We start from the raw sequence: 72089 nt of genomic DNA, 5'->3' as shown, positions 1-72089 counted from the left end.
ACTTTCGAGATAAATGACATAATGTGTTTTTTCAAATTTTAGTACCTACTGTGAATTAATAAAAAAACAGTGATATTTTTTATTAGTAGGATGTTAACATACAAAAATTAATAAACAAGCAGAAACTGCAATAAATAGGTGAAATTACTACCCTTTTGCTAAGAAATGTGTATTATTTTAGCAGACGTCTATTTTTTCACTAAGGATTTTAACGGTATTTTAGTGATACTGATTTTAAAGTGAACAGAATATATAGTTTTCAAAATAACCTAACGGATGGCATTAAAAAAACTCACTTTCACAAATTTTGCGAGTTACTGCCTTTTCCTTTGGAAGGGCAGCGTCGAGCAGGTTGCATTTTCATGATTGATTTCGCCGATTTGAATATTTTCTTTATTAAGGCTATAACTCAGTTGAGGCATGGTCTAAAAGGATCGTGGCTAGGCGATGAGCGGGTTGCGGGTCGCGGGTGCAAATGACGCATGCCGAACGAAATATAATTTGTCATATAAATCCAACATGCGTCCATTTAATGTTCTGTTTAGTCCAAGTCAGAGGATCGATCACCCTCCTCTTGAGGGGGATCAGCACAACACTCGCCGGTGTCCATCTGACACCACCGCAGAGATCCGAGGACGTTCCTTACAGGAAGACTGTAAGTGACATTGTGTACAAGACCGCATTTGCGGTATGGCAGGCGAGGTGGACCTTCTCCCCCAAGGGGCGGCACACTTACCGTTTTTTTCCAGACGTATTCTGCAGACACCAAACTAGAAGACTCCAACCTTCGCACTGGATTAGCCAGTTCCTCACCGGCCATGGCAACTTCGCCGCCAGACTCCACGAGTTTGGCTTGATAGTAGATGGGCCGCGTTGTACCTGCGGGCATGACCACCAAGATGTTGAACACATCCTCTGGGATTACCCGCTTATGGAATTCGAACGAGCGGAGCTGTTTGCCAGGGTCCGTCCTCACACGGGCCCAATTGGTCATGGAGATCTGGTAACAACCGAGGCCAACTTTGCGGCATTTGAGAAATTTGCAGCGTCGTATGGGGAGCGGGATAGATAGATCTTCTGTAGACACATCCATTTCAATTCGTGACACTCAGTATGCGAGTACACAAAGCGCTTAACGTCAGCGGACAGCAGAGCCAGTCCAAAAACAAACATTTTCTTTCTTAACTTTCTTCTTTAAGCACTACGGTGCATGGTTGCAGCATCAGCCCCGTGCAGCTCCGTCTCGGGACGGAATGAGCACTTAAAATCACTTCTTTCAGACACGTTTAAAGCGTCATAGAAAGCGGCTGTGCATATCCACGGTTGTGCATATGTGACGGGTGGTTAACACCCCCGTCGCTATCACGAAACAAATTGACGTATTGATACCTCGACGTTCGCTCTCCGAATGCCAGCGAGTCCAAAATTTCATCGCGCCTATAGTTGAAAATTATTTGCCGTTTCACTGATGTATCGTCTTAAATAATTCTTTACATATGCTTTATGGTAAGATATTTTGGTTCATAAAACATATTGTGTTGTAAAAGAACATGTAAAAACTAATCCGGAAATATCAGGATTTAGGAACTAGATATTGCAAAACCTGATCACCAGTACTTTGTATCCTATAACCTTTTATTATACTAGATAATAATGGGATTCATTATACAGGCTTATTAATATTATTGATCATAGAAATGTTGAATATTACAAGCTACATTAATTTCTTATGAAAAAGTTAATGCGGTTGTTGCAGATTTTGTTATGCAATATTAACTCATAGAGGAAAAGTTAATTAAGTATAATAGTGAGATGTGTCTTATTACTAGTTATAAAGTCGTTGATAAGTAAGCAGTGATTTAATGGATGATCAATAATAAGAATATTTTATATTATGAGCCTGTGATGGCGGAAAATGTTGGATTCTGAGAATCTACGTTAGTTAAACATTTGATGAAAGTTAATAATTGTAAATTTGTAATATTCTACAATGAGGGATACATGTCGATGTTTTTGACTAAAATTTTGCCTTTCTACCTAAAACAAATAAAAATAGGTAAGTATGTCAAGTGTCGAAACCGGGAACCATGTCTGATAAAAAATGATCCGTATGCACCTAAGGCCTTATCCAGATGGTGCGATTTGATTCGCACGCATTCCAGGTACCTACGTGTGACTTCATTGAGCCGTCCACATATGATCGCCGCATGTTACTTCTCGCGCGCGGTCGAGGTACAGATGACTTCATTTCACTGTCCACATGCACTCGCTGCGTATCGCGGCGAGACACTCGTTGTCTGGACGAGCTTTAAGTGTAAAAATCATATATACAATTGATCTATTATAGTTCGAGTAGATAGTAATTAATACCCATTATATTGCGATGACAGTCCTGATGACAGGAATGCAGTCAGTTAAAACAGGTCGCTATTTTGCTTATAGGCACTATTTTTCACTGTGACCTTAAAATAGGTTAAATAAACAGACGTAGTGTTTATATACAAAAAAAAGTACGAAATACTTTGCCAGAGAATTTAAATCAATTAACGGTCCACATGCCCAACGTAAGTCAAAATGGAGATTTTTTGGTATTTTCAAAGCATTAGCCTGAACATTCCTTAAACGTTGTAGATAATCTACTTATATAATTTTGAAGCCTTATTATCATTTATATTTATTTTAAACATTTGATGACTGCATAAAGTATTTTTAATCCATAAAATAGTATTCTTTTAAACCTCTCGATCTAATGTTTTAGAATATGGTCATATTTCAGTACATTCATGTGCAGTGGTGTTAAGATTTTTTTGATTTATTAATTTTTAAACGCATTTATAAAACCATTAGTAAAATTAATTTTAACATTATATAGTGAAATATTTACGATAACAATTTATATTTTATAATCTCTGTGATCCCAAATTTGACAAGAATTAGGCATTTTATTATTCAAAGAATGGGCACGATTAAAACATTTTGAAGATAATTCTAAAGTGATAAAATATCATACGAATAATGATTGTTTTATAATAATTATTGACCTAAGAATAAGGTAGTATTTTTTTGAAATGCGCCATTTTTATTGGCATTTCCCAGTGGTTAAGCTACAACATACGGCGGTAGCCATAAATTGACAAACGAAAAACGAAGTAGGGAGTAAGATCATGTTAACGCGCGTATTTGAACATGTACATAACCGAAAAAAAAACGTTTTTTTTAAACATAGTTTAAAAGTACCGAACTATCTGTCCAAAACCAATATGTACCTACAGTGTTAATAGTTTTAAAATTGAAAATATGAAAAAAAAAATCAAACTCGTTTTATTTTGTATCGCTATATATTATTTTAATATATTTTTAAAGTAAACTTCTTCTAACTATAGTAGGTACCTATTTTAAATTTTTCTTGTTTTCATTGTTGAATTCTAATACATATCATAATTATACCTATATTACAATATTTAATTTATTTTGAAATTCTTCCACGATGAACTGTCAGATTGGATTCAGGTTCGAGAAAAACCGCCACTGTTCAATATAATGCACTGCAAACCCGCCACTGTCAAAAAAACTTTCTTAATATATATACTTATCCAGTACATATAATTGAATAACATCATTATTAACGGTAAATTGGAGAAACACTTTCTAAATAAAACCTAAGGTATTTTGGTTTTCCATCAAAATAAACCTGTAGATCATTTTTTATTTATACTGAAAATTCACAAAAAGTCAACAGTGGTGCTTTTGCAAGTATACCCCTCAATTGTAAATGATGCTTGTCTGCGAGTCTTTTTTTTCTCTCGAAAACGCAAAATAATAGAATCGGTATAGAAAGAAAGTATCGGTATTTTTTGACGGCCCTAGTTACAGTTACCTACTAGGATCTAGATGCGCGGAATATTTCTGGCATATCATTAATTGAACACTTACTTATCACGTATTTCGATTACGATCGCAATATTTAACATAGTGTAAATGTACGCATGATCGTATCCAGATAATAATAGTAGTTTTGTGTAATCGAAATCTAATCTGTAAATGGATATGCCGTAGACAGATTGCTATTACCGTTTGAAAAATACACATCAAGAAAAATGGATGATAGATAATGAGTTAATCACAGCAAGCAGTTACGAAAAAAATGAAGCTTTTATGTAGGTACTGAAACAATATTAGCAAATGCTACGTGCTTGGCCAAAAAAATACTTGTTCAATGAAACTATCTTTTTATATTATTTTAGTTTTGGATAACTATAAAAAAACAATTACGATGAGGTCAGAATGTCTAAAATACATCGATGATCGTAACAAAGTGTTGCATCATTGACACTATAATAATCAGTGTGTGTTTTTGCAATTATGTAGTATGTAAAATAATGAAATATTTGGGCGTGTTAAGCCACGGCAACCGTCCGATGTTTATTTTATACCGTTCCGTAAATCAATTTGTGAAATATGATTCTTGGTTTGTCTTATACTAGTTTTTTTTTTTATTATATTGATGACTTTCACCATGTTGGTCTGTCCATTTGAGACGTTGGCGTGATGTCTCTGGGCGAGAGGAAATAAAAAAAAAATATTAAAATGTGTGCATTAGAAGGCATGTGAATGTTTTGATTTTTTGAATATAAAAAAAACATATGAAAAAAAGGAAACGTTTCCAGAACCACTTAACGTATCAAGCGTATGACACGAAAATTAAACTTTTTTGCAGTTAGGAAGGAACTTTCGCATAATTAGTGTAATATGCCGCTAGAAAACATGTCTAACTACCATATTTATCAACATTATACCTAAATGGAGACTTATTAACGAGATATTGAGCGAAAATAAAATACAGGTATCAGGAAATTTAATAATCTTTTCAAAAAAGTACGTAACTATACTTTCATACAATATTATATTTTTTTCAATTCATTTCACCTACACGTTATTTTATTTGATAGTGTGATACATAAGACAATATTATAAATAAACTGTCATTAAATAATTTTTGTATTTAGTACTTTATTACCTCTGAATTCAGTAAACAGTATTATATTTAGTTATTTATAGCACATATATTATTTAAAAGGTAAATCTTCTTTTATTTCGATACATATTGTACATAATATAATACCAATAGTGTTCCCAATATGGTAGAAAAGCCTGTTACCGCGTCAATCATTTTTTTAGCGTTCTGTCGTATGACCTCCCAATCTCCAGAATATGTTAAACCTATTAAAGCTGGTAAAATATCTACCAAACTTTCCAAGTTGATAAGGCAAGATAAAAAATATTACCTAAGTACGTAAAATGATGCAATACCTACAGATTTACACCAACTTGATAAACACAAGTGTGGATAAGAAGTAAATAAACTAATTATGATGATATCACCAAATTATATAAAAGCGGTCACGCGTTGCGCCCTTTGTCTATGTATTTATATTTCATTGTAACGCTTATTCTGTTGAATAAACTTTAATATTTTTTTTTCCTTAATACTTTTAACTTTCGTGAAAGTGTTATTTTTTCTCGATAAGCTTCTCGTCATATAATCTGAACACATAACTGAAGGTAAATCACCTGATAATTATCATCAAAACGACGGTCTTTAAACGAAAATCTAGTCTTTGGTAAGGAGACAAAGAAAGGAGAACACCATCATACCACTTTAGTTCCTTTCAACACAAGTCACCTGATTCCTTTGCCTTCTTCCCTGATGGACGTAACTGTTCATCTTTTAGTCACCGATACTGAAAGCATCTAGGATACTGAGGTCCGTGAGCCTATGTAACTAAATTATTGTCTGTACCCCTCAGGCAGGTAAATTTATAATATAATTTAAGGAAGTGTACTTCTTCAATCATAACACGTTTGGATCAAACAAGACAAGACTAGACAATAGTTTAGGGCACGAGTTTTTATTTCCCGACCAAGCTATATTTACCGAAAATATTTACTATATAATTTGAGTATTAGTCAAAAAATAAATTGGTAGCGGCAACCAAATTATTAATCTAATGGGCTCAAAATAACTGCCGCTACTAACGGAACCGACTAGGACTGTCACACCAGACTTTACTGGTGTAATATTATTGTGTCTATTTTGTGACACCGTGTTTTTGTTTCTTATGTCGGTGACAAGATACCGCCATATGAATGCATACTTACATAGTAAAACATGTTCCGGTCACCTTGTATTGTGGAGAGAAAATGTCCAATTGGTCACTTGAAAGAGCTATTTGTTTACTGAATTTAAGATGTTGTATAGTAGGGGTATCGAAAAGGTCGATCGCGAAATGATTTTTGGTCGATTGACAAAAATATTTTATTTTTTTATTCATACTTTGTAAGTATAGTGGGATTTTAATTATTATACATATTTCAATTATTAAAATTTTTAATTATCTAATTTTATCAACACTCATTCCGATAAAAAGAAAAACACGAGGTGAAGATTTATTAAACAGTTTAAAAAATTTTAATAAGACTGCTCAAAAATTGTAGACACATAACAATGTAGGATTCAAGAAATTCAAGCACTGTAGCATCCGGAATCTCAAAATAAAATTTATGTACCTATTCGAAATAAAATAATTACAGTTAAGTAAATAAAATTTTTCTATGTAAATGCTTTTTTTTTTATTAAGATTAAGTTTTGGTTTAAAAATATATATATTGTATACTATACTTATATATTAATATATATATGTCCTTAATTTCAGAAAAAGTAGATCGCGGAAGATTTTTCTTCCCCAAAGTAGATCTTATGTAAAAATTAGTTGACACCCCTGGTGTATAGTCTCAAATTCTCTTAATTACATGCGAGACACGAATTTTATATTCATTGGTTTGGATACTTGTGATTATATTTGTATCAGATTAGATTCGCGTAATAGTAGTCGTAAATAAGTAAAATTGCGAAATATATTTATTTACTACAAAAACTAAATGTTTGTTATGTTTTTATAATGCTCTAATGCAAATATAATAATCGAATTTGGCATTTATGTTAGTATTGCACTTTTCAAACATAATAATGTACGAGTATCGTTTTGAAACATACACCAGCTCATTAGGCTGGCTCTTAACAAATTACATACGGTTAACGTTGAGCAAACGAATCAGCGATGCTACGAGTATAATAAGCCAGTTTAATATATTATACTAAAGAAGGCAAGAAATCATCTGTATGCTGTAAAAATATGATCAGAAAAGTTACCTGATATTTAAAAATCAGACACATATTAATAACATGTTCGAGATTTTAACGTATGTAATTATTCAAACACATATATAGTGAGAGAACGTACCTACTGCTTAACTATAAAATTCTGCTAAATACAACACGATATTATTAATTTTACGATTTGTCTACCTACTTAGTAACGTAATCGTTCATTTTCTGGAATGTGCATTTCGATTAAATATATCTTCTAATATATAAAAAATAATATTTGTTTGTGTGTTTGTTTGTTTGTTTGTTCGTTTTGAATGCACTGCCATACCGTTCATCCGATTGCGATAAAACTTTGTCAACTTATTGCTTGCACTTTCGCGAAGAGTATAGGCTATACTAATATATAAAAATGAATGTCTGTCTGTCTGTATGTCTGTCTGTCTGTGTGTCTGTCCCGTATGCGTTCCTATACCATTCATCCGATTGCGATGAAATTTTGGTAAGTGGTTGTATGCATACCCATGAAGGTTTCTGAATTAGAAAAATCATCATCTTCTTCTTCTTCTTCATTCTATTTTCTTTTATTCGTATGGTTCCTATACCATTCATCCGATTGCGATGAAATTTTGGTAAGTGTTTGTATGCACACCCATGAAGGTTTCTAAATTAGAAAAATCATTATTTTCTTCTTCTTCTTCATTCTATCTTCTTTTATTCGTATTGTTCCTATACCATTCATTCGATTGCGATGAAACTTTCATCGGTTGTTGTGGTAACACCCGTAAAGGTTTCTGAATTAGTACAACCATGTTCTTCTTTTTCTTCATTCTATCTTCTTTTATTCGTATGGTTCCTATATCATTCATCCGATTGCTATGAAACCTTCATAAGTTGTTGTGGTAACACCCGTAAAGGTTTCTGAATTAGTACAACCATCTTCTTCTTCTTCTTCTTCTTCATTATATCTTCTTTTATCCGTATGGTCCCTATATCATTCATCCGATTCCGATCGTCAGTGGTTGTGCCAACACCCGCGAAGGTGTCTGAATTTGTACAACCATCTTCTTCTTCTTCTTTATTATATATGTATTCTTTTATTCGTATGGTTCCTATATCATTCATCCGATTGCGATGAAACCTTCATCAGTTTTTGTGGTAACACCCGTAAAGGTTTCTGAATTAGTACAACCATCTTCTTCTTCTTCTTCTTCTTCTTCATTATTTCTTCTTTTATTCGTATGGTCCCTATATCATTCATCCGATTGCGATGAAACTTTCGTCAGTAATTGTGACAACACCCGCGAAGGTTTCTGAATTAGTACAACCATCTTCTTCTTATATTCTATCTTCTTCTATTCGTATGCGTTCCTATACCATTCATCTGATTGCAATGAAATTTTGATCAAGTGTTGTGCTCACGCCCGCAAAGGTTAATGAATTGATAAAACTATTTTCTTCATCTTTTTCTTCAATTCTATCTTCTTCTTCGTTCTTATACTATTCATCCGATTGCGATGACATTTTGACCAGTTGTTGTGCGCACGCCCGCAAAGGTTTTTGAATTAGTACAACCATCTTCTTCTTCTTCTATTCGTATGCGTTCCTATACCATTCATCCGATTGCAATGAAATTTTGATCAAGTATTGTGCTCACGCCCGCCAAGGTTTCTGAATTGAGGCAACCATTTCTTCTTCTTTTTCATCTATTTTATCTTCTTCTATTCGTATGCGTTCTTATACCATTCATCTGATTGCGATGAAATTTTTGTAAGTTGTTGTGCGCACACCTGCAAAGGTTTCTAAATTAGTATTATATAAAATACAAAGTTCGTTTAATCCAATTTTGGTTTGTTAGTGCATATTAATAACATTAATAACGTTTGCGTATTTTGGATTCGATTTTAATTTAGTGTTCTTTTGTTTGACCTTTACTCCTATTAGAATTATTTTCATATTGATATATTGTATTACACAGATATTTTAATATTAAAAAAATAATTACCTCTTATTATTTTTTAAATATCTAAGATAAATATAACCACGAAGCGACCCTGTGCGAAGCCGGGTACTTCAGCTAGTTCAAAATAAAATGTGGTGGCACGTTGAATTTTAAGTATTTCGGCCGCTATCTTAAAAAAAACGGTTTCGCAATAAGGTTAATTTATAAATTCTCATGAAACAGAGATTTCCTTTCACCTCCAAATAAAGGATACAAGAAGAGAACTGCTCAACCCTTTGAAATTTTACCATCTAAATATTTTTTTCTCCTTTCTCTCGCGGTTCTTTTACAAACACAACAACAAAGGTGATGCATGTTTTATTGATATTGTATGAATGGCAGTACAAAATACATTTTATGACTATTATTATTCATGTTATATATATATTTTTAAAGTAATCAACTTTTCTAATGTTTTTTTCTAAGATTGTTTGAATCTTTCTAAGGTTTTTCAATAACCTTTCATTCTGAAATGTCAAATCTCATGTTTAGAATTGAATAAAACAGAACAATTAAAATAGTTTTTAAAGCGTTCACTATTTCTGAGATAAATGCAAAAATCATATTTCGGCACCACTTTTTTAAGATGGCGGCCGAACTTTTATATTTTGTTTGGTTGACAATCTTTGACAAGGCATAGGTACTGAATTTTATGTGAGTATGATAATATGAACGATTTAATCTACATTGAGATAAGTATACCAGCGTTCACAATCATAATATTCATAACGTATTATTAATATTGAAACTAATTTAAAAGAGTAAAAAAAATACTAAAAATTCATGCTGTATTGCGGATGTTTGAGTCGTGGTAACGTTATCCCGGATACCTAATAAATGCTATTCACTTGATCGACAGCAAATCAATATCACGTCTTACTTGAAAAAAATAACACATCTCGATGCAGATAACCTTAATATTAACCGTTTTTGAAATGTTACGGTTCAGTGTATGCAAAATATGTAATATCGAAATAATCCACCAGTGAATGTTGTATGCTTTTCTTCGATTGAATGAGATATTGCAAAATGGGTGAAGGTGAATTAAGAATTGGTATTTACATTCTTCATACATCAACAGGATATAAATAAACCAAAGACCCAGTAAGTGATTAAAAAATACACGCCGAATTAAAAATTCACAGATAGATACATGTTCTGTGTGTATAAAAAGTGATCGTGAAAAAATGGATACAAAATTAAATGAATGATTTATGCATTGCTCAGCGTAATGAAAGGATTCATTCAGTTTGTAAAATATGTAGATCCGTGATTGATCAAATATTTTTAAGAGCAGATTTTTTCATTCAAGGAAATCCTTCTTCTGATGACTATAAATCTTTAACGAACAAAAGGATTGCTCTTTTACACGGTGGTTACAAAATAACGAGATATTTATTTTAGAAAACATATAGGAATATAAAAATATGTAACAATATTTTGTTGTGATGTCCTAAGCCTAAGCAATCAACGAAAACCACACACTATTATTACACTGGTATATGTGATACTATTCTTAGGTAACTATCGTAACTACCTAATAAATTTTATTCATGGCAGAATTTATGCAAGTTTTAAAAATGTAATATTTTTCATTGAAGTCAAATGACTTGGGTCGGTAGCTGAGTGGTGGATTATGAATACGTTGAATAGAAATTGTATACCTATAAATTATTGGATTTTGTGAAACCTCCATCGTGTATGTATTTTTTGAGGATTCATTGTTAACAATTTGGTATAGCCGAGTGGTAACATGTCGGTATATATTATCGTGAGTCCCGGGTTCGAATTCCGGGTCAGGTGAATTCACATGTTATTTTTTTGTGTGTTTAGACCCTGAGTATGGGCCTGATAGGTAGAGCAAATGGCTAACATCAATTTCTTGTAGCAACACAAATCCGTTAACACCACCTCTACTGTGTGAATTGAAAATCTTAAAAAAAATTACATATAGGTACTGCATCCAAATATGTAAATTGATTGAAGAAAAAACAAACAGATTTATTCCATCCCTTGGATTTACATGATACCAACTGGCCAATGGGCAAGCAGGTATACTTTTGCTCCGCTGTGGGTTTTTATATAAATATTATTTATTAATTCTTCTGACCTCTTCAAAATTACGTCAGGAGTCAAACAAGGCTGTGTGCTTGCACCCTTTCTTTTTATCATCTTGATGGAATTTATAATACGTAAGACGGTTTGCCCCGAAAGTAAGATACGCCTATATCATTGTACTATTATTGTATTGAAGTTGTCTTCAACGCGTCTATGCTATCTGCGGTCTTGTATGGCTGTGAGATATGGCAAAATCTCGAATTTTGAGATTTGACAATCGATATCTTCGCTTAATCTTAGGGGTATATTATTTGTACGATCGCGTTTCAAGTTCGTCAGCGGATACGGCAGCTCTAGGTGATTGAAGGAATCATGAAGAGACGTTTCATGTGATATGGACATGTGTTTCGGATCCAGCCAGAGAGTGCAACACTTCGTACTCTTATCGCACAACCTAGAGGGTTCCGCTACAGTGACCAACTCTCCCTCAGAAGATCTATGGGCTGCAAGTCTTACATGGCGGGATATGTAAAACGTGGCGATAGACCGAGGGAAGTGGCGCAACCTTGTGTTTGACATGGTAATTATTATTTACTTACTTATGTGAGTATAGATCAAGTACAATATTGTGGAATTATCTTTGGTCCTTCGCATCGTCCAGCACTTGGTAAAGGAATAACCTGATTCTCAAAGTTAGAAATCGAGATCCCACGGCCTTGGTAAGATGCTATGTCTCACAACCATACGACTATATAGGTAGCACACATGATTTGAACCAGATTCACTTGACAAATTGCCATAATCGGCGCGTGGTATTTGGTCACTAACCCAACAGGTAGAAAGAAAATCCATATAGGAGTTTCGGCGTCTGTGCATGCAGCATTATATATGGCTTTGGCCTTAGCTGCATTCTGATGAAAATCTACAATTTTACGTACGTTTCTACCCATAACTTATTATTTTTTTTTACCATTAATACATAGATATAATAGCTTTCGGAAAACTATTCTACTACCCACCCTATGCCTACCTTATAATTATTAGGCATCGTGACTCGAGATATATAATTTTTCAATTTATTACGATGTACGTATCGGATGTGATTTTTATCACTATACTAAAAACGTAAAAATAAACTTTATTACCGATGCGGAACTTGTTCATTAAAACTTGTATCACTGTGAGAATATTATAGATTAATTAATCCAAATCAACAATAGTGTAATATTTATGCCAGAATATCTTCGATATACTAGGTCGGCAACCTTTTTATCATCAAAGGCGGAATATGCCATTTGTAAAACGTCAAGGGCGCATAATACATTATTATTTACTCGTAAATTTATGCTCTTTTTAACTGAATATAAATTATTTACACTAAAACACATTTATTGACGCGAGGAAGTTTTACTATGAAGAAGTAGCGGCATCTAGAGATATCATAAATAACAATTTAACAGATCAGAGAAAGCGGATGATATGGTCAGATGGAGAAGACAAAGAGTATTTTACAATGCACACGAGGAAAGGATGACCGAAACTAGGATCCCACACATCGTGATGCACGTTGGACCCGCTGGCTATCGTCTCCGCTGCAGACCTCTCAAAGGATTAAAAATAACAGCAATCATCTGGATAAAACATACCTAACGATATATTACAAGTAGAAGAAGACGCTTTATTTTACATTTTGTTTTATTTTTATGTAACAAAAAAATATATAAATTTTAATTGATTTAAGTTTGTACTATTAACTATACCATTTGAATGCTAAGCTATGAATTAGTCAAAAATCTTCTCTTTACACTAGAGAAATGTTTATAAACAAAACTTTAATACTATACATAATTATTTTTTAATAAACATTATTTATAATGGTTTTAGATACGTATTTATTATTCAAAACACTTAAGGTAAATTATCAAAAATTGTTTCAAATTGCAAGCTTCGCATTTTTCCGCTAGGTACCTATTTCTGGTATGTGGAGCTTACACCTATTATATGGAACACATTTTATATTACAGAGTTTTTCATTGTAAGTCTTTAAAGTTAAAAAAAATCCTTTATCGTTTTATGTATTTAGGTACGTACTAATGAATTGAAATACCTAGTTTTAAATGTAAATTATCACTAAATTAAACCAAATTGCATTGTTGCCAGATGTAATAGCACTGTAATCCTCTCTAAAAACTGTCAATTTTCAACTGAATATTAAAAAGCTTTATAAGTAAAATAAATAAATTAAATTTTTGAGAAAAATATGACAACCTAATTATCGCATTTGTAAATATGTATGCATGTAAGTTAGTACTTACAGTGTTTTTATTACTTCGTTAAATTACCTAAAGATAAATTTTCCAGCGTTATATAGATGACGTGAACATTAAAATCGAATGTAGGAATTTTGGCGTGTGATCGATCATGCATAAAACAGCCTAGTATGCAATATGTAGAACAGATGCTATTATGCATTGAGTAAGTTTTATGCAATTGACGTGGTATGAAAACTTGTATATCTAAATAACATTGCGTTTCGTTACCACAATGTACTCGTATGATATGAAATCTGAAGAGTCAAAAATACATTATAATTATATTGATATGTACATTTTTGTTATGCATGCTGTGCGTTAGAACCGTTGGATTTCGTACCGCTCACTTAAGTACTTATGATGTACAAGATCTGACACCACTTTCCATTTCTCTTTCATCCTCTCGGAAAAGAAGCGCAACTACTTCACTGTTATATCAGTGCTTCCAAATGAAAAAAAACTTTTTTAAATTTACGTTCGATTTAATTAATATTTAAGTAGAAGATGATGATTAAAACTGCTTTACGATTGCAAATGATGATCGTAATATTATTTTATAATTATGAAATTTGAAGCATAGCAAATTACATGAAGTCATTTTAATTAGAAAATTTACTACCGACTGATAAAAACTGTAATATATTTTTTTAGATATTTAGCACTAGTAATTATGATGACGTACGTATAAAAAAAACAAAACTATATATCATTAGACACTTAAAGTACCATTTTTAAATTGTTAATGGAATCTAATCGGTGTATATTAACTCAAAAATGAATATAAATATTTACATGTTTATTTTTATTGTTGATTGTTGTGCTGGAAGAAGACCCCTCGTAGCCATAAGCCGGATCTCATATCTAAACTCGTCCGTAAAACCGTTGCTCCAATGTTGCATAAGAAGACCGCGCATATAGGTAGCTAGCGACAGTCACGCATAACCTCTCGAAACGTGGATATATTGCAATGCGGTAACCGGCGAGCCGGTATAGAAATGACCAATTCGTAGATATGTGTATGCGTTCTGGCGGCTTCGACTCGTAGCCCGAAACGCATGCGATTTGTTGCTAGCAGCACTAGATCAAAAAGTCGCATTCCACCAATCTGCGGAGCTCCATTTGGCGACGTGTGTTTTTTGAATAATGATGACGTCACATCAACGTATTAGACACATTGCAGACGAGACGAGTTTTGATGTGCAAGCTGGCTTAGATTTTCGCTGTCAAGTATTTTCTGCGAACTAAATCAATTCGTTGAACCAACGGGAACAAAAACGGCTCTGTCGCCTTTCAATGTCTATCGGGTATCAATGCATGATATTATTTTTTCCACGCCATGTTTCTTTCATTATCCATAATGTTCTTTGGTTGCGGTATGTCTAACATAGATTTCCATAACATACCTTTGTTCCACTAATTTTAATGTTTGATATATTTTAGGTATTTTCTGTATCCATTTTTAAATTATGATTTAATGAGTAATGCTATAATAAATAATTGAGTTAGGTAACTATCTTTAGTGAAGTCCAATACTTGATGTGTATTATGAAATTGGAAATAAAAAGCCAGTCTCCGTCGAAACCATATTCTGCGTGTGTGTTTTTATAATTAAAATAATATCCTTCATATTATATTAAAAACGGCTATTTCGGAATTTTGACATATCAATCCAACGTTCCTTTGCAGAATATTGGTAGGTAAAAAATGGTACGATAAATAATTTTTTTTTACATAAAGTATGAGTTTGGACTAGGGAATCCAATCCCGAGCCAAAATTCTGATCCCGGGATTTCGGGATTACAATTTGACAATCCCGGGATTGGCATTTTTTTCCATTGTTAATATAAAATTTTTATATTTACAAATAACATTGATAAAATCGGTCAAAAATAAATTTAGTATAATTTTTACTATTTAAGACATTTATCGTTAATATTGTATACGTTTAATCTGGGAAATACAAGTTTAATGGAGTAAATAATATTGTAATATAAATAATATTGTAAATTTAATATGAGATTGATGTTTCTGATAGTAAATACATAATGAATGGATTAGCGAGATTTAAAATAGTAAAGCAAATAACCATGGCGTACTTATGGCCTTTCCGCTTCATAAATCTAATTAGTCAGCCAAATATGAAACTGCCGTAAAACATATGATATCATGGTGGAATTACTTTGATAAAAGTGCAAAGCATTGTTTTTTCCAATCTTTCTCATTTTTAATAATTTATGCGAAAAAATAAAATGAAGCGGCAACCTTACACATGGGTATACTTACATCAAACTTCATTCAAACTTAGTTTATTTCTAATGTAGCCATTTTTTATTAAAAGCATTTTTTCTGTTATATTTTTGCTTTTATTTTATTTTCCATAAAAATTGATAAAAAAATAAATCCCGAAATCCCGGGATTATGTTTATCAATTCCGGGATTCATAGGTATCGAAAATAGCTCGGGATCCCGGGATTGGAATCCCTAGTTTGGACAAACTAGTCTAGACCGGATTGTTATATTTGACAATTCGTACTAAATCTGAGCGTAAAGCAAGGATAAATATCATTATAACAGAATTACCAGAAGAATTGATTGATTGATTCACTTGATTTTCTGTTGCACCCTAAACGAGAAGAATGGATTTGCAGAAAGAAACAGAAAGTACCTAACATAACCTAATCTGTAATCTAGTACATTAGCTAATTATAGAGATACAGAATATTTGGTAGGTATTGATTATGAGAATTGCAATAAACGTTTGGGCTTAAAAGATACTGTGAGAACTGTATGTAGTTGATTTAATTTGCTGTGAATTCACAATTAATTTGTTTTAAGCATATAGAAAAAACCTTCCAAAGAATAAAATAGCAGACATTGAGATATATCATGGTCAAGAAGACCGTATTATTATAATTATTATCAGTACATAATATATTGGTACACACAGATTTTTTCGAAGACTTAAATAGAACTTTAGGTCCTTTTTACATTAAACTTGATGAAGTGACAGAGAGATTTATAATTAAGAACATTATTGATCCAATAAAAATATAAACAATGGTGTATATGATTATTATATGAATGATTAAAAGTAATAAATAAAAAATGTTAATTACGTGATTTAAAGAATTACTTACTGTAATTAAAAATATATTTAAATATTTTAAATTATGTAAAAATTGTTAATCCTTCTATTTTTTAAACGTAACTATGTACGTTCATAATGCCGGGGCCACACTGTCAACATGTCGCGCGACAACCTCGTTAAATTTTACGGTAAGTGTGATAATTATCGTAAAATTTAACGAGGTTGTCGCGCGACATGTTGCCAGTGTGGACCCGGCATAATGTATAATGGAATTAGTTATTTTAAAAAATCGTTATCAAGTAGCAAAACAATTGATTACCTATGTTGAAAGAGATATATTTTTAAATCTGATCGTAATGAATAATCAGTCAATCACACAAGAATATCGTATATTAATAATTTAAGATATAATAGGTGTACTATAAAAAGTTTAGTGAGTATATTATGATATTGAAATAACTGACCTACAAACTAATGTAATAATACGTAATATTTTTTTAAGATACATCATATTATCATTTTGCAAAGAAAGTTTGACAGTCGCTATAATAACCACTCTCATACCGTGGCCCAGATAATATGGTACCTACTAGAGTCAAAAGTGGAATCCCGTAATCATGCGTAATGATGCTGTGAGTTGTAAACATGATATCGCAAACAGGTAAAGATGAGGCCATATATCTAATATATTTGTGGTTAAAGAACATAAATAGTTACTAAATTCTACTGTGAATTTTCATTCATTATGAATTATTCTCAAATTTTTTAGTTTATATTTTTTGTGATTCTGAGTAAATTATTTATTAAATTGATACAAAACCTTCATTATCTGTTATAGAACATACCTACAATATAATTTATAAACTTCTCAGAAACATTAACCAATTAAAAAAAAAATGGCGGTGGCTTGCACTGGAACCTGCGATTCCGGTCAATGTGCTTTACCGATTTAATGCTATGTCGATTTTTTCTATATATTTATACAATATTATATCTATTATACACTAAAGCTTGTAATACAACTAATACTTAATATGTCTACGTAATGTTATATTTTTTTCTTATTATAACATTTGATGATAATTCATTAGCGAATTTAGCGTATTCTTATTCAAATTTTGTTTGCATTGAGAAGTGGTGGATATGTTCCGTCACCTTTGGACAATTTTAACTTTGAATTATTATGTACATATTATAATGATGAATTAAAGTTTCAGTGTATATCTTGGCAACATCTGCACATTTAATAATTAATGGAATTAGCTGATTAAGTGAATCTAAAATTGTGTTAAAATACCCACTTAATTGCGGTTTGTGTAGACTGTAGATGACGACGATACTAATATGAAAATTGCTACAATTAAATCTGCAATGTAACATTACTTATTATTGTTATTTATTTATTAGTCAATACAATGAAAAATAAATATACACTCCAATATAAATAAAGTTAAAGTTTTACGGAAGTACGTGGCAACGCAATGCACAGGACCGAGAGAAGTGGAAGCAGCTTGAAGAGGCCTTCATACAGCAGTGGATGGATTCAGGCTGATGATAATAAATAAAGTTTTATGAATAACATTAGGAAAGTTAACAGAAATAAATTTGAATCCACCTAACACAACGATAAATATTTTAAAGTATTAAGTAACCTGAACGCAATCTAATATATAAAAATTAATATTTGTTTGTTTGTTTGTTCGTATTGTATGCATTGCCATACCGTTCATCCGATTGCGATAAAACTTTGTTAACTTATTGCTTGCACTTCCGTGAAGAGTATAGGCTATATCTTATATATAAAAATGAATGTCTGTCTGTCTGTCTGTATGCCTGTTTGTCTGTCTGTCTTACTGTCTGTCCCGTATGCGTCCCTATACCATTCATCCGATTGCGATGAAATTTTGGTAAGTGGTTGTATGCACACCCGCAAAGGTTTCTGAATTAGAAAAATCATCACCTTCTTCTTCTTCTTCATCATTCTATTTTATTTTATTCGTGTGATTCCTATACCATTCATCCGATTGCGACGAAACTTTTGTCAGTTATTGTACACACACCCGCAAAGGTTTCTAAATTAGAAAAACCATCTTCTTCTACTTCTTCTTCATTATATTTTCTTTTATTCATATGGTTCCTGTACCATTCATCCGATTGCGATGAAACCTTCGTCAGTTGTTGTGGTAACACCCGCAAAGGTTTCTGAATAAGTACAACCATCTTCTTCTTCTTCTTCTTTATCATTCTATCTTCTTTTATTTGTATGGTCTCCGATTGCGATGAAACTTTTGTTAGTGGTTGTGCCAACACCTGCCAAGGTTTCTGAATTAGTACAACCATCTTCTTCTTCATTATATCTTCTTTTATTCGTATGGTTCCTACACTATTCATCCGATTGCGGTGAAACCTTCGTCAGTTGTTGTGTCAAAACCCGCAAAGGTTTCTGAATTAGAATAACCATCTCCTTCTTCTTCTATTTTATCTTCTACTATTCACAATGAAACTATGGTGAGTTGTCGTGCGCATGCCTACGAAGTTTTCTGAATTAGAAAATCATCTTCTTCTATTCGTATGCGTTCCTATAACATTCATCCGATTGCGATGAAACTTTTGTCAGTTGTGCGCACACCCGCGAAGGTTTTTAAATTAGTATTATATAAAATACAACGTTTATTGTTTGTTTGTTCCATGAAATTTTGATTTTTTTTTACTACATATTAATAACATTAATAACGTTTGCATATTTTCGATTCGATTTTAATTTAGTGGTCTTTTGTTTGACCTTTACTCCTATTAGAATTATTTTCATATTGCCATATTGTATAACACAGATATTTTAATATTAAAAAAATAATTACCTCTTATTATTTTTTAAATATCTAAGATAAATATAACCACGAAGAGACCCTGTGCGAAGCCGGGTACTTCAGCTAGTATAAATTATAAAAATTATGTGTTACATTGCGGCCGGTCACACGCGAAAAATACACTCTGATCTGTTTTCCTAAATGCGCCAAAAGAAGTATAACTTAAAAAAAGCTTAAAAAACAATATTTTCACCTGCATAGGTTGTATGAGTGCCAAAGACATTTTCCAGTGCCTTTATAAGAATGAAGAGAATATTCTAAAAGTAAATAGTATCATGATGTATTTCATAAACCATCTACTACCTACACTCTAAAAAGATTTTATGAGAAACTAATACATTCGCCTAGTAGCCCTAGTATGAAAATATCATTATTCATTATTTAAACTTAGTAAGAATGCAAAAATTCTAAAAGAAATTGCCATTACCATGTAGATAATATTAAAAAATAATCAAAAACAATTTTCTTTAATTATTGATTATAAAGCAATATACCTACATAAGTTTATGAGTGCCAAATACATTTTCCAGTGCATCGATAAGAATGTACCTAGTGAATATTTGAAAAGTAGGATTACATTATGATAATTTTATATTTTTTCACAAACAATCTACCTTATCTATGAGCTCTGTATTATGAGAGCCTAATACATTTTTTTAAAATATGGAATATCAATATTTTTTTAAGCGTACTAATAAATAGGTGAAAATTGTAGAAGGAATTGCCATTTCCATAAACAATCTGCCTGCAGGGTTGAATGGGAGCCTTATATATATTTTTTAAATATGGAATATCAATATTATTTTAAGCTTAGTAATAAATAGGTAAAAGTTGTAGAAGGCATTGCCATTTTTCATAAACAATCTACTTGCAAGGGTCTATGAGAACCTAATACATTTTTTTAAAATATGCAATATTGATATTATTAAAATTTAAGGCTAAGTTTTAAAAACATGAAAATTTTAGGAGGCATTGCCACTACCATGATAATTTTTAATTCATTAATTGATTATAATATAATATTCCAATATACACCTACCTGCAATTGTTTTATGAGTGCCTAATACATTTTCCATTGTATATATTATTATTATAAGAATGACGTGAATATTCGAAAAGTGGATTGATTGCATCATCATACTTTTGTATTTCACAAGCCATCTTACCTTACGTCCTTCTATAATCTATACCCATACCTGTACCTGGGTACCTGGGTACCTGACCTTAAATATATTATGTATTTTGTGATTTTGTCTGCACGCAAAAAAAACATTGTTATAATGATATAATATCTCATATTGTCTTATTAAGAAAACGGAAGAGAACAATAAATCTAAAGGTGCTTTCTTTAATAAAAACTTTTATTTTTTATTATTAGACACATGGGTTGTCTAGAAATGCATTGTTGGGAAAAAATATACCTACCTAGATGCATTTCTATGAACAAAATTTTAACTTGGCTAATTAGGCGGCCATATACGTACAGTTTTCGTAATAGGTTGAACATGCCAGTTAATACGTAATGGCGGCCATACAGTTATCTTTGGTAGATAATCTGCTGCGCACATAGACGGACACTTTTCGACCTGTCAGATGTGTGCCATGTTCAAACTGCCAGCAACCCCCCACTCCCGTGTTTTTGTAAAAATGTTGGAATTTCAACTAGCCGAAAGTTTTCGGGTGACGTTAGATGTTGGTAACGTAAAGTAGAATATACCGCGCGATACAATTGCGGCTGGTGTTGCTTGTTATAAAATACAAATTCATTTATTATTAAAAATGTAATAATATTATGTACGCGGAGATCGCAAATATTATATTTTATTTATTTTTACGAGAGTAAAACAAAGTAGGTAATAGTTATTTATGTAAACATATTATTTTATACAATATACTCGTAATATAAATGTTAAAATTTTAGAGAGCATTATAAATATTAAGTTATTGTGAAAATATAGACTAATAACTCAGTACTCAAATTTTATTTATTGTATGTAGTGAATATTAAAAATTATTAATTTAAGGCGTTCACAGCATAAATTAATATACCTAATTGTGAATGACAATGTCGCTAAATCTAAATAAAATTTAAGTATATATTTTAATAATATCATAGTAATTAATTATTATACTGATGATTGATGTAAATATAATTTTGTGGCATGTTTAAATTTATTGTATATAAAATCAATACCTTTATAAATATTACCGTTTTCTTACTTAATTAATACTGTCCATTAAAGCAGGGGCGGGCAAACTTTTTGGATGGAGGGCCAAATTCAAGAATTCAAAATGAGCGGCGGGCCGCAAGTAAAATACCATTTTTAGATTTACACTATTTATTATCAAGAAAAATAAACATTACAAAAAAATTAATGAGAAGAATGAAAGTGTTGTACATTTTTATCAAATTCAGGTGTTAATTTTGTGGTTGATATTTTCAAAACTGCTTGTAAATGGGCATCGGAGATATTTGATCGTAAAGAATTTTTATTGAGGTTCATGATCGAAAATGTTTGTTCACATATATAGGTTGATCCAAAAACAACGAACATTTTTCTTGCATAATCTTTAAGTTGTTCGAATTTGTCTGAATTAAGGGCATTGTAAAATTTGGATATATCTTCACGACGATGCAATTCTCTTAAATCAGTGTCACACTGCAGACCAATAATCTCAAGTTGTAGCTCTGTCAGTACACTATCAATATCTATTGAAAATGGATCGCGTACTGTTGCTAAACTTGTCTCAATTTTTCGGAGGTCACCAAATCCTTGTAAAAAATCGTAATTCAGAGCTTTAATAATTTTACCATATTCTTCAAATTTATATTCTGGTATATTCAGCAACTTCAAAGTTGGAAAGTGGTCCACGTTCTTATTCGATATTTGTCGAAGGAACAACTTGAGTTTTAATTGAAATCCATTCAAACTCTTCACCATATTATCGTGGGCATATATTTTTTTCCTTGCAACGCAGAGTTAAAAGTATTTAAATGTGTCACGATGTTCAACATAGAAAATAGTGGTTACATAGTGTGAGACGAGACGTACTGAGATAATACATTAACGAAACAACAAATTCTTCAAATTTTAATCTAATGTCAATATTTTTTTAAAAAAATATAAAAAAAGTTATTCGTAATCAGAAGTACAATTAATGATGGCGGGCCGCAAAAAAATACCCGGCGGGCCGCAGTTTGCCCTCCCCTGCATTAAAGGGAATAATTTATTCAAAAGAAAATATTATATTTTATATTTACACGAATGTGTATAATATTGTTTCGGTGAATCGATAAAATACACAATCCACTAGCGAAATCATGATTTACTTTACCAAAGTCCTAGGTGTGTATTTTATGTCAATTTGTTTCTAATAAAAACAATTATAACCATAATAAATTCAAAGTAAAATTATTCGTGTATCATCGTTCAAGTATACCCTACCTAAAACTAATTGAAACAATACCCCTGTGTAATATCTCCGCGAACCTAACCTCCATAGTTTTTGACACTTGCTGTGCCACAGACAATAACTGTACGTATATGGGCACGTCTGTTGACAGTTCGACAGATTTAAATGGGGTAGTTAAACTGATCTGTGGTGTGGCCACTAACGTACAGTTATTGAACAGTTATTGTCTGTGCCATGTTCAACCTGTTACGAAAACTGTACGTATATGGCCACCTATTGTGGCACCCATTTGTATCGACATATTATTATGTAGGAACAATAATCCGGTCAACCAGTAAAATCATTGTTTAATAGAAAGATTATTATTTTATTATGTTTTAAAAATATTTTGAACCGGATCGCCATATGAAATATTCTGATGAGGCTCGAGAATTTTACGAGACGTCTTGTTATCTTCTAGGATTCCACGAGAAGGAACGGTATATTCGAGGATTTCACGAGACGGAACGGTATTCACGAGGAATTCACGAACCGGAACGGCGCTCCAGGGCGTTCCGCTCCATTCCTAGCGCTGTAATATATATATATAATGTTAAATTCTCAAATCTAGTGTCTTATTCATTGAATAAAAGAAATAGTTAATAGGTGATGCAATAGTACTCTACACTATACAGTGTGGAAATATCTTAATATATTAGTGTTATTAGGTCCACGAGCTCACATAGGTATTGATTGGTAAAAAATGGTTGAGCCCAAACTCAAGAGTCATGATAAGGAAGCTAGTTACAACTTCGCGGTGGGATTTTAATGCTCTAAGATGTGTAGGTACCTACTACCTATATCTACATAGTTATTTTTGTATGGACGAACAGATATCTATTATTTATATACGAAAAAAACTGAGATATAAAAAATAATTCAAGAAGGATAATGATTATGAACAAAAATATGGCCTATAATTTATTATAATTTGTAATGTTTTATATTATAATAATATATATAGTATGTGTATACTTTATAGACAAAAAATACCAGTCAAGCGATATTTGTATGATTTTAGTTCAGTAAGTAGTTGTTAGATAGGTCATATTATACATTTCAGGGATGTATCATTAATTGCAGATGAATAAATTTAATATTTCAGAGTGACGCAAAATGTATTATGCATTCACGAATTTTAATTAAATTTTGAATTATCCAATGAGGCGACTCGTGTTTGAATTTATGCAATTATCTCATTGTTATTGGTTTAATTAGTTTATTTCTAAATCTAAATGAAGAAAGGAAAAATATAATCGTACACCTTAGAAGGATTTGATACATTAAAAATTACAAAAGTAATAAAAAATAAATGTGCACTCTGAATTGATCCATAGAAATATTACTTACTTACTTAATACATCATATCACGCCCCAGTTTTGGAGCAGAAGGAAAGTTCAAAGTCGTCCCACTTTCACCACGTCTCTCGCATCCCGCCACGTGAGACCTGCAGAGCGTAGATCGTTTTGTAGCACCGCGGCAGGGCGTGGGAGCGTGGGGAGCGCGACATGTCACGTCACCATTGTTCAACGCGTGCGTGCTACCCATGCTCCTGTAAGGCTGTGAGACGTGGCATCTTGCCAGGTTCAATGGTCTCGATTTTTGCGCTTTGAGAATCTATGTTTCTGCCGAATCGTAAGGATACATCGGTACGATCACGTTACAGACACTCGAGTTTGTGAGCGGACATGGTAGTTGTCGGTGATTGAAGTAATCACGAAGAGACGCTCAACGTAGTTGGGACATCGAAATAATAGCTAAATAAAGCTACTAAATATTTATTCGATAACACATGAAATAAATTCCCTACAAAAATGAATATCTAGTAACATCGCCAAAAGGTGTCATCCCCTAAGGATCTAATTCCATAAAACCCTAAAGACGTCAGAATCATTATCGAGCTGACTCATAGAATTATGAGCAGGGTTGACTTCGAGACAGCAATTTCTAGCCCATAAGACAATTTTATTGTCACCCTTTAACAACTTTCGACAACAAATTATGTAGAATCGTTTAGCAATTAATATAATATATAAATTCCTTCATTTTTTGTATGTATTATTTTGTATCTATTTTTATAAAAAATATCAAAGTCTATAATTCGGTACACAGATGTTAATGCGATAATAAGATATCATATTAAAATTTGGAGGCAGTTGATCTACTTTTTAAAATATGGAAATTAAATATTGTTATAAAGTAGATACATAGAAATTGAAAAAGTAATTTTGAAATATTTTTGTGTACGGCTCAATAATAAATACTTAATGTGCTACTAGTGATAATTGGCATTGTTTACTATTAGTAGCCCGTCTACCCGTGAGTGTACCATATTGCAGCATGTACTTTGAAATGTATTGGTAGTCGTTTGATTCAAGTCGTGGGCGTTGAGTATTTTTTATTATAGCATTGTGTTATATTAAATAAATACCTTCTGTCAAAAATAAAATTTCGGTTAAGTGGTACTTAACATATTATTCTTTGTGTGCCATATCAGGTCCCCCCGACGTAAGTAATTGATTTTGTGAGGGCGTATTATTTTGTCCTGCACTATGTGAAACAGCTCTTTGGCTTGTCTCATTTCTGTCCAGTCTCGGATATTCCCCAGCCAAGACGTTGCCTGCATGTCATCATATAAATTTATTGGGAATTAGATCCCCTTTTTCTTATCCGGTGGACTTATCTGTAGAAATGACTATTTCTAAGGTGGTTTGTTTTTTGAAAAATTCGTCAATGGTTTTAAAATTATTAATGATTGGTTCCGTTTGAATTGTAACAGTAATCTCTATCGCTTATCGAGTAGAAACAGTTTTGTCAACTCAGCTAGAGATTATGTGTTATCAAGAGGGTAAAATCGGCCAATATATCTATGTGAAATGGGTACCCAGTATGAGTATATCATCATTATCGGCATTACAACCCAATGAGGCTTTTCCCTACCTCCAGGAAACGTCTCCGCACCATCTGTCGCAAGTTCCCTTCATTGTTTTAGTTCAGGGATGCGGCCATCATACTAAATATATTATTTACGAACGGGAGAGTTTGATAATTTTCAAAAATATCGACATATTTGTCTACATAATTTTTATGTATAGAAGCGGTAATGTCGAGGATTTTAAGAACCAGAGCTGCGCTCCGGTGCGCTTCAGTCCATTACGAGCGCTGGATGTGGGGACTCTATCTACACAGTTTAGCTATCGATTTTCTATTTGCTCTTTTTCGTGTGTAGAAAGGAGCCTATTTGGTTGTTGGTACTCTTCTATCCTTGTGACATGGCCTATTCAATGCAGTCCCCTGATTTCATGAGTGAGACGACGGACAATCATTGTACAGCGCATATAGTTCGTGGTTGTACCTTCTTTGCATACGGTTCCGAAGACTGTTCTCAGTATTTTCCTCTTAAATACGTCCAGTTTTGATAATACTCAGAATTCTCTACGATTTACTTTAGTTTACAACGCAGGTGAACCTAAGCAGAAAGTTGGTGATACGATTGGTACAAAATAGAGAGATAGACATAATATCAAAATTTGGCTTCCAACCTTCGTTAGAAGACGGCACTAAAACACAAAATTGTGTTATGATTTCTTCCTAATGGACATTGTTAATTATGAAAAATATTTGTTTCTTCTAAAATGATATCAAGTCACAATCGAATCGAAAATTTGTCGTGCTCTTGCGCTATACGGTATACATTAAAGGAACATTTCTCCAGATTATTTTACTACATAATTATTTTTATCACAAAATAACACAAATGTAGAATCGGAAAATTTTCAAAAGAATTTATTTTCCGACCTTTTAACGAATACCGGCGCAACGCGAAAAAATCCGAGGTAGTGAAGTAAAAGTTCGAAACGTTCACAAAATATGTACAAATGCAAAGTATCAAAACTCCCGCAAAACTTTATATAATGTAAAACTATCAAATGCCTTGACTATAATCGGAATTAGTCGATTTGTGTTTAATTTACGCATTACATTAATAATTATAGTTTTCATCTTCTCACGAATTATTTATGAATTCATTTAACGATTATGGAGGTAAATATTGGCATGTCCAGTATAAAAATAATGATTCTAATATTTTTACGCGTGAAGTTATTATTATATAAAATTAACTTCACGATAAATTAGGTAACATCATATGAACAATAAAAATATCCTTTTAACTGTTTCATTTCACAACTGGCCATGTATTTTTCCGCACATTAAACAATGCCTTTTCACAAAAAGATAGAAAACGCAATAATTGCGGTATGTGTTAATAAAACAAACTAAAATATAATGGGTCGTTAGTTACATGCAGACGCTGTAGTTATTAGGCCGTCCACTATAAAAAGACTAATAAAATAATTTGAAGAAGAAATCATCACGGGTCATAAATATTTGATGCTCTGGGAGGAAATGCCAAGCGCTGATTCATTGATAGGGGAATGGCCATGACATCGCGACATATGAATGATGTACAAAACAAGAAAAACAACAGACACTACTTAACTGACAATCAATCACTTTTTTGTTTTTAATAGTTTGATAAATTATAGTCATTGTCCAGTTGAATAGTGTTTATATAATCAATGTAATGAATATAATCGACAATCGTAGTTCTTTATTTAAAAAAAATAAAAGATAATTAGTGGTATACCAAATCAAAATTATTTTGTATGTAGATATTATGTATACAAATATACGGTGACCATACTTCCTAGGTGGAAATATGAGACATGATTACTTTTTTCGACGTTTTCCCGATGTTTCAGAACTGTCGATGTTTTTCCTTAAAAAAAGTACAATACAGTATAATAACTACATATAAATTATATAATTATGTTTTCATTTTTTTATGAATATGTTTTCAATGTCAAAACAGAGGTTTCCTAGGAAAAATAAATCTAAAAGACGCAATGCTCGCATAAAGGTCTTTCCCCTTAACCTTTATCGGTCCTTAGAGTTTTTTTTTAGTTTGAAATAAGTGTTTCCACTATACTTATAAGATACTTACTATGAATATTTTTTTATTATTTTACCAATTTAGTTCACTGTTTGGATCGTATATATCAACGAGAAGTCAATTCAAGCGTGAGTTGATGACAATAAAAAAACCATTTTTTAAATATTTTTTTTTGCAATATTTTACAATATACTTATACATTGTGTCACTCGACATATTTATAATCTGTAGAAATAAGACCGCAAAAGATTAACTAAAAAATCCAAGGTCACTATTAATACCCCGTTTACGCGTACATGGATTTACTGCTGACAGTACGTATTATCGTAGCCATAACAAAAAAAATGCACGTGTAAACACATATTATTGTGCAAGATTGCATGGATATATCAAAAAGTTCATTGGCTTCTGAATTTTCACGCGACAATTGGACTGTGGAATATCTGCGCCTGCGCAGTACAACAAGAGTGGCGAACCTGCCGGTAAAAATACGAACTACGCTGCGCAGAGACTCATTGTGGGATTAAGCGATTTTACGATATAATGAAGAAAAACAGTTATTATCGCGATAGTTTAAAATACACACCATTGGTTCAAGTAAATCCATGCACGTGTACAGTCGCAATAATTATGTATATTAAGAGAGTATGGTTTGATAATCTGTATTTTATCAGAATAAAAGTATCGAAGGAGTTTGATCGAGTTTGGTTCTGTGGGTCTTCCCTAAAAATAATCGAAATGAATGATGAAAGTATCTAAATATACCGGTATTTACTGGAAGTATAGTATTTAGATAATAGTAGAGATACTTTTTGAAATCCTTTTTTGTATAGAATGATCAACACATTGTTTTTCTTCTTCTGTAGTACGTACTATGTACGTCCAACGCTATACAATGTATTACCGGAAATATTTAGGAAGCAAATATTCAATGCTATTAATCATATTATACGTGGTATTTTACTAACTTATCTACCTACGTATATATATATATATATTATATCCAACTATATGGCGTGAGAAAATATTAATAATATTATAATACTTTCACAATTTATGTATATTAAAAATATATGTTAACTGGTTTTCATAATATCCTGACATCCTAAAAAAATCGTTTACTAAAACTTTTCTGTTAATTTGATATTTAGTTAGATCGATTAAGTCACCATCTAATAATAGTTTTAACACATTCATATATCAACGCCATATATTTTAAAGCTTAATCGAATCTTACGAATAAACCGGTAACACATTTTAGATGTTTAAACGTAATATTATGTTATAATATGTTTAAAACTATGATATATGTATTAAATGTTTTACGATAGCCTTAATCGTGGTATTAACAGATAAAAAATAACCAATACAGGAAATTATATGCTTAATCGATAATTAGAAGACATTTATTAGAGGAATCCATACTGTGAGTAAATTACGTAAATCTAGTAAAAAAAATTGACCGCTTAAAAAATCGAAACTGAATATTAACAAAAATGTAAGACGAAGAAACAAGTTATGCACGCAAGATTTTTGTGCTACTTAAAAAGAAATGAGAGCAAAACATCCAATAAATCAACATACACCTTACGCCTTGAAAATATTTCCATTTATTTGAAATGCCAAAGGTGTGTATAAAAAAAATCGCAATAGATGACAATCGACAATTTCGTAATTAACTCATGAAAAATGCGTAAGTTTTTATATCAAAGCTTCTGATTGGTTTATTCAATATAGCCAAATATATAATATAAAGGTTTTTATCTCAATCAGTGTCATATCCCGCAGCGGTACAGTGTCATGTATGTTAGATATATCAAATGATAATAATATATGACGTTATGAAGACGCGGCAAGCGTTGTTGTATTGAATACTTACGTATGGATGAAATGGCTTAACTCAGTGGTTAGAAACCGATTGGCATATTTTTATGTTATTTACAATAAAGAATTAATAATGAGAGAAATTTATTATAGACAGTATTTTGAGAATTATATTGGCCAAATTATTATATAAATTATAGTATCGTGTAGGGTGTAGACTGTACACGTGTGAAAATGATCTTAATTGAGTTAATTTGGTGATATTTTTTCTGTTGGAAACTCTATCAATACATGAAATACATGGTAATTTTTTTTATCACTTTTCCGAGATATAATGAGCGAGTCGAGCCGTGTAGCCGATTTAATGAAGTTATCAATTCTTTATTATCTATCTATATTGTTACATTATGTCTCATCATTAAGAGTTAAAAACTTTTAAAATTAACTATATATTTTTCAAGGTATAATAATTCACGAAATTTAAGAATGTAGCATTTTTTTATTCAATATAATTTAAAAACAATCCTGCTGGAGTCTAATTTTTTTGATTTTATTTTTGTGGTTTTAGTGGTTATAATGTAGTGCTCAGAAGTGTTTTTAAATTATATCACTTATGTACAATTAAAATGATTAAATTATGATCATTAGGAAACCATATTTAAATTCGGGATATAATGTTATACTATTTTACTATATTATTGTAAGTCTGTGTGTGAATTTTTTTAAAGTAGTACATATGTATGTGAATATGTTTAGTTTTAAAGAAATACAAATTAATTAAAATAATGTATAAAAACAAGATTAATATTACAAACACTATAATTTGTGAATATATTGCATGAATTATATTTTGTTAAGTTGTAAAAATATGAAGCTTGCAATTTGAGACATTTTTTTGAAAATTTATATTGAAAAGTGTTAAATACGTAAATACCTAAAAACATTAAAAGATAAATATTTTCACATCAAATACAAATTTACTAACAATTACGTAAAAAACGTTATAAAATGTGAATTCGTTATAGAATCCCATCTTATTATTCCATATCATTTTCTGGTAATTTTTATTATTAAAATTAAGGTTATTAACTTTTCTATGAAGTGCAGACAAGATTTTTTGCTGATTTATAGTTTTCATGTTTTTTTAATATTTATTTTAAAAAACATAAATTTTCGCATGAAATTCATTTTATTTATATTCAATAAATTGGCATTAGGGGATAGTAAAACGGCAAAGTAACAAAGATTCCATGTAAAATATATGTTTAAATATTGTCTAATGCTATGGAGGGTAGAACATTATGTGTGTGTGGAAATATAGATTTACCTTTTTATTAAATTTATTATGTAATCTTGTTATAGAACATTACATTTTATCGAAACATTAGGTACCGATGTATAGGTAATTGGTGAGCAATACTCACTATTCTAAGAGATCTACTGTTTCTCAATTCGTTCTGAATGCAATAAATAAAAAAAAGTGACGTAAGATCTATAAATCTTTTATTGTAAGTAGATATTTATTGCATCCAACTATTTTATGATAATAATGTAATGCCTGCTATTAATAAAAACGATTTGCCGTGAAATTGAATCTGGATGTCGCTCATTTGAAATGATGTTAAATAGACCATAGCCATTGTAAAAATAAACTTAACCGCACAAATATACGAGAGATGTTACGATATCTTTGAAAGAGAATTACTTTTCTATGATTTTACAATTAAGTAGGCAGGTACTTGTAGATAAGAAAGGTAAGAGAAATATTTCTAGAAAATTAAGCAAACGACGTTTTTTGAAATCTTGATAACGATACTATTTCAAATTATCAAACTTTGTCGCTACTGTCTAAGCGATACTATGCTTAAATGAAAAAGAGTTTAAATATCTAACTGTCTAATTATTGTATAATACAAATATTTATAATTATCAAAGATGTGTTTGTAGTTTTTACAACTATAACTATAATTCAAAAAAATAATGGGTATGTTATTGTAATACCTACATACATGTTATTAATTCATTTTTATTGTCAGTTGTCTTTAAGTTTCTCCCTATTCTTAAAAAGTGATTTGACAATACACTATTATAATATAGAATTTTATTTAAAATGTAGTCAAAACTTTAACCATGTCAGTAGAGCCTAATAACTAAAACAAAGAAATAACATAGATAGAAATTCTCACACTTATAAACTTTACTCTAATAGTGATGTGTAATGTTACCTAATATTCAGCCATTTTTGAAAATGATTATATTCCCAGTGACAATAATACTACATTATATAACATGAGTATGTTATATTATACTTATATATGGCATATATATCCGTATTGATATTTTTACATTTCACGCGCAGAAAAATTGCATGTATAACAAAACTCGTAAACATAGCGACAAAAATACATAGTGACACTATGTTACATCTTGTAGCTGATTACCATAATATGTAGACCAAAATCTCGTAACGTGAAATGACTTCATATTGCCATTATTCCATATCTATCTTCTGCTGAATGAAGTCCTTCGTCACCCCTTTTACTTCTATAGTAGTTTACTTATAGGTATATATAATACACGTAGATATCATGTATATAGTTTACTTTTAGGTAGATATAATATATGGTACCTAGATATATGTACTCAGTTATTGATATTGTCAATACGTGACCCATGGAAACTATAGACCGTAAAAGGCCGTAAGGGATGTTTTGGCAAACATAGGTTATTTATGGTTTTAGACAGTTCAGAATATCATATTAAGCGTACCCATCATGTCAGAATCATTTCCAGGCCTTCTAACCTTTTACTATGGTTAAGGGCAGCGTTTTCCAAATTGTATTCCATGGAGACCTAGGGTTTCGTGAAGAATAACTAAGATAATTCCGTGTTTTTTTTTGTATTTAAAATAAATCTACTTCAATTATTGAGCTATCGGCACTCGGCATCATATGCACCACTCATCACGACCCTCCTTTGTAGTAGACATGTGACTCCTCGCCATATTGGATAAATAGATATTTTTATTAATGTTGAAACACACAATAATAATTATAAATAAAAAATCTATACGTAAATTATCATTTAATAAATAGCGCCGCAGGCGACTTTTTTGTACATTCGGAGAAAATTTGTGATATGTGTGTGTGTTTATCTCATTTAGTTTGTCGACTCACCATGCCACCCCCTAATCCCGCCCCTCAGTAAATTTTTGAAAATGAAAATTTCCATGAAAAAGTGTGTCAGGAAATTAAAAAATAGTTTTGTATGAAAAATATATGACATAACTAACTAATAAAATTATTATTATTTTAAATTGTCCACAGATTGTCATGCACATTTGACTTAAAACGATATGCACAGTCCTTGAATCCAGTGAATCCCTGTAGTTCTACTATGTCATTAGGATACAACCGGGTAATCAAATGTATTAAAAATAATCGGATAACCATGTTGTGTGTATTTGTTTTGACTATGAGTTGTAATGTAAATATTTCATATTATAGTGGTGAATCCGCACCAAGTCCAACGATTAGGCGCTCGTCCGGCGTCGTGTGGCGTGATTGTCGATCTCCTACTCTGCGCGCTGAGTTCGGTTCCCATGAGGCGGCCGAGGTCGATCGGAGAAGAGCACTTTCGCTTTCGGACCACTTGGATCCACCGCCGCATGCATCGGCCAAGTATGGATCGCGAAGACGATGCTTTGCGCCTCGAGTACATCTACCTACTTAATCGACCTCACGTGAACAGAAGCGATTCAAAGCGACGTTTCGTACGGTACAAGGCGTCACCTACTTAAGTTAAATTAACGATAATTATTATAAACATGCAGTATTTTATAATAATCCATTTAAGTATTTTTGTTGACAAGACTACATTTTATCCTTTATTAAAAATATAATATGTATACTATTAATAACGTACCTTCGTATTATAGATATTTAGGAGATCTATGGACAATATTGTAATAATTGTTTCAACACTTTTGAAGTGACCACACATGTTGGTATTGCTATAGTGAATCCTGCTGATGAGTGCTGAAGACGCGTCATGAAAAATAAAATAGAAGCAGTTGTTCAACTAGTACAGATGTAGATTAGCAGGCTAGCACGGTGCCAATTATTATGTTTTCCAGCCATTGCCCAATCAATTTTTGATCAATATCATTTTCATTCAAATTTATTTTTAAGACTGTCTATATATTATTCTTTTTTTTCTTTTGACCAAGTCCGATACTGGTATAATCATATGGGGCTCCACAACACAAAGTGGAGGTTTATATTAACAGATTTTTCTTTTTACGAGAAATGGATGTTAGGCACCACTCAACTTATTAGGTCCATACTCTGACTCCACATACAAATTGAAAAACAATATATATTGTATATTTGCCAGACTCAGGATTCTAACCTGGGACCCATGATATTATAATCGGACGCGAAAACCGCTCGGCCATTTACGTCGTAAATTATTATGTGTTACAGTATATTTTTTATTCAGTTTTTTCGTTGATATTAATCACTAGTAATTGAGATTGTCGGTAAACCTGAACTGATGTGGTTGGACTGTGTAAAAGGGCCATAATATCATTCCATAATCAAAGACAGTAGAGGAAGCCCACATGAGTTCAACAATTTTACTCAGATCCTTTCTTTCAAAGGAATCAAATATTCCAGCCATTCTACCAGACATTAAAGACGCTTCGCTGCCTTATATTATAATTTATTATAGTAAGTAGGGAATCCAATCCCGAGCCAAAATTCTCATCCCGGGATTTCGGGATTACAATTTGACAATCCAGGGATTGGCATTTTTTTCCATTGTTATATAAAATTTTTATATTTACAAATAACATTTATAAAATCGGTCAAAGATAAATCAAGTATAATTTAATATTATTTATTTATATTGTATACGTTCAATCTTGGAAATACATAAGATTAATGGAGTAAATAATATTGTAATATAAATAATAATGTGAATTTAATATGAGATTGCTGTTTCTCATAGTAAAGACGTAATGGATGGGTTAGCAAGATTTAAAATAGTAAAGAAAATCATGGTATAGGTACTAATTAGTCAGCCAAATATGAAACTGCCGTAAAACGTATGAGATCATGGTAGAATTACTTTGTTAATAGTGCGAAGCATTGTTTTTTCCAATCTTTCTCATTTTTATTAATTTATGTGAAAAAAATAAAATGAATCGGCAACTTACACATGGGTATAAATCAAATTTCATTTAAACTCAGTTTATTTCTAATGTAGTTATTTGTTATATGTTTTTTTTGTTATATTTTCGTTTTTATTTTATTTTCCATAAAAATTGATAAAAAAATCAATCCCCAAAGTTTCGGATTATGTTTATCAATCCCGGGATTCATAGGTATCGAAAATAGCTCGGGATCCCGGGATTTGAATCCCTAATAGTAAGTGATGAAAGTAGATTAAAACAAGCTCATACATAAGTGATGGATGGGCATTGAAATCGATTTTTAATTTAAATTTTCAGATCAATATATTTAGTAACTACTTTAGTATAAGTAACAAGTATAATACAATTATTAAAGAATTTTGAGTTGTTATTTTTCTATTATTTATGTAATAAAGTTAATTAGTGTAAAATCATCCAATATTACAGAACAACATTTTAATATTACATATACCTAATACGCGTATAGTGTGAATGTCAATTGAAGCAAATACAGGAAACTGTTTACCCGACAGTAATGAATGAATTCTATCATGCAAATGGTATTGATTCCACTGCCAATATTAGTCTAGCATACATCATACCACACCCTCCCATATGTCTCAATATGTCGTCGAATCAGACATTTACAGATTGATTTATACGCGGTACTATTATTTAAATGAAATTCACATTTGATTTCTTCGGATGCGTATTTTTTAATTGGCCCTATTAAAATTAATGTTTACTTTAATCGTCTAATAGTGGTGCGAGAAGAATTAATTAGCGAGTATCTTTATATACTCAAATATTGCATTACCTAATTATTATATTTTAATAGCCGTTTTACATGGTCCATAGCAATTACCAAAAATTAATTTTACATGCTAAATTAAACGTAATCGTTTAATTACAAAAAATAAATGAGCATACAGAAATAAATTAATATTTTATAACCACATAATTTAAAAAGTTGCATGATAATATTATTTGGAATATTATTTATTTAGTAGGAGATTAACACTTATAACATACTTACAAAGTATATTACGTTAATGGTTTTAATCCGTCAATTCTTGATGGAAGTTCATTGTATTAATTAAATGAAATTACAATAATATTGTACAAGAATTATATATTATGTAAATCTTGTGCCGGTTTCGTCCGTTTTAATGGGACATTTTCAACTGATTCAAAATATACATTAAGTTATATTGTTGTTTTTATTTAATAAAAACAACAATACAATGCAGTTCCACCATGAATTAACAGTTAACAAAATAAAATAAAAAAATTACATTAAGTTAGTTAGTTAATGATACATTTAAAAATAAAAGATATTTATTGCGAAACATAACCACTGATTAAATACAATATTAAAAATAGTTTTTTAATCTTCACCTAGGTAATTCTGGTTACCATATAAAATTAGTGTTAAATTAGATCGAATGCGAGTTATAATAATTTGTTACCACCAAGAAACAGCGCTCGAAATGGAAAATTTTACGAACCGGAGCGCTCGATAATATTATGAAAATATTAACGTTGTTATCTAATTGTATATGTATTTTATGAAAACAAGTCTGTTAGATTTTTTATTATATGACATATCTAGCTCAGGCCGTCAAATTAATATTCCCACGAGACGGAGCGATAATTTTAGAGATTTTATGAACCGGAACGGCGCTCCGATGCGTTCCGGTCCATTTCGAGCCCTGCTAAGAAATAACAAGAGAAGAGAGGCACGTGCGTTTTGTACAAGTAAATAATATTTAGTCAGTTTATAAATTAATGAATAATATAAATTCGAGTGTCAGTCTTTATATCCGTCTGTTTGGTTATACTCGTAGCTAAAAACTACATATCAATATTGATGAAACTTGTACAGCCTATAATATACTACATTGTTGGTAATTTTTTTTTGCACATTTCGTAATATGAGATGAGACGCGTTTTGAGAAGCACGCGCCTGGAACAAGTTAAAATATTTTGCAACAATATGAGTTGAGGCGTAGAGGGTAGTAATCGAATAATACTTGTTAAGGGGGGACATGCTCGTCGAAGGTCAAAATTGAGTTTTTATTGTATTTTCAAACCATGATCCTGGACACTCCTTAAACGTTGTAGATAATCTATTTATATAATTTTGAAGCCTTATTATCCTTTATAGTTATTTTACACATTTGATGACTGCATGAAGTATTTTTGTTACATAAAATAGTATTCTTTTAAACCTCTCGCTCTAATGTTTTAGAATATAGTCATATTTCGGTACAGAACTGTGCAGTGGTGTTAAGATTTTTTACATTTATTAATTTTTAAACGCATTTATAAAACCATTAGTATAATTTATTACGAGATAATTTTTGTAAAATATTCACGATAAAAAATTATTTTGATAATCTCTGTGATCCCAAATTTGTCAAGAATTAGGCATTTTATTATTCAAAAAATCGGCAAGATTAACACATTTGAAGATGATTCTAAAGATACTTATTATAAGCTATGTCTTTGACCATTCAAGTGTGATAAAAATCTTATGAATAATGATTGCTTTATAATAATTATTGACCTAAAAATAAGGTAGTGTTTTTTTGAAATACGCCATTTCTTTTGTCATTCCCTAGTGGTTAAGCTACAACATACGGCCGTAGCCATAAAATGACAAACTATAATTAAAGTAGGGAGTAAAATTATGTTAACGCGCGTGTTTGAACATGTACCTAACCGATTTTTTTTTTATTTTTTTTTAAACGGTACATGTTCAAACACGCGCGTCAATATCATTTTACTCCCTACTTCAATTATAGTTTGTCAATTTATGGCTACGACGTATGTTGTAGCTTAACCACTGGGGAATGACAAAAGAAATGGCGTATTTCAAAAAAACACTACCTTATTCTTAGGTCAATAATTATTATAAAGCAATCATTATTCATAAGATGTTTATCACACTTGAATGGTCAAAGACATAGCTTATAATAAATATCTTTAGAATCATCTTGAAATGTGTTAATCTTGCCGATTTTTTGAATAATAAAATGCCTAATTCTTGTCAAATTTGGGATCACAGAGATTATCAATATAATTTTTTATCGTGAATATTTTACAAAAATGATCTCGTAATAAATTATGCTAATGGTTTTATAAATGCGTTTAAAAATTAATAAATGTAAAAAATCTTAACACCACTGCACAGTTATGTACCGAAATATGACTATATTCTAAAACATTAGAGCGAGAGGTTTAAAAGAATACTATTTTATGTAACAAAAATACTTTATGCAGTCATCAAATGTTTAAAATAACTATAAAGGATAATAAGGCGTCAAAATTATATAAATAGATTATCTACAACGTTTAAGGAGTGTCCAGGATCATGGTTTGAAAATACAATAAAAACTCAATTTTGACCTTCGACGAGCATGTCCCCCCTTAATAATATGTATCAGTCTATTTTATTTATTCATCGTGTCTATCTGTCTACTTTTTGTCTTTCCATAAATATATCACCTGAATGAAGTCGTGTGCGATCGATTTTAAATGCGATCGAATAAATAATAATATTTACGTAGGTAACATCAAGTAGATTGACAAATTGTATTAGGCGGAGATACAACTGTGTAGTATTTAAATTAATGAAGATTTATGATTAAGTTAACACATGAAGAAAGTAATAAAATTTATCAATATGCATTTATCACTAAAAGTTAATGGTTCTGTTAAAAAGAGTGATATAAATTTCCTGCGATCTGGTCGATGATGCAAGTGAAACAACCTGTCGAAATTCTCTTTTTAAATTGATTCTCGCGGTATGCGAAGAGATGCCACGGAATGACATTGGGTTTACGTAATAATAATATATACATTCGTAAAACGAAATGAGAAAATAATCAAGCCTAGTAAAGACCGACATACACTTTCCCGCTACACAAATGCACGTGCGCAATCATTTGTTTGAAACTCAATGCACTGTAATTAACTTATTATTATGCCCTTCCTTTTTCGTATAAGATGGTTCAAAAATGTAATTTACAAAATCATATTATCAAATTATAAAGAGAGATGTTGAATCTTTGTTTATAGGGTCCCTTTGTTGCTTCACTTTCATACTTTTAGACTCCATTTATATACAAGTAGAGTTTCTTCAACATCTTTGCTTGGAAAAATTAAAGTGCTTCAATTAAAACAATACTCTACAAGATCACACGTCGATACTTTTGACAAAAGAGTTTAAAAAATCGCGTAAACATACATACGTAGTGCATTTACACATTTCTTCCGCCTGAGGAGTAATACAAAAAAAGCATTAATGTTTTCGTAGAATTGTTTGCAATGAGTCGTCCATATAATATGATGTTGCACCCAATGGGGATAGGGTTTGATATTATGATGTGATGATTTGTGGCGAAAGGGATAGGTAGGTGATTGTATTTAGAAAATGTTACGTCACAGTTTTTTAGACAGGGTGGTAAAAGATTTTATGGCAAAATGTGATGATAGGAGGGGGGTCAAAAATATCGAAATACCCAAGAGTTTTTATACATTGTTTGTTTGCGGGCAGATGTGTATTGGTCTGTTGTCAGTTTTCACGTTGAAAATATGTTGAAAAAAGTGAAATAAAATATACTATTGTGAATCATAATTGGCGATGTAAAAATATCAGATTCAGGTATAATATTACAAATTATCTCCTCATCTCTAATTTTGCAATTATAAACTCGTTATTACGTCTTGTTTGCCGCAGGGAATTTAAAGAGCTTTTTAACAAGCGAAAAGTTTTCGAGCAGATTTATTTTTCATCATAAAAAAACCATAAAGTCTATTCATATCTGGCGAAGTTAGTTGGTATTTGTTATGTCAGTGAAACTAGGTTTACTTTTTACAACGTCCATACTATCGATATGGCAATTGGACTGGTATTAGACTATAAAAAAAATCTTTGATAAAGATGTTTTATATGATTTATTTTAAAATAATTATTTTATAAAATACGAGACGGCATTATTACACTGATAAAAATATTTATGGAAGTCAAGACGTTTAAAAACTGTTGTGTTGTACGCCTTTGTTTCAACCTTTTATTTATATTTTTTGTAATCTGGGTGGCGATTATTATATTGCATTTTATATTTTTCGTGTTTTACAATCAATATTTTTTTAGTTAATTTCTTGCCGTCTTCCATTTTGAAACGAGCTGTCACAACAATTACTCAGTGTTGTCATGTTTACATTTCAGTAGATCTTCTGATATATTTTAATATTGTATTAAAAATCACATTCGAGTTTTAAGAAGATACTTACAGATATAGAAGGCCACGAATTATTTTTTTAGTCAAGTAAAATTGTTCATTCTCAAGGGATACAAACCTTATTTAAACCAGGAGCACATTTATAACATTTATCATTTATAAAATAGAATGGAGGGTTCATTACTTTACAGTAAACTTAGACAGAGAATACTAAATATTATTATATTTGTGACAAATAACTATTAGTTATATTTAAAACATTTTTAAATATAATAAAATAGTGAAAAATGTAACTATGGTGTATATTATTAAAAACATATTATATTAATTAACGTTATATGCAAAAAAATATAATATCAGAAAATAGAATGATATTTTCATTAGTGGGATCTTTGGCATTGGGTTTGTTCAATCAATTTTAAGTAGTGAGGGATGTATGTGGAAACTGTTCTTAAACAGTCGTTTAGGTTCGCATCAGTGAGTCTGTGGGTGGAAGTAATAGAGCTCGAGTGCGCTCCTACACCCTCGGGTACAGGGTTGGCGATCCATACCATAGACTAATATTCGATACAAGGTAATGTCGTCCTATTATATGATATGAAAAAAATATTTTATAAAATATAGACCACAACACTGTATTTTACCACGTTTTTATTAGCTCGTATTCTTGTTTGTCCAGTACAAATTTTTCTTGTTTGTCCAAGTTTTGTATTGGATAATTCAAGATTTTTAACTAACTTCCCGACTAGCTAGACATTTGAAACTTTTAGAATATATCAGAACACGATGACAATGCATTCTTTTAATACTTTTAGCTATCTTTAAGCAGAATTGGATTCATTTTCAGTTAATTCTGTTTTGTATGGAAAGTTATTTCGGAAAAATTCGTAAAAAGTAAAACACTATTATTGGTTGGGGTGGCCGCACGGCTTAAGCGTTGGACTATAACGCTGTGGATCCCAGGTTTGAATCCTGGGTCTGGCAAGTACACATATTGTTTTCCAATTTGTGGGTATCAGGGTATGGACCTAATAGGTTGAGCAAGTGGCTGACATCCATTTCTAGTAAAAAAACAAAATCTGTCAATACAAACCTCTACTCTGTGGAAGCCCATATGATCCTATTAGGATCGGACATGGTCGAAAGAAAGATGAAGGGGGTGCTAGCAACTAAATTATTAATGTATATGTGCGTTACTATGGAAATAAGTATGAATTGTTAAAATGACATTTCAGTATTCTATATTTATTCAGTATTTCTATCAAGTACAAAAATAAGTATTTTATTAATACATATCGATACCACAGTTCAATAGGGGAACAACTCAAAATTTAATGGTTTTGAGTTATCAATGCCATTCGATGTAGAAAAGTCTCCTTTTTATAATTCAGCGAAAAAATAGTCAAAAATGTCTTCAATGTGTCATAAAATCGAATAACCTTTTTTGAGATTAATTAGTAATTCCGTTATATAATCAAATTTATTGGTTAATTCCTTATTAAAATGTACAATTTCATTGTGTATTGATTAATTCCACTAAATTAAATATAAAAAAACATACAATTTCAACGAAATCAAGGCTTTAAAATTAAAATGAGAATTACTGCAAAAAATTCAAACGCAATTATCTTGGAATAAGGTTTTATGAGTTGTTCCCCTATTGAACTATCGATATAATTGTCAAGTTTATATGATTCAACAGAAAATTTAAAAACATGGTATGTAAAAAGTTCTTTTTATCTTGTAATTATTTTTATATAATTTTGTTCCTAAAAGATATTTATCAAACTTATTTTATAGTTTAATACCAGGCTTACTCAGGAAAGATAACGCTTCTTAATAGTAATTATAAAATAAAAAGCATGGTAATGTTAGTGACATTGTGTAAACATAAGTCAACGGTTGGATTGAATGAAAAAAATATTAAGATGAGTTAGTACAGGCGCGCACACATGCGGGGGTTTTCGTATCCGGACCCCTTCCAGATACGAAAAAATACAAATTATTGAGCTAAATGGAATACAACTTTGATAAGACTTCATCAGTGAGCGTCCTGTCCTGGATGATTTGAGTATTTAACAGCCTATAAACGGTTTGAAACCCACTCCTATCGGCATTCTTAGAGACGCAAGATCTGTGGCCACTGGAAGACCCGTAGCACTCATAAATTGGTGTAACTATCCGGGAAATTTAATGTTTGGTTTAATATTCCAATATGGAATGTCTAAAATACAAGACAACGCGGACGACATAAACGGACACTAACGATCCTAGTGATTATGACCATTAAGCCACGCGCATTCGATAGCTACACTTCTTAGTTATACCTGCAGGTCAGGTGTTTATCACTAGATTTAAAGTAAGGAGTATCTCAGTATGAAGAATGTACCTGTACAAGTGTGGTATTCTGCGATTGCAGCGATGAGAAGTCAATAGCACCTGCTAGATTTCCTTAACCTCGCCGCCTTAAAATGAATTAAAGAATATTATGGATATTTTTTCAAAATGGACCACCCCCAACCCATTTTCCTGTGTATCCGTCTGAGCTGGTAAACTTATTTCTAAATATATTAAGAGGCTAGACAGTGTTATTGTTTTGCAGAATGATTAATGGGATATTGTCGACAGCAGCTGTTTCATCTTATCGGGTCGTCATCTGGTAGAATTGGACAGGGCTTAAAGTAGCGATCGATGCTGAATGAATACTTTAAAGAGATTATCTGAGAAAATAGTTCTTGAATAAGTATATAGGTAGATTAGTAAATATGTTACTATTTCAATACTAAAATTAAATTTATGTTTGCAAACAAAAATAAGACGATATATGGCAGATGGACGACATTATACATTTAATAAATTTCAATAAAAATACTTGCCTCGATCGAGAGTACCTACATATAATAATACTTAAGTGAATTTAAATTATTTATTTCCAATACGAATTCATTTTATAGAGCTGAGTTTTAGCTTTTGGTATCTCCAGGCTATAAGCATCTGTACTATGTAGTTTGTGTAATATAATTGACTACATTTATAAGACATGCTATTGATTGTTTCCATAAAATATTGAATTTTACTATTCTTGTACGATTGGGTGACATGTTTATTTACTATATACGCAGAGCAAATATTATTCTTTGTCGGCTATATAAGTACAATCTATAGAGTGTATAATATATATCTTTATGACACGAATAACTACGAAAATTTTCATTAATACCTTAGGCTTAGAGTTTTGTAATACTATATAACAGGTTTAGTGACATGGGTTTTTAACTCTCAGCATTTTTAAGGCTAAGTATATGTTTGACAATCTTATCAATCTCATTGGTTATTATCAATTTAAAGAAAATTTGATGAATCTAAACATGTAATGATGTTATCAAGATTGAGTTACGTTCATCTCTGTGCTGTGTTTTTAACATATGTTGAATAATGTTACATCAAAAAGATTTTTTTTATTAAGTATGTAATAATACCATGTTTGCTATTTGGAATTACATGAGAAGTCTCTTGTTTATTTTACTAAGTACATTTTAAATATAATTTCACAATTATTAGAGAGTATTAATTTTATATTTAACAGTGATGGGTAAAAGCATTGTCGTAAATGATTAAAACGATCGTAAAATTCGCCGCAAGTATTACGTGAACGTTACCGGAGATGCCATAATAACAACACGAGTCTCGCAGACAATCGTTGCCTTGGGTACATCTTCAGACGTCGCGTTCTAGATGCTTGGAGATGGAAGGTTTCCACGGCATCACCCCCACCAGGTGGTGTTAAACGGAGGCAGCACCGAGGGACTATTCATGCCCTCTCGTGAGACGTCAGTCGTTTGTGGTCCTCAGATTGTGCGGCATGTATCGCCTAATCTCCTTGTGTTGTTTGCTAGGTGAGTACATCACCTTACTTGATCAAAGTGAATGTACAGTGCTTATGGAAATTGGGCACGCTCGTTGCATGGGATCCTCTTCAATATTTATGGATGGTTTTTTAGATTATTGAGTACGCGGTCGCGCCAGGTTTGCGCAACTGAAAACGGATGAATGTGAATTATTAAAGTTATTGCGTAAAATGTATTGGAAAGTGTTTGTTTTATATTTTCAGATACATAGTAAATTTATGCGCAAAAAAAGTTAATTCTATAATTATTGTTGATGGACTTTTATCTTAGTTTAAGTGATTATAGAGAATTGTGTATTTATTGAAAAAATATGCCATTATAATTTAAGAAATTAGGAAAAATATGGATTTCTTTACAATTATTCTTAGAAGCATGAATTAAGATATAACTAATACCATAATGTCCATAATTAATAATTGCATCGTGAACCACAAATTTTTCAAATACCCAATTATAAAAATGTATTTTTTTACGTCTTAACTCTATCTTGATACGAGAATACTTACACTTTTTAGAACACCGTAGTCATCACTAGGTATACCTTTTCATTATTTTGATAGTAATTCATTTTTTTAATTTCTGTTACATGTTATTTTAAATTCATAACCTTCATAATCCACCATTCACAATGGCGCCCGTGATGGACGAGTGGTAACGCGACCGCTTATAAAGTCGTCGGTCTCGGGTTCGAATTCCCGGTCTGTCAAATTCACATATTGTTTTTCAATAAGTGTTTAGATTTTGAGTATGTACCTAAAAGGTTGAGCAAGTGGATAATACCCATTTTTGATTAAAAAAAACCTCTTCCCGAGGCGGCTAAGTTCCATCCACGTAGGATGGTAAGAGTCAAAAAATAAAACCCTTCATAATCATTTCGCCATCTTTGCATTGTATACATTTACCTAACCTATATAATATTTTTGTTTTATTTTAATTAACTACGCCATATTTAAGTATATCATTTAATTAAAAATTGTTTAGAAGTAAAATTATTTTGTTATTGGTTTATTAAAAAGGAACACAAACAAAATGTTTTGGCATATTTAGAAATATTTTTTTTCATTATCATCATTATTTTTCATCTCTTATTAGTTTTTCCAGCAGCGGAAATGAAGAAACTGCTTTTAGCTTTATTTTATTCACACAGTTTTTGTCACATATATGACGATATGACATTATAAATGCTAATTAACGAGGAAATATATGAAATCTTTACTGATTCAGTCAGACTCCAGCAGCATTTGCTAAGAGAAAAAAAAGAGAAAATATCACTTATAATAATATATGCTTCGGCATATACAATTAACACAAGTGCATTTTGCAATGCATATGCTAGAAAACAAAAGTTGTATTTAAGTGGGAAAATTATAAAAAACCTCCTTGCTTGTTTCTTGATTACAAACATGTTCAATGAGCATTGTCTCGCCGAACAATCGTGTGAGATTTATATCTAATGAAGAAATTCACATATTTTTGTATTGAGGCATGTCAATAGATACAATTGCTATAATTTGTATGTGAGTTTCAGCTACGTTATATTATATTCAGCTGATTATTTCAATTCATAAAGGATAATTGAAAAGGTTGAGGCGTCTATTGAGGGAAACAGTAATGAGTTTATTTCACAACACTTCCACAATTATTAAGAAGTAAAGAAGATATATTTTACAACTACGGTTACTAATAGTATAATATTATTGAGTACTTCGACTATAAAAGTTTCTTCAGAATAATTTGCATTTTAGATAAAAACAGGCCCTTCAAAATAATTATTATATATTATTTATTGGGGTGAAAAATCATTTAAAAATTTTCCTTGCTTTTTCGTACAAGGTGGTTGTTAGTAATTTTGCACAATCACAGACACCCAGGCTTTGAGAAAATCACATAAATATTGTGTCCTCACCAGGATCGAACTCGGGTGGAAGGCCAGCGCTTTACGCACTGCGCCACGAGATCCGCCAATTGGAGACTATTACAATTTTTGAGTATAATTGGAATAAACTATCTTAAAGATTGTAATCACAATCAGCTAAGTATTAATACTGTTTGACGAAGGCTAAATTATCGAAATAGTCGAACATATTTAATGCTTCTTGTCTACCTACTATTGGATGACCAAATTATAATATTACCTAAAGAAAACGCATTAATCAATCATTAATAATATAATTATTAATATCACTACTACCCAGTAATATCCCATGGGGGTAACAAAGTGAGTTACTGCCTAATGGAGGCACAATCTCAGGGGGTAGGTATGATGAAAGTGTTTTCAAATATCATCATTAGCATAAATCAATCCACTGCTCAACTCTCCAAGCTGAGTCCACTTATAAGTACTACCTTTTATTATTAATTTAATTTAATTTAATTAAACGCTATTTTTTATCGTACTTATTCCACTTTTATTAATTATATGTAGACCGGTTTTGTCCGCCTCGGATATAATTAATAAAAGTGGAAGAAGTACGACAAAAATTTGCCTTTAATTAAATTAATAATACAACGCATTTCAACCATGAATTAATATAAACAACCTTTTATGATGAATAAATTTATCCAGTGATTGTATTTTCGTCGAGCTGTGTACCCGAATTATTTCGAATTACGGATAATATTATGTTATGCGTTATACCCAGCGTTCACCTATCCATACCACACTGCGTTACTTTAAGTTTCTGAACCACTCTTTTACTGAAAGATTATATTTAACATGGGTGTGTAATTTTCGTGTAATGCACACGGGGTCATTTTTGAAGAAAGCTTTCTGGCGGTTGAAACCACAACAACCCACAATGTCATCTAACACACATCCATATATGGATATTCGCTGTCCCAGATAGATATAGTTCTTCATCTGTTAGAGCAACCTATATGCCATTGACAATGATCTCTTATCGGGCAGCTAGGCAGTTAATCATGATTTTCGTCTTTTAAGCCGACTTTGCTACGTACTTCATTCTGGGAGTCTACTGACCCTTGCGAGAATACGATAATACCATTATCAAAGCGCACATAACTTAGGTCCTCATCATGTATAGTGATTTGTTTATTATTCCAATCAAATGCTTGCATAATATTTTTTACACTTTTTGATCCGGTATCGATACGTGGCGCCAGATTATATTAGTTTTGATTGATTTCAATCAAATGTATTAACACGTTTAGTCGTAGATTGCGATTTTTACGTATAAACTCATTTGTCAAAGGAACATGCATAATGATTTTTTCAGCAGAGGGCAGTATTTTGACGTTCTTTAGGGATGTACGTTAACTAGGGATGTCACTCTTGATACAGTTGATTGAATGGATGTATAATAACTGTTCCTAAATAGTTTGTTTATACATTGTTTCGTTGTTGTTTGAAACATTTAAGTTTTCATATTATTTGTTTATATTGCAAGAAAAATTCAGGATTTTATTATTCTTTATTCAAATATATAGTAAGGACCTACAAGTTATTGCAATAATGTTTTTTAGTAAAACAAAATTCAGTCACCCTTCGCATCACAAAGTTATACATATCTATCTAATTTTATTATTTATTCACATGTGTTCCAAACAACTTATAGGCCATTTTTTTGTGTACAGTAAATACTTATCGTGCTTCTTACATTAGCCTATTTATTTATCAAAGATACTTACTTTTTATTATTTTTAGCTTTCCGATTATACTCAAGTCAATAATAAATATTTTATTACATGTATATAATTCGGTAGTAATTTCACAGTTAGGAATAATTTGAGCTTTCTGTTTCTTTATATAATAACGATATCGCATTAACTTATTGTCTTACTCAATATCATGTTCACTTAAAAACGAATCGAAATAGTTATTTGATTTTATTCACGATTAACGACGAGTTTCTTTGTATTGTTCGTAGATTATTCACAATAATGTGATATTAGAAATTTATTTCGACTTTCCTAAACAACAGCCTTTGTGATAAATTAATATCACGTCTCAGCAAATATAAATAATACATTATGATAATGATGCATGCTCGAATTCCGACACGGAAACAAACAAAATTTAGTCATGAAAAAGTGAGCTTATTAAAAACATGCATAGTTTTTCATTTCAAAATATTATGTAAAGAAGTTCTAGGGGTCAATGAATTCTTTAGGATTAATTTATAATTATCTTGTAGCAACCATTGGGCTATACCAGTGATTCCAAACCAGGTCCGCGAAACCCTTGGGCATTGCGAGAATTCTCATAAACTATTTAGTAATATGGTGATAAAAGGTTCAACATATCCAATTTTTTAACAATTAATTTATTTAAAAAATATGTCTACTTGATTAGAAATATCGTCTTAAAGTAGTAGTTGCCTAGAAAGACACATATTTAAAAAAGGATGATAGAATAAAAAATCGACATTAATTGGTGCCGCCACCTATTATGCACTGTTCCTTTTCCCTGAGTGAAAGCAATTACAATATTATGTACGCTAAATGTACAGTCACAGCAAAATACTTATTGCTATAATATATTTTGTGTTAATATTCGTGAATCCAAAACTATCAGTTAATAGTAATTTACTCCAATCCAGTGGAGGTAGTTAAATGATGCGCTTTTAAGGGGCCGCACAGGTAGGTTCTTTGGTAGGAATGCGAATAATACAACTTTTGAGAGTAGATTCTATAGAGACGATTTTTATTTGCCTGCGGCGCTAACATTCTTTGAATTATTGTGGGTATGTATTTCAGAGTTTTAATAAATATGTCATAGGGTATATCAGCTGCAAAAATATTGAAATTAAAATTAAATTAAATATTATTTTAAAAAAATCTTACAGATAGGTATGTATTACTTTATTGAGTTTTAAGAATAATTTATAGCATCTACATAATATTATAATATATTAATAGCTGCGCATAAAAATTATATAATTTTATATGGAATTTCGATTTTGTTGATCAGTTCTCTGTACCGATTAAGCTGCCTACAAGACGAGTCATCTGCGATGTTGAAATTTATCTGAAAATTCATGTATTTGCTATAAATAAAAAGCCTTGATAGTATTATGACGAATACGTGGGTAGAAAAAACAATATGACTATCACATTCTTTCATTGAATGTATTCATTAAAAAGATTTCAGTTGAATGGAAATTCATTATTATGCATTGTTAAAATGCATGTTATTTTTCATTTAACATATTATTATATACAACGTCAATAATAATAAAATACAACGGCTATGTTTTATATTAGCATTTTAATTACGTGTTTGTTTTAGTGATCGAGGCTATCGGTTTCTTGTAAAAATTTGATTGAATCTAGGCTCTCACGGTGTGGCTCAATAGCTTCTTGCCCCACTTTATTTCAACTGCCTTAGTTTAAAAAAACCATTTCGATTACATGTTATTATTATGATGCTGGTCGTGTTGAATTTACACTGTTTACATAATTTTATGTTGTTTCGGCAAAAAAAGCATTTCAATTATCTTTTATAAACATTAGTAGGTATAACGTTAACTTTATGGCATAACATAGACGAGATGAAATGTTTTTTTCCTCAATTATTTTGAAAACAAACTTCTATATAACCATACAGTATATGGTTACCTATTTATGTAGTTTCAAAGATTAAATAAATACTGTATCATATCCACCATAATAAAAAGTGTTTCCTAAATGGAGTTTTATGTGAATTGGTTATCTTTTCTCTCGCCATATATCGAGGGGTTGTGACTCAGAGTTGTATTGGTTTTAGTTGAATTAAAAATACATATTACAGGTGGTGTTGATTAAAAAATTATTAAACCCTGCCTTAACCAAACCCTAATCGATAATAATATTCTTCTATATATAAAAATCTAAACCTATGTATGATTTAATGGAATAATTTTAGATAATTTATAGATTAAAGAATATTTTTTGACTATTTGAGTACCTTGGTATCAAAGTAGGACGAACGCCACCTCCCACTAAATTCATGTTTTAATTGATTATGGTAGTGCAAGTGATGCTCTTTTCAAAAGTTTAAAGTTCGTATGTTATATGAAAAACAGACACTTTTCACACATGGTTGTGAGTCTCCTATAAAATTTTGTAAATGGCTTATGTCCCACTTTGATACCAAGATACTCATTTATTATCTACTATGATTTGGATTAGGCAGGGTTTAATTGAATTTTGGAAACTAACAAACATTATCTAGTATCTACACATTGTAGTCTTCGTTGAAAACAAACACGTTTGTCTGACACGACTGACTGCACTATTTATGTCGGATCTTAATAACTCATCTCTACCCTTCTGCCTCCACTATCTGGCAGATAGGGTAAGAAAATAAGCTAGATGATAGAAAAATTGCCACATTTTTACAAAATAAAAAATGATAGAAAATAACATTTCAAAAAAAGTCAAAATTAATTATTGACATGGTTTTTATAAGAGCAAAGATTGAAGAAGCATTTATGACCAATCAATAAAAACTATTGAATGTACTAAAGTAATGTACCTACTATTATTTAGATATGAGGTAGGTAGGTACTTAAAGGCAATCATGTTCATTTTCAAGCAAATTTGGTGTAATATTATAGCTTTTTTTTTACGAAAATTTATTGCGTACCTACTACTAACTATACACTATACATAAGTTAATTACAACGTCATGTCAATTTTCAATCATACGGATTATTGATGAGTCAATTATTGCGAATGCACAAGGTTATTTTATTGTATGTGTTGGATACTAACAAAACTTTTATAATAATACGTATTAATGATTATAAATGGTAATTACTTGTTTAAATAATACATAATATTACCTACTTTAACAAATAATAGTTAAGTAATAATAAACTTAATAATGTAAATCGTACGTATTAAAATAATGCTCATTTTATGTGAATCAAAATTAAGTATATGCAAAACCAATGAGAACCTAATTTTATAAACATGTCGATCTTATATGTTAATTAAAAAGATGTGTATATAACAATAATAAAATAACTATAGTAGAAATGATGTGATCAATCTTAACTTATTTGACACTTTTGTAATAGATTGAAACCCAATATCAATATGAACATAGTAAACTTTCAATAGTATTATTATCTATCTATCAAAATAATATAATATATAAGTCAAAATCTGTTTGATTTAATTTTCCGGCTTGTCCCCAATAACCTGAAATCTAAATAATATTATAAATTACAAAATAAAAAGAATTTTAATATACCACGTTTTTAAATTTTCTGTTGAAACATATTATAAACTTGACAATTCTATGTATTAATAAATACTTTTTTTGTACTTGATAGAAATACTGAATAAATATAGAATACTAAAATGTCATTTTGACATTTCATATTGATTTCCATAGTAACGCATGTATATATTAATAATTTAGTTGCTAGGACTGGACAGACAAGAAAAAATGTGTATTGGAAAAACAAGAATACGAGCTAATAAAAACGTGGTAAAAATACAAAGTTTGATTGTTCAAATTACCTTTCTTGCCATTTCCAATTTTGAATCTTCAAGACAGATAAAGTTTGCATATTTTGTTTTCGATTTTGATTCGGCACTCAGAATTATTTTTATTTTGACATGTTGTATGCCTAGAGATAGATATTCTTATATTAAAGAATGTAATTATTATCGTTTTGTTAAGGGGGGACATGCTCAGCGTAGGTCAAAATGGAGCTTTTGTTCTATTTTCAAAGCATGATCCTGGACATACCTTAAGCGTTGTAGATAATCTATTTATATAATTTTGAAGCCTTATTATCTTTTATATTTATTTTAAATATTTGATGACTGCATAAAGTATTTTTATTACATAAAATAGTATTCTTTTAAACCTCTCGCTCTAATGTTTTAGAATATAGTCATATTTTAGTACATAAATGTGCAGTGGTGTTAAGATTTTTTACATTTATTAAATTTTAAACGCATTTATAAAACCATCATTATAATTTATATTGACATTATTATAGTGAAATATTTACGATAAAAAATTATAGTGATAATCTCTGTGACCCCAAATTTGACAAGAATTAGGCATTTTATTATTCAAAAATTGGCAAGATTAACACCTTTGAAGATAATTCTAAAGATACTAATTATAAGCTATGTCGTTGACCATTCAAGTGTGATAAACATCCTACGAATAATGATTGCTTTATAATAATTATTGACCTAAGAATAGAAAAATAGAAAAAAAACTCCATTTTGACCCACGCTGAACACGTCCACCCTTAAGTAAGATAAATAATATATTATATCGATCAATGAAGCGAACTCGCGCGAAGCCGGGCACTTCAGTTAGTATATTATAATATACTTATACTTAATATTATTATCTTACGATTTTGAAATTTTTCCACGGATTAAAATACAGTTTGAATATTACGGATTCGATATTAACGTAGTGTTCTTTTATTTGAGTTTAACTGCTGTCAGTGTTATTTTCATTTTGACTATTATATGCATAGATACAGTTATTTCGATATTGAAAAATGTAATTACTATTTTTTTGATCGGCTGCATATACATGACGGTGGAGATGGGGTAACTCAAATCATTGATCAACGATGAGACGTCGTGTCAAGTCAAATACTTCAGCCAGTGTCTTATATTGTTGTAACAGCAAATAGTGATTTTTATATTTACATAATATGTACGTGAATGTAAATAATTAATTTTTAATTTAAAGTTTTAGTTATTTTATATATTATTGTACATACAATATTTTTTATTAATATTCACGGTTTATAAAGTATTATACGCGATGTGATTATAATGTGTCAGACATAATATTCGTAATTATATTATCAAACGCATAATGAAAATTTCGAGATCGTTTATAAATTTCAGCAAAAGAATTTCTTAATATACTGACTGATTATTACTCAATTCGATAAATTTATATAATAGGCGTAAATTATTGTAAAATAACGAAAACTTTCAATTGCGAGAACGTGTTAATTTTTTGTAAACAGTTTTTAATGTATTACGTGTTTTTCTAGTTTTTTTAAATATCCAATAATAAACGGCCTTGAAAAGATGAATATAAGGTTGATTAATTACAATTTTTAAAGTTCAAATATTTACTTCTCTTAACAAAACCTGTTTAATTGTTTTTTTATTGCCAGTAATGTCATATAAAGCTTCATTTATTAATAATGGTATAGGTAAAAATCGTTACTGTAGGACAAGGTGTTTGTAACATTACGTATAATATTGTCTACTACCTATTTATATTATAATATATCAAACGGTCAATTATATTTCTTCATACTAAGTATTTAGTTACAGAAAATGAATGTAGGTACCTTGAAAAATAATTAAATTATTATTAATCACATTCACTGCTGACCAGATAATTACTAATTAATTACCGCATTTAAATATCATCCTAATTATATCTAATGTTCAACTAATGGTTACGCGCCCAGCGCGTCTTTAGCACTGAAAGACTTAAATACTGAATTTGTACACGATATTTAAGAACGTTAGATTTTTATTATTGAAAATATATAACTACTTTATTAAAAAAAACAGAAACATACCAAACGGAAAAAGTCATTTACGGATTGAAAGTTTAAATTTAAAGGATAAAATTAATAACCGGGGTAGTGAAAGAATTTTACTAGGTCATTTTTTTCTAGGGTGATATAAAAAATACGTATTCTATAAAATATACGTTATAATATGATATGACCTGGCATTTTCATGTTATTGGGTAGATACTAAAATCATGTTTCTATAAGTTAATAATATTAACATAAAAATTTAAATCCATATACCACGCAGACATTCAGACACTTACAATAAAAGATAGTCAACTCAACATATTTTCTAAGACAAACATTCAATTTTGCAAAAAAAAAAACCAAAAATACATATTATATTTTTATAGCTATTCGCAAAGAGAGCTTGCAAAAATGTTTTTTTTTTAAATCACAATGCGATATAGAGACAAGTTATGCTGATACAATAAATATGAATTTTATTCAGCTTTGGTTAATATTTATGATTGTATTGTTGGGCTTACCAACAAGTATTTGGCAATTGTCCAAGAACCCTGTTAGCCTTACGCGAAGAAATTCTGAAGAATTTGGTGGGCGTTTGTGAGATTCCAACTAGGTCGGAAAAATCATAATTTCTGACAATTTAAAAAAAAAAAGAAAACTAACATAAAAGATAACAAAAGCATAGGTTCTGTTATTACGAGTATGTCTAGAAATATGGATTTCTTTTGGTCTCATTAGTACCTATCGATATAAAAAAGGGATTTAGTTTTTCGAAACATCAGAAACAGTTTTAGATTGGAAACAAAAATCAGTGAATATGGGTAATGCCGGTTGGGTACTGCCGGCTAAACAGTCGCCGATCAACATGTTCAGACCATTAGCGTTTCATCGACTTGACGACCTTTACATATCGTCTGCCCCTTTATCCTTTGATTTATTTTGTGGACTTCTCTCGTTATGTCTTTACCAGGGAACTGAAATGAATGGATGCGGAGAAGAATATTGGATAAACTTAAAGACGTGTCAAGAATACGCTGTATTTTATTCTAACAACTGCTCTCGGTTTATACACAAATGCTCATTCAATATTGGTGTATTTGAAGGTTGCAACACATACTATTGCACGTCTATAATATGTGGTTCATTTTTTGTATGAAACTCAGACATCGAAAACCCTACGTGAAAATGTAGTGTATAATGTGGGGTATAACCTATCTGAATTTTATTTATTAATCTATTCTGTCACCTTTATCATGCTATGCCATCGATCATGCATGAAGAATTATTGATAAGATAAAATAAATAATCATTGATGATGAATTTTATATTGATGTTTCAAGCAAGCACAATGATTTAGTAGTTCGTGCGAGAACAAAAATATATAGTTATTGACAAAAATTATCTAAATAATAAACGAAAGTTCAATAAAATTCATAGATACAAGAAATGAGTAAGATGTATAATTTTTTTTCAATTTTTTTTTTCGACCATGTCCGAACCTAATAGGATCATATGGGCCTCCACAGAGTAGAGGTTTGTATCAAAAGATTTTGTTTTTTTACGAGAAATGGATGTCAGCCACTTGCTCAACCTATTAGGTCCATACCCTGACACACACAAATTGAAAAACAATGTGTACTTGTCAGACCCAGGATTCGAACCTGGGATACACGGCATGATAGTCCAACGCTTAAGCCGCGGGGCCACCGCATTTATTGTAGCCTACATTATAATAACAAAATTAGTCTTGTAGATGTGTCAGTACTTAATTATAAACTTGACTGTGAGATATAATTATTCTTCTTTGACATATCAATAATATTGTCAATTGGTAGCTATTTTTTTCTTTTATATTACGTAGCTATAGTACAGAGCAAACTTCATTCATGAGAATGGCAAAGGTTCTCACTCATGTAAAATTTTATACAATAAAAGTGACGGACAACGGTTTAACATTTGACCCTTGAATCTATTTGACTTTCTCTATTGTCGTATATAATATCGATCTTTCCTAAATTATTAGTCACGACTAAATTGTGTAATAATTTAACATTTAGCTCATAAATAATGTATTCAATTTTATAATAATTAATTTTGATTTAATATGCATATGTTTTTTTTCAATCATAGCGATTTACGATGTATGAAATTTACTATGCACTATGGGCAAGAATTTCATTAGAAAAGTTATTCTATCTAATTATCCATGAATCCAATCCAGTATTTTATGAAGGCATCCCTTATCTCATTCCACTCTTATAAGTCTGGTTGTTCGTCATCACATATGTCCACAGAATTCGGTAAGTCCGTCGATGCAGTTGGTTTTTGAGCAGAAATGTGGTCGTTCAGTGTCCATTAGGTATCTATTGAGTATTGACGGTGTTTCACCCAGTCGGGGCCCATTGCCATTTTGTCAGCGTGGCGACTTTTGTCACATCGCGTGTTTATATATATCTAACCTTTTATCGATCAGTTTCATTTATCGTATTTTCCCGTTGTGCTTAATATGCACCTTTCTATTCAACGTTGCATGACTGGTTGTTTTTGGTTTTATATTTAATTAAAGAACCATATTTCACAACGATTTGCTGAATGTTTTCAGTTTAATACATATTAGGTGACTATTTGATAATGTGCCTAATGTGAAATACGCACTGTCAAAAAACTGTTCGAGTTGTAATCGTAGATTTAAAGTAGATATTTTATAATATTATAGAAGTTTTTTTATAAAAAACAAAACGATCTCCTACGATTTTCTTAATTATTTTGAAGCCAATAGATATGTCATTGCAACTCTCTTGTAAATGCTAGTGAAAGTATCTACATACGGTTGTTTATTTAAAGTGTAAAGGTGTGTGTACCATTTAAAGACCGCACTTTATTGAATGGAGTTATTTAAATTACAAAGGCGAGTAGTTCATAGATGCTGTAGATGCGGAGCATCCCCAGAAATAATCAAGAACGTTCAATGTATATTTATTGTGTAAAGGTAAATTTCACTAAACTTTACTTCAAACGATTATATACTATTCATATTACGTAAATATTTTTACAGTAACAAAAACAACATAACTTCCAAGATTCAAATGATTAGGAAAAGTAGATAATATAGTGAATGGTGGGTAAATAATATTGTGTATTTTTTCGACAGCATTTCTACTAGTAATAGTTAACACACTCCACTGATGTTTATGTTGCAATTAATGAAGTATAATATTCCTAATATAATGAATTTTATAAACGTTTATTTCAAACTATGAATGTTTAAAAAAACGGTACTGTTCGGTTAAAGCGGATACAGCGGAAAACGCATTTTGAAAATAGCCGATAAACTGGATTGTTTGTTAGTTTGGGTTAGTTTAGGTTAGGTTAGGTTGGGTTAGGTTAGGTTAGGTTAGGTGAGGTTAGGTTAGGTTAGGTTCGGTTTGGTTAGGTTAACCTAACAAATAATCCAGTTTATCGGCTATTTTCAAAATGCGTTTTCCGCTGTATCCGCTTTAACCGAACAGTACCAAAAAAAATTAATTAAAAAAAATAACAAACAATTATTATCTAATAATTATCATTTCGGAGTTTTTTCTTAAACATAAAGGAGTAATTTTTTTACATGTACATAAAATGATATTTACATATCTATTAAAAATATAATAAATAATACGTCGTGTAGTTTTTCGATTTGCATACAAATCAATTACGGTAAATCCCATTTTTTTTATAGATTTTTTTATTTTTGACTTTTTACTGGGAAGGTATAGGTGATTTACGGATAATTGAGAGTTAACTGTAGTAACATTTAAACTATCAAGTCATACCGGTTTTCTCCTTACGTGAATTTTCTGTACCTATGCAATCATTACCAGGTGAAATCCTTATAACTTAAGAATTTCTATATACGAATAGAAAATGTATTATGTAGGTAGGTATATTAATTTAATCAGGAATATTGTTCAATTATTACTTTCATATAGAGACCACTAAAAACGTTTGATTATAATAATCTCTTATAGTGATGAACGTGACGTTGGTAAAAAATTTTAATAAATTGTAATGGAATTAAAATATTAAGTGAACTGTAAACCATGTATAATTTTGTTATTATACAATGTATTTTGTTATGTTTTCTAGGTGCGGTGTTCGGGAGGCAGCCAGCTGCACCCCAGCACAGAGCTGATCTTCTCCCTGACACCGAGTTCTCGTGCAGAGACAAGGTCCTCGGAGGATACTACGCCGATCCTGATGCCCAATGTCAAATGTTCCACGTGTGTGTGAAGGTCGCCGGAGTGGGGGTAAGTTGTCTCTCAACCTTATTACACGTGTTTTTGATTAATGTCTCCCCCAGGAGTACGCTGCTAAATGCTCTAGAAACTCTTTGATGACAAATTACTGCGAAAACTGTTTTAAACAGATTTAATTTTCATTTTGGATCGTCCGAATATAACGTAGGTACACGCAAAAACATTGTCTTATACTTAGTTGTAGAAACGTCTATAAGCATATAGTTATATGGAATTATGTGTAAATATTAATATATTTATTCAGTACCTTCATTGTTGGAAGGTACTTTATGAATAGTTATCTCAAACATGAAAATTTAAAACCTTAATCAATGAATTATCAAACTTTAATATTATGTACTCAGTGGAAAACAAAATATTACAAATAGCAAATAATTTATGATTGTCATTAAGAAAAAACCTCCACTCTGCGGAGGCCTATAATAATCTTATCAGCTTCGGACTTAGTAAAAAAAGAAGAAAATTAAAAATATTTTTTCTTACTTAAGAATGTCCTAAGAACAAAACCGGTCTTGTTATAAATATAATAATTATTATTGTAGAAATAAGTACAAAAAAGTATTATTTTTTATTTTTTTTAAATATATAATGATATGTAACTAAACGATAAATGTAATCATTCATCACATCATCACAAATTAATTATTAATATTGTTTATAGTAAATTATTTTATGAGTTTGACAATATTATTGACCTTGTAACCTACAATATAAAATTTATTTATCTTATTTAAAATAACACGTACCCATTTAGATCCAGGGTATGACCTGCCCTAAAGGTTAGGTTTGCAATTAGTGATTATGAAAAATTAGTATACAGTTTATAAATATTATTAATGTGGTGTATGTGAACATTATTGAATTATAACATTATTTCTTTGTGGTCTACTACTACCAATTTTTGCAATATCTGAAAATTATTACACAACCCACTGCTTAAAAATCACGCATCTAAAGTCGTATTTATTTATGATGAAAGTGATACCATTTTGGTTAAGTATTTAATATTCACTTGCATAATATATTTCTCATATCGCGTAACGAAATCTTCGATTTTCACATGGTTTGCTGCATAATAGGATATTACATAGATGATTTGTTTACATAGATCCAAGACTTCCGGTTCCTGTGCCCCAACGGTACGGCGTTCGACCAGGAAGCTCAGATCTGCGCGGGGTGGGAGGACGTTGCTTGCGAACCAGCCGCCCTTTATTACTCCAGCGACAACTTTGACCTTTACAGGATCGGTTCTGGTAATACTATACACCATTCACTATCAGTGACGTTAATAAAGCTACTCTCAGAAAGCTTTGAGATACAGGCAGCCTGAAAGTTGGCTACTAAATTAATTTAATACATTTTAAATAAGGAATACTGGGTTTCACAATAACATGCTCAAATAAGTTTCACAAAAAGCTTTGTTTCTTTTGTAAAGTAAAACTATTCTTATTTAAATATTTAAACTCTCAAGTACTTATATTTATATTAAATTTATAGTTTAGTTTTTTTTTAATATTACGGTCCACTTCTGTGTTACCAAAAGTCTCGCTGACCCTTGTTTATTTAATTATTTTTTCCAATAAAATGTGACTTAACACTTAACCTATTACAATATATTTATTTTTATTTTATTAGGGTTCGAAAGTAAGAAAGCACCAGTTGCCTTCGAGGATGAACCCGATTTCCACCTGCAACGCGCAGAGCCAGATATTTTGAGTGGAGCACATTCTTCCAATTTCTTCAACAATCGCGAAGGAAAAGATAATCACGATACCCAAGAAACCGGCGGCCAAACCAAGAACCAGGTAGACCAACCCCAACGAAAGAAGATTGTCCGGAAGTTGCAAAGGCGTCCCACAGACCCAGGACCGAGAGCACCTCCAACTACCGCCAGGCAGTTTACCAATAACTTTGCTGGATCATATGGACCAACTACTTCCAGAACCACTGCTTCAACCACTTTAAGAACAACTTCTCAAGCACCTCAGAATAATGATAATTATAATAATAATTATAATAGTCAGAGAACAAATAACTATCAACAGTCATATAGGCAACCATCATCCACTTCAGCTCCATCATATGACCAGACCAAATATTCTAAGGCTACACAAGAAACTGTATCTGTAAAAACTGAACAAACAACTGCCCAGAATAAAAATAATAGAGCTTTCAGAGGTAGACAACAATCTACTCCCGACTATAAATACACCGATAATAATCAACAATACAAGAATAATCAGCCATCTAGCACGGTAGATTATAATAATTATAACACTGGTGGTAACCAACAGTTTGACAGAAAACAACAACAACCATCTGACTATAATAATTACAATAATGATAACTATAATGCAAACCAAGAATCTGCAAGGTTAAACAAAGAAAGAAAACAACCAACTTACCAAAACCAGCAGTCAACTGCTGCAAAGATTAACTATGGTTCAGATGTAAGTGTGCAATTCAATGAACAAAAAACATCTCCTCAATACAATAATAACAATGCAAATAAAAATACTCAACCACAAACAACACCTAAATATAACTACAATTCAGAAAGTGATCAGAAATACAACAATAATCAAAATTATGCCAGTAAAATTACTACAAAAACCACACAGCAATCAACTCCGCAGTACAATCAACAATCATCTCAGAGCAACTACAATGCTGAAAATATTCAAGCTTTTGATAAAATAAAATCTACAACAAAATATTCAGAGAAAAAACAACAATTGAATGGCAACAAACAATCGACGCCTGAGTATAATTATAATGCAGACAATGCGCGATACAATCAACAACAGACGCCAGCTCCCAAATACAACACAAATCTTCAATACGATAACAACCAGCAATCAACTCCCAACTATTATAGTGCAGACTATAGCCAACAATACAAAACGAGTCAAGCACCATCGTCAACTTATCAACAACAACAATATTCTACAGCCAGTTCATCAGCAGCTGATTATAATGTAAATCAACAATACCAACAGAAGTCTTCTCCTGAATACCAGCAATATTCAACGGCTCGTCCTACATCTTCCAACACTGCCGTAAATTACAATAACAATAATCAGCAAAAGTCTACATCAGGACAACAATATCCTACATCACGACAACCATCAAATGATCAACAGTTCCGCCAAAAAGCTACGCCAGCTCCATTCAGATCAAATAAACCAGATGATTACGACGATGGACAATATAGACCAGAAATTCACGAGCGTGAATCAGGAGGCGAATACGACGTAACAGTAAGACAAAGTTCACGAAAAGAAGCACAGCTTGAAGTAACTCAAGAGCCAGAACTTCTGAAAGCAGCTCATTCTATAAATATTGCTGCAAGCAAAAATCAATTAGCGAGAGAGAACGCTCGCTCACAGGTTAATAATTATCCTACTTCAACTATTACACCATTACTTCTACCAGCCATCACTCCAAAAATAACCAGCTATGAGCCTCCACGTAGTGTAGTCACAACATCTGCTCCGGCAAGAAGTGTTTACGCAAACTTTGCAGCTGTTACAAGCTCAGCCCCAAGACCATTCTCATTAAGACCAGCACAGACATCAGCAGAACCTCTAACGCAAAAGGAAGTACAATATAAAGTTGTACAGTCATCAGCAGCGCCTCCAACACAAAAGCAGGTGCAATATAAAGCTGTACAATCATCAGTGGCTCCTCCTACGCAAAAGCAGGTGCAGTCTAAAGCTGCTCCTCCAGTGAATGCAAAACCTGCCTCTTCAAAGAAGGGTAAAGATGTCAGTTACGATTACGCATATTACGATAATGCAGATCATTACTCAGAATATGAAAACATCGAAGAATTTGGAAGAACGTCGAGAAAACAGTGAATATAAATAATGGATTTTAGGTTATAATAAAAAAATGGGTGCTTATTTTTTATAATGACGGAACATTTTGATGCATAATGAGTGTGTCTATTTTTAAGTTGTCCGTTGAAAGTTACCATTGAAGAATTAAACAAGCCAGTATTCTTTTAAGTGTCCAATATTTTTTTCATTTACCTACTTATCAGTTTTTGTGAATATTTTCCCATCAGTATTATAAATTAATATGTTCTAAAAAATATGACAATCATACTATGTACTTATTATGTAAATCAGATTCTTATTTTTACCTAGGTAGAAATGCAACATAGAACGTCAACAGTTTTTATTTGTCATACTATAATCAAAAACTATACAAAATTGAAAATCATTCATTTTCTAGCATAATATAATATTGTTATGTTAAATTACTCTCGTATTTATTACTTATAGCATTTTTAAACAGGCTTCTGAAAGCCCAAATAAGAACTGAAACGTGTAACAACCGAAAGGTCCTGTTTTGTAAAATATATTAATAAACTTTTTTTTACAAATTGTTATAATTTTATTTTATTATATTGTAATAATATTGGCACTCATTGAAATTGATAAAAACATTGTTCAGCTTAGATTGAAGAGCTCGCTTAACTGCAAAAATATATCGATAAGGAATACACAGAGTTAGTTAAATTCGACCCGAAAAAATATTTTAGAAAAGAAAATTATCTTTAAAAATATGATACCATCTGGTTATAGCATGTGAAGGCATTTTCAAAGGCAGCACAAAATGCACGTGCGGTATTACAGTATCAGTAAAGACTTAAAAGATGGCAGTGTTAAGCAAAACATTATGGCATTCAACCCCAAAATAAAATAGTTTCCCCTTTCTAATGACGTATTCTAACAAAATATTGCATTTTATGAAAATCATATTATTATGTCAATGTGGTTTTTTCTCGCAGTGCTTAAATTATATTGTAAAATATCATTTATTGTATAATATCATCATTTAAAAATTGTAAAAAATATATGATTTTGTAAAAGTTATGCAACAATTTATACAATTAACTATAATATATATATACGTACCTAGTACCTACCTATTCTACCGGTACTGAGTAATAATGGAGGGGTTTTTATAATTGTATTTATATTACTAGGTAGAGAAATGTATCGCTGATCTTTGGTCAATTTATAAGTCAAGAATTAATAATTTCGAGACAGTTTTGTCAGGTCTTTCGGAAGGTCAATCCAAACCATTGAAATAATATACCTACACATAATAATACACCTATATTTTGATTAGTTAGTTCAACAAATTTTACAATTCTTTTTTGGTTTATAGAGAGAAATTAAAAATTCTAATTCTTATAAGTAATGAAAAAGATGGATTAAGTTATTACAATACATTTTTCAAAGATCACAGAATTATTAAGAGTCAATACTTGCATGTGAGAATTATGGTGATAAAAAGGTCAATATAGTAGCAATGCTTTAGTAATTTAATAATAGTAAGGTCACAGTTTTGATTAAATTATTACATTTCAAATATACCACAAATTTAAAAGAAATCAGATGACATTACTAGCGTATTATGTTTTTGTCATATTCAGTATCTACCATTATCAATATTCAAAGCAGTAATACTAATACATTATGGGACACGTGTGCTAAATAAGTGTTTATTTAAAAACGTTTTCACTTTAACGCTTTTAAAATTTCCTTTCCTTCTCAGGTAGCAGACATTGTACCATGTTGAATAGGGTTTTGGTTCGGCAGAGTGCACATTTTAATCAAATCAAACATTATCACGTAGCGACGCATCCCAATGATTCGTCGAAGGCGGTATTTTTTCTTCGCTCTCCATGCAAACGATCGCTGGAAAACTGTTTTGCATTAAATAAATTTACGCGCTCTACAGGAGTCGGGAAATTCATTTTCCGCTTGGAAAATACAAGACAACCGCCGGCGAAGCGAGGCTTGCTTTCGATACCACTGGCTCTCTATGCTTACTCCAGATTGTGACCGAGGTTTTTTTTTTGTTTGGAGCTGTACAGCTTAAATGTCATTCAACACATATCTATATAGGTACCTACATTATATTTTCTTTAGTTTGTTTTTACAAGAATTAACCAAATATTAGTACGACGCTTTCAATTAAGCTAATGATTAAACTATAATTGATATGTCTCATATACTTATAAATTAAAAAATATATGTTAGGTATACAAATAACATAGTTAGCGAAACTCAATTTGATTCGCATTGAGAACAGGTAAATCAATCTACAATGTATACCTAGGTAGGGTTTCCAACTGTTCCAGTTTGGCCGTGATCGTCCGGAATTGAAGCCATTGTCCAAGATCCTGGTAATAGCTTACCCGAGACGCTCAATATCCAGAGATTTTTAGTAAAACCAACCAATAAACGGAAATTCTATAATTTCCCGGGAAAAAACGACCCTTATCCTGGATGTAAGCTCTTAAACATCCTTTAAATATTTTGGCCGGATGAGCTAAAAAAAAGTCGACTATCAATTGGATGCAATCCCTTAAATATCAAAGTTAGTGTGTCTGTGAGTATGCTGTGCGTGAAAAAAGTTTCATTTCAATAAATTTATTTATTTAATAAGTAGGTGGATTACAACAGAAATTACATTAGAAATCCTCTGAAATGTCCTAAGTTTAGAAAACACAAAATAAAAAAATATCTAAGATACTCGTACATAATAGAATAATATATTTGTTGATCTATTTAAAAAAAAGGATTAAAGATACTAAAAATACTAAGTTAGTCACGATACCTATTTGTCATCAAATAAAATATGTAACTATCCATCCTGATTGGGAGAGATACACTAGCGTTTTTACAGGGTCGCTATAGGCCGTGACACCAAACAGTAAATTTCGATCTACAGTCTTACTACTGTATGAAGGTGGAAATCGGATGTCGCTACACATCGAATGGAAAACATAGTCAGTGTTGTTATTATTGAGGAAAAAATCCGGACGAAATAAGTTTTTAAATAATAATATTTTTATCATCAGTAAATTAGTGATAGGTAAGTATTATTGATTGAATTCAAAGAACTACACAAATAATAATTAGGTTTTTCTACTCCAGATTATAAATTAAGGTTTTTTTTAATGAAGGTAAATTAAAACTACATTACGCGTGTAAGTCAGAACATTTTTATCAAATGGGAGATGTTAAATAATAGTAATAGTTACAGTATATACCTAAGTATATTTATTATTATGAATACCTATTATAAATATCTTGAAAGAAAATAACGTAATATAATTAACAGTAAACCAAATTTAATATTATTAACACTCATATTTTAATTATATTATTATATTATGTACAGTTAGGATTTACTATTGATTTAAAAAAATAATTTAGAAATTTCATAATTTACCATGTAAGATGGAACATAATGTTAAATTTCATCAACAATAGTATAAATACATCGATCGTTTTTCATATAATCTTCTTATATGTAAGTTATTTGCTGACATTATTTCTGCCATTCTTCGAGTGCTATGGTTTTAAATGCGTTTTTGGTTAGTGTTTCTAATTTAGTCATTTTACAGAACTTATCTTGACATGCGACCAAACCGTACTTTTCAAAATACGGGGAAAATTTTATCCCATGACAACATTTTACTTACAAAATTGACGTAACTTGTCGCTATGGATATTTCAAACTAGAAACCACGTGTGGTGAAATTGGAGGGGTAGCTAGTTGGTCATTTTGCCATTATGCCAATTTGTGATGGTGGTCTTATAGTGATCGTTATTGATCATACTCCAAGTGCAACTGAATACTGTAGAATATGATTATTGTTTCATATTGGATTACATGGTTATAGGTTTATTTATTTTATCGAAATATACAAACGAAAATCTTTGAAAGTGAATTATATTATATTGGTAGGTAGGCACCTATCCACTTTACAAGACTTATATGCACTCACAGAAAATGGTCATAAGAAGAGGTAAGAGAGGTCTGTAACCGCAATTTATACAATAGGTGATTTAAAATTATCTATCAATGTTATGATATAAAACTGCGATGTCCGACAGTTTTGGTCGCTATTGATCGAACTTCCCGTAGAGCATCCGTTCATTTGAAGCACATACAAAGTACGAGAAACGGATGGAATAAAAATCTTGTTAAATTGTGTGGAAACTTGTTGAATGAACTTTTATTAAAATAATAGTTGTATTTGATTACTGTACAATACAAGTAAAAGGTCGGGTGTCCGTTTTTTTTACGAAAATGGAAGTAGGTAGTCATTCTTAACTTTTTCGTCTAATTAATTGGTTAAAGAATGGATTTCCTACAATGAAAATTGATGAAATTATGTCATTGCATAAAGTAAAAAGTTCTTTTAGAAGTTCTGTAATAAAGATAGGTAGGTACAATTTTTTTTAATGTGGAATTTTAAGAGAATAGTAATATTTTGGTAGTCTGTATAACTGACAAGACAAATAAATTAATGTGAATGAAAAATAAATAAAGTTAGCCGATGATCAGCTCTTCTGACTAATTTCTATTATTATGACACCCGGAATTTTACTTTTGGTGTACAGATTTAACTCATTTGCTGCTGACTATATAATGAATTTTTAATTAGCACCTTTAAAATGCACGTTAATTACATCGATCGGCCGCCTGGTCATTACGCGCATGTGCGTCTTCAGCGTCCAAAGTATTAAAATTCAATATTTAAAGGATAATCTGTTTCACCCAGGCTTACTATCACAGATATAGTTGAATAAACGTGCCATGCAAAATAAAGATTGAAATTAAAATATTTCAATGAAAACATAGTTGCTATCGCTATAATATGCGATTTATTATAACTAAATAATCTCGGATTCAAACCAGATTTTTCGTTTCTCCGTATTGTGTTGCTTAAATTCCAAACACCATGGCACCGTAATGTCAGTTGTAAAAAAAACATCGACATCTATTTGTACTCCGCAAACGTTGCTTGGCTAATGGAAAAAGTTTCGGCGCAATCTCGTTCCGGAATAGACGTAATTCAACGTCGCGGCGTTATTTTTTCGGCTTGCAAGAAATTATTCGATTTGTTTGCGAAACAAATTCTTGCCTTCACACATTTCGGCGAATCATTTTCGCGGCTTTTCTAATGGCTCTTTCGTTTGTTGGGTGATTTGGCGTCAACGCAACTTTGCGCCTGCCTGCTGCCGGAACCTTGAACATTTTTACTGAAACAATTTAGAAGTTTTGACTCACGGCGTTAAATTTAATCAAAGAACTGAGAAAGGGGTGCGTTCAGAATTGAATAACCACTAAAACATTTATTTTTCATGAATGGTTGCTTTGTTCTCCAAATGCGTACGTTTTATGAAATACAATTTATGGCCTATCCGTTTCTGGTTTCGCGCGAAATATTTTCTCCTAATCTACTTGCCACACCACCGCGTGTTTTAGTGCCATTGCTATCGAATAAAACTGAAATTTAAGGACCTTACATTTTGAATTTCATATGAAACGACACTGACAGTATACGAAATTGTTTTTTTATCCGCCACTTCTCGTTGACTGATTATTTCATAATAAATAATATGTTTGTCTTAATTGATTTATTGTTATGGTTACGTAAGTAATAATTTAATTATTGGTGGAATTCATAAAAGTTTTGTTAAGATAAAAAATGATAATATATATCATTATATAGATATTCTTATGTTTAAGAATTTCCACTCTTTCTGAAAAATAGATAGGTATTGTAGCTATGGTTTTTATAGCATGTTGTGAGAGAGATGTAAGAACAAAACATTATGTTCACTTGATTAGTGGTAATGACTATTATTAAGGGCTGAGGTAAACAATGTATTAAAAAAACGAAAGGAATAAATAGTATATACACACATATACAGTGATCAATATATTGAGAGCATACATTAGCAAGTAACGCGAGGCGACGTGCTGCATTTTGTAGTGGCATATTAAGCTTACTCCAAATATATGTTTTTATTTTGAATAAATTTAAGTTTTGTACAATACCATTTGAGTATTTTTTATGTCTCTTCAAAACGTTATATTTACATACGAAAGGTGAATCACAGATTAATATATATATGTATATATATTAAACTACTTCAAGCTTCATATATCTTGTACCATATTATATAGTATCGTACTTATGGATCATACCATAACATTGATATTTGTTATGTGTTCAATACAATATCGCTTATTATTGATATTGTATAGAGTTGCAATTTCTTTATGATTAATGGTATTTTAACTGACTTATTCAATATATTAACAAAATGTATATGATAATGTATTATATATACAAATACTTAAAAAATGTCAACACTTTAGAGCCACCGCCCATGACGACGGTCGGTCGATGTCACCAGTGCTCCGCAACCGGTGTGCCGCTGAGCATTGCTTAAATAAAAACACAAATAATCCTACATACTTACTTAATAGCCAAATTTGCGGACATGGCTGGTAATATATTGATTTGAGCACCTGCATGAAGTTAATAAAACAATCCAAGATCAGAATGAAAATATATTGACGTGCTCTGATAAATTAGAAGGAGTTAAGACAAGGATCTCTACAAATGTACCAAAGGACCTACCAGACCACCATTGAAAACAAGCAATTAATTTTGGATCCCTCTCAAAAACATTTAACTTTGCTGCAATAGATATTTCATCATTACTTTCATACAATCAATACTACTGGATTCGAAACCCTTTTGCAACCAATGCCGAAAATTTTATAGAAGCGCCTTCCCTATAAATTTGAGAGGAATTTGTTGAATTGAGATACGACTGGAAGCTAAAACTGAACTTCGCCGATGTTTCATTGGCTATTTTCTGGATTTCGATTAATAAAGAATATACTCAGACATATCTAGGTGAGAAAAGTTTTTCAACTCAAGTTATAATTACAAATAATAAGAAGTCTTGCTTGAAGGTTCTTGACCAAGAACTTCGGGTTGCTCTTTCAAATATCAAGTCAAAATATATAAAACTTGTATGCTCATTGGAACAAGCTCAGGTATCACATTAATTATATTGTTAATACAAATACATGGAAATATGTACATTTAATTGTATGTCATATTGTGTTAAGTTGTTTGTATATTGAATTATTTTTCAAATAAAATCACATAAATTAATGTAATTTTGGAGCATGGCCCCCGGGTCCAAGGGGGGGAGGCTGACAGACCTCTAGCCTGGGGGCCAGCGTGGCAGGTCAACCAGATAAGAGAGATACACAAAAACTACAAATTTGCTCTAGCAGTAAAAAAAGTTGCCTACGGCGCTGTTTTATTCTTCTTCTTCTTCTTCTTCTTTCACCCTGTCACGTCCCAACATTGGGGCAAAGGGCAAGCACAAGTTGGCGCCACTTCCCTCGGTCCATCGCTAACTCCTGTGCCTCCCGCCATGTCAGACCTGCAGCACGTAGGTCGCTTTTGTAGCATCGCTGCAGGGTGAGGGAGGGCCGGCCACGGCGACGGAACCCTTGAGGCTGTGCCACAAGGGTACGAAGTGCTGCACTATTTGGCGGCATCCGGAATACATGTCCCAGCCACGTGAATCGTCTCTTCGTGATAACTTCAATCACCGAAGGCTGTTGTGTCTGCTCACGAACTCGGATATTTGTAACGCGGTCGTACCAATGTACCCCTAAGATTCTGCGGAGACATCGATTCTCAAAGCTCAAAAGCCGAGACTCTTGAAGCTTAGTAAGATGCCATGTCTCACAGCCATACAGGAGCACAGGTAGCACGCACGCGTTAAACAAACGACATTTGGTCCTCACAGAATACAGCCTTGACCTCCATGCGACTCCAAGTTGGTTGAACGCAGAGCCCGCCACACCCATGCGGATTCCAAGCTCACTAGAAATACCACCATCATCGGCAACCGTGGCACCCAAGTACTTGAATCTGGACACCAGCTCGACGGGCAGACCAGAAACCCGCAGAGGAGTGTCGGCGTCGATGCAAGCAGCACTGCACATGGATTTGGTCTTAGCGGCATTCAGATGAAGACCCACACGCATCGAGTTCGCGGCTAGCCTGTTCACGGTCACCTCCAACCTCTCGATCGTCGAGTCAAACACGACTGCGTCGTCTGCATACTCCAAGTCGCACAGTCTTTCTTCGCATAGATCGCTTGTGTCATCATGATGTAGGCGTATCCCACTGTCGGGGCAAACCGTCTTACGCATTATGAAATCCATCATGATGATAAAAAGAAAGGGCGCAAGTACACATCCTTGCTTGACTCCTGACGTGATTTCAAAGAGGTCAGAGGATGCTGTTTTATTACGCTGGTATTAATATTTTAAAACATGCGATTGTAGAATATAATTTATTATTATTGTCTCAATACTCGACAAATAATTATTCTTAACCCGACAACTAACCATAATTCAAGTGAATATATTAATAAATACAAAAAAAAATCGCTAAACATACAATCAATACCATTGATACCAAAGATACTGGCCTGGGGTCCCCCTTCAGGATGTGGGATCAATGTTTTGGTGTATAAATTGTTTTACGTGTGGTGTGCCGCGAAATTCTGGGAAGACCTTTGGTGTGCCGTGGGTGAGAAAAGGTTGCAGAGCACTGCTCTAGACCACTGCCGGTAAGTGAGTACACGGAGTCCGTGTATATTTTGTACTGTCTGGGTATCGAGAGAGATGGATCGGGGTAAGCGGAAATACCGCTGCTGGAGTAATAGGCGTGGTAAGATTTGCACTGAGGCGAGAGGGAACCACTGTGCGTCAAAAACGTCTGGTAGTTGGCCGACCGACTGGCCGTCGTTATGGGCGGTGTTTCTAATGCCGTGTCCATACTGGCGATAAGTTGCTGGCAACCTCATTAAATTTCACGATGGTTATCAAAATTTGTTTGACCAAAATTATATTAATCGAAATTTAATGAGGTTGCCAGCAACTTGTTGCCAGTGTGGACACGCCATAATACTTACTTAATAATACTGTTCTTGCGATCTTTTAGTATTTGATATATAAACGAGAATCAACTATATTCTATGTCAGTGTGGTCGCAAAAATATTAAAAAAAAATAGAGTTTAAAAATATATAATTAGTATTTGAATTAAAATTCCACCAAGTACTTTTAGTCGATAGTATTAGTATATTATAATGTTCAGTTTACTTTAAATATCGTTTTAATTAACTTCTGAATCTTTCCTATTTCTTGAAATTGTGTAGGTAGGTAGTAATAATTTTCAGAGATAGAAAAAATTATATTTCCTATTTAAAAATGACGCTAGTTTATCAAATTGTTATTTCGATTCTTATGGATGGAAAATAAATCTTTTCGAAAAATTCGTGGCGATTGTGTTGTATTATGTTTAGCTAATCCTTGTCTATAAATTATTATAATATGTCAAGGAACATAATATTAACTAATTGTTTAACATGTAGGTATTTTGAAATATTATGACATAGCAGATAATGTCACTAAAATATTTCTAATTTAATGTTGATAATACAACGATGATCGTAAAATCAGTTAGAGCTAACGTTTATTGAAATTCCTCAAACTAGAAAGATATTCGCGCAATGTGCCCGAGTTAAACTTATTTAATTAGGTAAATCCGTTGCACTATTCCTTGCAGGCATTTATTGGCAGAGTAAACTAAACTTGTCCCTGACTTACTTACCAGATGCATTAAATTGCTTTTGTGATAAGAAAACTGCACGAGATGTACTGACTGATCATTATAAATTTAAAAGTTTAGTTTAAATTAGCTTGCATGGAAGCCGGAGTAGAGCTAAAAAATACACAAAACATACGTAGGTACCCTCAAGTAATCTTACGAAAACTAAATAATATGGAAACAATAATATATTAAGTAAGAATTTTCTGGGTGTAGAGGCAACATTTTTTTTGGTTGTTCTACAAATATTTTGTTATTAATAATTATTATGTTCTGTGTTAATAATTATCCGGAAATGACCGCGCCATTGTTAAAGAGAGCCAATACTAATACACACGTTACGAGAATAATTATTGCTATTATTCGGTAGTTTTTACGAAAATACTTGTACGATGAAAATAATTAGGTAAAACCAATGTTGGCCAAAGTGGTAATTTGTGCGAATTTTAAAAATAAGTTTTTTTACATTCGGCATGTATTTTTAAAAGATTCTTTTAGTCACCTAATATGAGACATCAGTGCAACATTTATAACGATGGCTAGTGCTTCAACTGACATACAGAGATACCATATATCGATATAAAGGATAGCAAGATTCATTTGTTGTTTTTTCAACGTGCGTTGTAAAACAGAGTATGATCTTAATTATGTAAACGGATTTACTTCCATTTATCGTAAAAAAATGG

The 72089-nt window shown here is 31.4% G+C and overlaps 1 protein-coding gene across 1 annotated transcript; it reads left to right on the top strand.

The window, feature by feature from the left end:
• The first annotated feature begins 44000 nt into the window (after nt 1-44000).
• LOC147068124 (uncharacterized) lies at nt 44001-62263 on the top strand. Its single transcript, XM_085952042.1, has 4 exons — nt 44001-44063; nt 57698-57858; nt 58976-59120; nt 59503-62263. Exons 1-4 carry the CDS (start codon nt 44030-44032, stop codon nt 61725-61727), a joined length of 2565 nt encoding a protein of 854 aa, XP_085808168.1. The 5' UTR covers nt 44001-44029; the 3' UTR covers nt 61728-62263.
• Nucleotides 62264-72089: the final 9826 nt, after the last annotated feature.

The sequence above is a fragment of the Rhyacophila brunnea genome, unplaced genomic scaffold (assembly GCF_057557595.1).
Source record: "Rhyacophila brunnea isolate RB1 unplaced genomic scaffold, BYU_Rbru_1.0 scaffold_3, whole genome shotgun sequence".
Lineage (NCBI taxonomy): Eukaryota > Metazoa > Arthropoda > Insecta > Trichoptera > Rhyacophilidae > Rhyacophila > Rhyacophila brunnea.
Note: the sequence above shows the minus strand (reverse complement) of the source record. Positions and strands in the feature narration are given on the sequence as shown.

Excerpts from the sequence above, each read along its gene's own strand:
- LOC147068124 (XM_085952042.1), top strand. The coding sequence starts at position 44,030 with ATGTATCGCCTAATCTCCTTGTGTTGTTTGCTAG. Across the intron at positions 44,064-57,697 it reads CTCCTTGTGTTGTTTGCTAG|GTGCGGTGTTCGGGAGGCAG; the intron begins GTGAGTACATCA and ends TATGTTTTCTAG. Across the intron at positions 57,859-58,975 it reads TGAAGGTCGCCGGAGTGGGG|ATCCAAGACTTCCGGTTCCT; the intron begins GTAAGTTGTCTC and ends TTGTTTACATAG.